Here is a 72,089-nt window from a genome sequence, read left to right on the forward strand (position 1 = left end):
GTTGGAACCCAGAGACCAACAAAGGCAGAGCACTAGATGGGAAGATGTGTGGGGAATTGGGGTCTTGTTTGGGTCTCCCTCTCTGGATGGTGGGAAATGAAGAGGTGAAAGGACAGGAGTTGTACGGAGCAGGTCCGTGAGATAGGGGCTGGTCACTGGAAGTGGGAGCAGATAAGCTCCCCTTCAGACCCTACGGAGAGGATGCCGTGTCTGTTGTGGACATGTGGAGGATGGTATATTGCGCAGTGTATCTGCGAACATTCAGAGACCGAGGGCCTGCTCATCATTAACTGCTGCTTTTTCAGTTTGCGTGTGGCCTCGTTTTGGCAGTGCATGAGGCCATGGGCAGACATGTCATTTGGGAATGATGTGTAGAATTAAAATGGTTGGTTTCTGCAATTAAAATAGTTGGTTTCTGCATTAACCTTTATTGATATGGGCAGAGTGAAGGTGCTCAATTAAGTGATCTCCCAGTCTGCACCCAGTCTCTCCGATGTAGGGGATACCATAAAGGGAGTACCGGATGCAGTGGATCTCACTCATAGATTCACAAGTGCAGTTTCCCTTCACTTGGAAGGATGGTTTGGGGCCCCAAATGGTGTTGAGGGAAGAGATGTGGGTGCAAGTGGAGCATTACCTGTAGTCACAGGAGTAGGTAGTGAGGGGGAAATAGATGGGAAGGATGAGTGGATGAGGGAGTCACAGAGGGAGCTGTCCCTGTGGAGAGGGAAAGATGTGTCCGGTGGTATTGTTAACCTGTATTAACCACAGGGTGCTGAAGTTCAGTTGCCCAGAGATTCCAGTCAACTCACAACGCTGACATTGTCCAATCTGTTGGTGCATATTTAAAACACAAAGTCTGCAGAAACTGTGATTGAGGTAAAAACCCAATGCTGGAGAAACTGAGCTGGTCAAAGCATATACTTTAGCAAAGATATATAACCAACATTTTAGGATTGAGCCTTTCAACAAGAAAACGGTGGGGGTGGTAGGGACAGGAGGAGGAGAAGCACAGTTTTACAGGCCGGATGTAATAAGTAATATTTACCGAGACATCACCACCTCAATTTCACCACTCTTCTCTCTTATTCCAATCTCACCCCCTCTGAACGCATTGCCATCTAATCTGTCAGCAATAATCCCAACCTCCTCTAACTTATCACTTCAACAGGTCCCTCCTGCAAAGCTAATATCTGATCCAATTTACTACCTTATTTTGAATATTAAGTGATATTCAGAATGAAGTAGTTCAGATGCAAAATGCCCACCAGTACAGGTCCCATCTTTCCTGGAAGAGACTCCAAAGATCCAAATATATAAAGCATTCACTCTTGCACCATCTCCTTAGTCACAAACTTTCTTGACTATCCTCAAATGCAGAACTTTATGAAAGGCCGTACTAAAGACAACATCTACTGATTTTCCTTCAGCAACTTTCATGCAAATTTCCTTGAAAAACTCTAAGATTGGGTAGACATGACCTTCCATGCATAAAGGCAGGATGATCAATCCTTGTCTATACTAGAACTTATATATCTGGTCTCTTGGAATACATTCCAGTAATTTACCCATTTACTGATGTCAGGCTCATCAGCCTATAACTTCCTAGATTATTCTTAGAGACTTTCTGGAACAACTAAACAACATTAGCTTCCCTCCAATCCTCCGTGACTTCACCCATGGCAAAGGACATTTTAAATATCTCTGTTTAGGCTCCTATATTTTCTGCATTCCATTTGTTCAAGGTCTGAGGGAATATCTGGTCAGATCTTGGGGATTTATCCATCTCTATTTGCCTCAAGACAACAAGCATCTCCTCTTTTGTAATCAGCATGATCTCACTGCTCTTTTGCTTCATTTCTATGGACTCTGCTACCATCTTAAGTAAACATAGATGCAAAATAAAAACATCCATGATCTCCCAGTTCTCTTTTTGTTCCATGCATGGATAACTACTCTAATCTTCAAGAAGATCAATTATGCCTATGCTATCCTTTTTCTCTTGATATATTTGTAGAAGCCCTTGGGATTTTGATTCACCTTGTCTGCCAAAATCACCTCTTTTAGCCCCCTTATTGCCTTTCTCAAGTGTTTTCTTACATTTCATGTACTTGTTAAGTACTTCATTCATTCCTTCCTTCCTTGCTGCCTATACCTGCTATATATCTCCTCCTTCTTCTTAACATAAGCCTCATTAGCTCTGGGAAAAAAAAAAACAAAGTTTCTGTTAATCTTACATTTAATTAATCTTACAATTGTTATGTTATTGTCCATACTTGTCATAATTCATAGCCCTTCAGTATCTTCCAGATCCCATACTGGACTGTGCTCCACAGGAAGGGTTAACCCGTGTGCTTCACATTCCCTCGTAATGAACGGGTGCCCGGTGAGTCTCTCCTCATCATTGTTTCCTTGCAGGAGATAATGGGCCCATAATGTTCTGACTTTTCCAAAATTAAAGTGAATTGTCTCACTTCTCTTGGCTTGTTTTCTTAGAGATACAGCAGGTGACAGGCCCATCCAGAAAATGATATTGCGCCAGCCAAATAGCCCCATGTGACCAATTAACCCACCAATCCCGTGCATCTTTGCAACGTGGGAGGGAAGAGGAGCACCTGGACGAAACCCACACAGGTCACAGGGAGAACATACAAGCTCTTTCCAGACACAGTGCCAGATTCAAACCTGGTCCGTGGAGCTGGAATATTGCTACACTAACCGCTACACTAATCACTGCACAAATGGTATCAAGTAGTAGAAGGAAATGCCTGGTCAAACTGTCAGCCCTGAAATTATGCAGTGATTCTGTTAGACAAATACATTTTGTATTTGACTGAAATTCCACCTTAATAGAACAACATGGAACATTCCAGCACAGTACAGGCCCTTTGGCCCACAATGTTGTGCTGAGTGATATAAACCTACACAACAAACTAAACCTTCCCCCTCTCAGACATCACCTTCTATTTTTGTTGCATCCATGTGCACATCCAAGAGTCTATTAAATGCACCCAATGTTCTAGCCTCCACCTCCACCCCTGGCGATACATTCCAGGCACCCACCACTCTCTGTGTAAAATTGTACCCCTGAGGTCTCCTCAGAACTTTCCTCCCCTCCCTTTATACAGATGCCCTCTGGAATATTATCCACAATTTGTGTTATTATCTCCATTAAGTGAACAGAGAATGGAATTGATAGAATAGGTAGCAACTTTAATTTCAATGCAGTCTCTTTAAAATAACCAGGTGACGTGCTCATTTGTGATGAGGGGAAGATGTTTCTGGATCCAGATTCTCCTCGTTCCTGCTGTGGCGATGGGTAAGTGATGGAATTGTCACTCAGCCCTTGTTCTGAAATTGGTGTTTCTTCACTTGCTTCATACTAGGCTGTGTTTCTGCTGCCAGGGCAAGTTACTGTCAGCCACTGCCTGGGTGAAAGGGTTGTGGGTTCAACTCCCACTCTGGAGTAATGTTGGCAGAGATCTGGGCCGATACTCCAGTTCTGGGCTGCGGGATCATCACACTGTTGGGAGGGCCATTGTTCTGATGAGATGGGAAACTGGTGTCTCTGACAGAGGAGAAAGACCCTCCGGAAAAAGAACAGGAGAGTTACTCTCTGCAGCCTGGGTGATCGTTATCCTTCAGCCAGCTTCACTGGAACAGATTATCTGTTGGTGTCATCTTGTTGCTGGTGGGAGTTTGCTGTGTGGACTTGATTGACATCCATGGTGCATTACAAGTGATTCCACTGAAAGTGGCTCTAAATAGTCATAAGGCTCTTCAGAACAACTCAAGCCACTTTCAGGTACATTCCCCACCAAGAATGTGTTTGCAGAAGCGAATGCAGACCTGTGGAATAGTCGTTAAGGTGGTAGCTATGAAAGCCCTGTGCTGTCCATCTGAAAGGGACAGCTGCAGGAGAGGTGGCTCGGTGCGCACTCTGGCTCCTGTCCCTTCGGGACTCCGTGGCAGGGGCAGCTGGCGCCGGACATTAGGGCAGGGGCATTGGCACGGGACTACAGGGCTGAGATGGTCTGCGCAACACGTTAGGGCTGGGACAGCCGGCATGGGACTTTAGGACAGTAACCACTCTGCTATCCATGCCTGTGTCCATCAAAGAACGATAGAAAATTTTTAAAAATATTCTGTGCCAAGTGAATTGATTCGAAATTGATTTTTGGAAGAATTTGGTATTCTGAATATGCAAATGTACTTTTGTTTATCTTTGTAAATTAAAATGGTAAAATGCTGAAGTTTGAACTTTCTATTTTATCCAGGGAATTCTATATGGTCGGTCCAGCCAAGCCCACAGTGGTCACCGCAGGTGAAGATGTTGTGTTAGAGTGCCAAATGGTACCAGGTGCATCACTGGATGCTCTGGAGGTTCGATGGTTCAGGTCGAGCACGGATTCAACTGTACATCTATACACAAACTGACATGATCAACCTGGCATGCAGGATGAGGCTTATCGTGCGAGGACGGAACTTTTCCAGGAAGAGTTTCCCCGTGGAAATGCCTACCTTTGACTGAAGAGAACAGAGGTATCAGATGCAGGCTCCATCAAATCCAGCTCGTGCCGTGAGCAGGCGGTGATGGTTTCACAGGTGAGTCCCGCATTGGCTGCTGTATGATACAGTGTTCCCAGCAGCTTTTACATTGGAAATGTTAGTCAGCAGGCCCGCAGTTATAAGGTGGAGCCACAAGGAATTCCATGGAAAATTTGATTGGCATGTTGGCCTTCAAACAGATTGGATTGCAGCGATGGTGGTGTAGGAATGGGAAAGTGTCCGGAAACCTGACCAAACATTTAAACAAAGATGTCTGCAGATGCAGGGGTCAAGTTTCAACACACAAATGTTCTAGAGAACCACAACACATCACACAGCATCCATGGAAAGCAAAAGGTGACAAATGTTTAGTTAGTCGATCCTTTATCAGGAATCATAGAAAACCAGGCAGATGCCTGAATAAAAATGTTGGGAAGGAGAGGGGAGAAGGGAGGAAGTGGCAGGGGTACTGGCTCACAGGTAAGAGGTCATAGATGGATACAGATGGGAGGCTGGAAGGGGAAAACATCCAGGGAAATGGTGGGGTTTAGCTCTCTGAATGGGGATGGGGAGATGGAGGAAAGGAGGCAGAGGGTGGGGAAAGAGAGAGACTTGAGGAGGGGTTTAATGGAAATCAGAGTCTGCTGTTAATGCCGTTTGGTTCCAGAACCTTCCACTGCAAGTCTCAGGGAGAGTCCCCTCCTTCAAGTGTTCTGCTCTTTAATGGGATGTGTTTACCAATTGAATCTTAATTCCAGCTTTTGGACTCCGGCCCTGGATTCACCTGGAAGAAATCAACAAGCAAGATCTCCGTGTGGTGTGTCAATCCGATGGATGGTTTCCCCAGCTGGGAGTACAGTGGATGGATGAAAGTGGGCAACATGTGACAGCACTCTCCAACACACGGTTCACAGAGAGCTCCAGGAAACTCATCACGGTCCACAGACACATCAACGTCACAAGTGACTCTGTGAACAAGTATTCCTGTCTCATCTGAAGTGGTTTATTAGGAATAACACGAGAGGCCCATCTCCAGATATCAGGTAGGGAATCCCAGGAATCATTCTGAGAAAGAAATGATTTTAACTAACTTACATCTCTGCTGAAGGCGTTAAATCCAGAGAGGACTCACCACTGCTGGTTTCACGCTGAGCCCTTCGTCACGGTATGAGCCAAAAGCAGGAAGGTGCCTGGATAAAAATGTGTGTGAGGAGGGGGAGGAGAGGAAGGAGGATGAGACACGGGGAGGTGCAAAGGCCAACAGGCAAGAGGTGGGCTGTGGTGGGAGGGAAAAAGAGAAAAGGGCTGAGAAGTGATTGGGGACAGGGGGCAGCTCTGTGAATGGAGGGGGAGAGAATGGGATGGGGAGCAAGAGGAAAGGAGACTGAGGGATAGGGAAAGAGAGAGACATGTGGGAGGGGTTTAACGGAAACTGGAATCGTCCCTGTTGATGCTATCTGGTTCGAAAGGGCCCGGATAGAATATTAGGTGATATATTTTGTGATTTCACATCACTGTGAAAAGATCAAAATTTTATCATTTCATAAAAATAGAAAATCTTGGAAAAACACAGCAAGGAAATGGTCTTCTCGTTCATATAGAAGTTCTCTGTTCGTTGCGGGAGAGAGAGAGAACAGAAGTGCTCCAACACCAATCCCTGTGGAACTCCAGTTGTGTGAAGTGTGGGGCCTGGAGCAAAGGGAAAATCTCTCAGTGGCACCAGGGTTTCCCTGGGATTAAACTGTCAACCAGGTCACCTGCTCAGTGGGGACATCAATGTAGTGGTGGAGAGAATATTTCCTTTTCGTCACAAACAGTGTGAGCCAAGGGCCATTAAGAGAGTGAGATCTTGGAGGAAGGAATGTAAAAGGATGTGTCCCGTGGGATAAAGTGGGTTTTTGGAGTGAGATGTGTATCATATAAGGCAGCACAATTAAGATTTTTAGCTTCTTTGTTTGTAAAAAACTAAACCATCTTGGGTGGAAATTGAATTAAATAAAATTGGAGAAACTCTATCAGTTTGTTTATAATTGGGAACCAAAACTAATACCAATGGATAAAGATGCTCCAATGTTAAAGCATTTGCTTAATATTTGGAATAAAGTTAAGTTAGAAATTGATAGAAATCTATTGTTAAAAACATTATTAATTTTGTAAAAAGATCATCTTTTTAAAATATTTGGAATAATAAAGGAATCTTAAAATTGAGCGATTGTTATGACAATTGATAGATTGAAGGCTTGATCAATTAATAATTAAAAATGATTTTCCTCGCAATATGTTATTTTGAATTAAGAGCCTATTGCAGAGAGAAATTAGGATCTGATGTGATTTTTTAAAATCTTACAAATTTCAAAAAAATTATAGTGGATGGAATGACTAAAATATTTATTTCAATAGCATATATGTTGTTACAAGAACAAACATCTAAAGTAGGTTTGTTTAATTCAAAAGAACGATTGGAACATAATTAATATGTAATATATAACAATAGATCAACAGGTTTGGAAAAATGTATGTAAACAAGTTATTTCTAACGCTATTAATGTAAGGTACAGATCACTTCATGATAATTTTTGACATCACTTGTACATTACACCTCAGAAATTGAGTAGATGGAGAGAGAATATATCAGATCAATGTTTTAGATGTGGAAAAGTTGGAACTTTTTTTCATTCTACAAGGTCTTGTTTGAAGGTTAATTCTTTTTGGGTATCTGTTAGTAAGTTTTTACAACGAACGTCTGGTGTTGCTTTTCTGTTAAATCCTGAACTATTGTTAATAAGACATTTTGAAAGTATTTTTCCAAATTTACCTTTGTCAGACTCTCAGTTGAAATTTGTTTTGAGCCTCAGTAATAGCTAGGAAATGTATGAGTGTTACATGGAAATCTGACGTCTCATTAACATTATAAAGATGGCAGACAGAGCTTCAAAGTTGGATTCCTTTAGAAAAAAATACTTATAATTTTCCATATTTTTTACAAATTTGGAGCCCATATGCTAGAATAATAAGTTTAAAATTTTTTATTTTTATTTTGAATCCTCCTGACCAGTGAAGTTTTCACTGAATGAATGATAATTTTTGGAACAATATTTTTTGGGAACCTTGACTGTCATCTGAAGCATCCAAATTAATATTTAACTATGTTATTATATATTTCATAATAGATTTTAATTAGTTATTTGGATTATATTATATTAAGGGGGGGTGGTTTCTAAGGGACTTTGGGATTAGGTTGGGGGGGTGGGTCTAGGTTTTTTGCATTCTTTTTAGTCTTTAGTTTTTAGTTTAGTGGTGTTCTTTAGTTTATTTTTCTTTCTCTTTCTATATTTTCAACATATATTTGTTAACATTATAATATTGAGATTTGCTATTACTTGTTATCATTATCAATACATATGTTGATTAAAATAAAATATTCAAAAAGGAAGAGGGGAGGGAGGCAGCAGAAATGAAATTATAAACCGCCTAGTCTGACACCAGTGGTTGGGAAGATGTTGGAGTCGACTGTTAAGGATGAGGTTATGGAGGACTTGGAGGCACATGACAAGATGGGCCGAAGCCAGAATAATTTCCTTTGTGGTAGAGTTGAGGAAAGATGGAGGCTGCAGAAGGGCTTAGACAGATTAGGGGAATGGGGAGAGTAGTGGCAAATGAGGTACAATAGAACATTACAGCACGGATCAGGCCCTTTGGCCCTTAATGATGTGCTGACTCATATTACAAAATACTAAACCCTCCCTACCCCATAACCTTTTATTTTTCTTTCATCCGTGTACCTGTTCATAAAAGTCTTTTAAATGCCCCCAAAGTTTCAGCCTCCACCATCTTCCCCGTCAAGGCATTCCAGGCACACACAAGTCTCTGTGTAAAAAACCTACCGCTGAGGACACCCCTAAACTTCCCTCCCTTAACTTTGTACAGACGTCCTCTGGTGTTTGCTATTCGTGCCCTGGGAAACAGGTGCTGCCTGACCTCCCTATCTATGCCTCTCATATTCCTGTAAACCTCTATCAAGTCTCTTCTCATCCTTCTACGCTCCAACGAGAAAAGACCCAGCTCTGTTAACCTTGCCTCATAAGACTTGTTTCCCAATCCAGTCAACATCCTGGTAAATCTCCTTTGCGCCCTCTCCAGAGTTTCCACATCCTTCCTATAATGAGGTGACCAGAACTGAATACAATACGCTAAGTGTAGGCTCACCAAAGGTTTATAGAGTTGCAACATTACATCCTTACTCCTGAATTCAATTCCCCTACTAATGAAGCCCAGTACCTCATTGGCCTTCTTAACTATCCCATCAGCATGTGTGGTGACCTTGAGGGATGCATGGATTTGAACCACTGCCCATTCAGAGCCAGCTCTTCAGCGCTTGACGTCCTGCTTTGCGGAAACTGCCAAAATGTTTGGCCTGGAAGTCAGCCTGAAGAAAACTGAGGTCCTCCATCAGCCAGCTCCCCACCATGACTACCAGCCCCCCCACATCTCCATCGGGCACACAAAACTCAAAACGGTCAACCAGTTTACCTATCTCGGCTGCACCATTTCATCAGATGCAAGGATCGACAATGAGATAGACAACAGACTCGCCAAGGCAAATAGCGCCTTTGGAAGACTACACAAAAGAGTCTGGAAAAACAACCAACTGAAAAACCTCACAAAGATAAGCGTATACAGAGCCGTTGTCATACCCACACTCCTGTTCGGCTCCGAATCATGGGTCCTCTACCGGCACCACCTACGGCTCCTAGAACGCTTCCACCAGCGTTGTCTCCGCTCCATCCTCAACATCCATTGGAGCGCTCACACCCCTAACGTCGAGGTACTCGAGATGGCAGAGGTCGACAGCATCGAGTCCACGCTGCTGAAGATCCAGCTGCGCTGGACGGGTCACGTCTCCAGAATGGAGGACCATCGCCTTCCCAAGATCGTATTATATGGCGAGCTCTCCACTGGCCACCGTGACAGAGGTGCACCAAAGAAAAGGTACAAGGACTGCCTAAAGAAATCTCTTGGTGCCTGCCACATTGACCACCGCCAGTGGGCTGATAACGCCTCAAACCGTGCATCTTGGCGCCTCACAGTTTGGCGGGCAGCAGCCTCCTTTGAAGAAGACCGCAGAGCCCACCTCACTGACAAAAGGCAAAGGAGGAAAAACCCAACACCCAACCCCAACCAACCAATTTTCCCTTGCAACCGCTGCAATCGTGTCTGCCTGTCCCGCATCGGACTGGTCAGCCACAAACGAGCCTGCAGCTGACATGGACTTTTTACCCCCTCCATAAATCTTCGTCCGCGAAGCCAAGCCAAAGAAGAAGAAGTAACCAACCATTAACCCTGTGCTTAGCCTTCTGGTTTGTCCTTCCAAAATTCATCACCTCATGCTTGCCTGGATTGAGCTCCATCTGCTACTTTTCTGTCCAACTCTGCGTCCTGTCTAAATCCTGCTGTAACCTTCTTACAATGTTGGAAAATGAATGGTCATTGCTCTTTGTGAGAAAAATAAACAGGAATATTATGTTCTATCTTACTCAAGTTTTTATATATTTTCCAAGCTGTTCCTGTTTTTGTTCCCAAAACTTTGTTTGATTCACTTGACCAATTATTTCCTCATATATTTGGAAAATAAGTGTCCTCCTCTTAGTAAAGTTTTCCTTCAAAACTTAAAAAAAAGGTGGTTTGGCATTACCTAATTTTAAATTTTACTATTGGGTGGCTAATATTAGATTTGTCACTTTTTGGATTCATTATTTTAAGGACACTTCAAATTGGATTAAATTAGAAATTAACTCGACTAAAAATATTCTCTTCTTTCGCTACTTGGAGTGCCATTACCTTTTTTCTCCTTCCAAATAAACCAATAATTTTGCAGTTAAGCATACTGTGAGTATTTAGTTTTTATTTAGAATTTTTTTTGGATATCATAGATTTCTACTTGCCCTATACTTTGTCTCCTCCTTCCGTGCAAGATTCTGCTCTTCGTGAAAGGTTGAAGTTGGGTATCCAATCTTTTCCATATTTAGCTTCATTCGAACAACTATCTCTTAAATTTAAACTTCCCAAACATCATTTCTTTAGATACCTACAAATTAAGAACTCTGTAGTGTTGAGACTTCCTCAAGACCTTGTTATAAATATGATACGGGTGATCTATAATTTCAAACTGAATCATAAAAAGCTGATATCATCTATCTATGAATTATTATTTAAATCTAGGTATAATTCCCTAGATAAGATTAAAAATTACAGGAGCAACTTTCATTTTTGGATACTACATAAGATTCTATCTTAAAATTGGTAAATTCATCTTCTTTATGTGCCCGACATTTGCTTTTACAATTTAAGGTTGTAAATAGAGCTTACTTTTCTAAAGTTCAATTGGCTAAATTTCTCTCAAACATTTCCTCGAAATGTGATGGGTGTAAGATTGAAGAAGGTCCTTTGTTACATATGTTTTGGTCTTATTCTTCTCTTCCCATTTTTTGGGAAGATAACTTTCATACCTTAACTTTAGTTCTCAAAATGAATCTGATGCCCAATCCTCTAATTGCCCTTTATCAATCAACTAAGACAACTGATTTGAATTTAACTCTATCTTAATGCCATGTCATCTCTTTTGCCTCCCTTATTACTAGATGTTCCATACTGATGAGATGAAAAGATACTGTCCCTCCTTGTACTCAATGGCTATCCGATATGATGGCAAACATTGGATAAAAAAAATCAGATGTTCATCTATTGTAATGGATGCAAATGTTCTAAGTTTATGGGGTCTTGCTATCCATTATTTTCATAATTTATAAGATCACTTGGATCTTGCTTTGTGAGTTTGTGTTTTTTTTAATGGTAGTGAAATTTTATGTACTTAACAGATAACCACAAGGGAAAGGGGTAGAATTTGTAGAATAGTGTAATATTTACATTTTAAAATCTTTTTCAATTAGCCATATGTTACAATTGTTTAAGTGTTTATTATTTTTTTCTGTTTAACAGTTATAATGGTTTATTTCCTGTATATTCTTTTTTATCTATATTTCCTTTGATTAATAGCATCTATTTATGGACTATTTCTGTAAAAATCATAAAAATATTGAAAAAGATTATATTTTAAATTTAGAAATCATTGGAAATACTCAGATTCAATGGAACCTGGGAGTCCTCGTGCAGGATCACCTGAAGGTAAATTTGCAGGTTGAGTCAGTGGTGAAGAAGGCAAATGTAATCCTGGCATTCATTTCCAGAGGAGTCGAATGTAAGAGTAGGGATGTGATGTTGAGGATTCATAAGGCCCTGGTGAGACCTCACGTAGAGTTTTGTGAGCAGTTTTGGGCTCTTCATTTAAGAAAGGATGTGCTGATGTTGGAGAGGGTTCAGAGGAGGTTCACAAGGATGATTTGGGGATTTAAAGGGTTATCATATGAGGAGCTTTCAACAGCTCTTGGCCTGTACACATTGGAATTTAGGAGAATCATGGGGGATCTCAATGAAACATTTTAAATGTCGAAAGGCATGGACAGAGTAGATGTAGAAAGATTGTTTCCCATGGTGGGAGAGTGTCGGACAAGAGGGCACAACTCCAGGATTGAAGGACGTCTGTTTAGAAGAGAGATGCAGAAGAATTTCTTCAGCCAGAGTGTGGTGAATCTGTGGAATTTGATGCCGTGGGTGGTTGTGGAGACTGGGTCATTGGGTGGACTTAAGGAAGAGGTTGAATGTTTGTTAATTAGCCAGGGAGGGCATCAAAGGTTATTGGGAGAAGGCCGGGGCTGTGGGGGAAAATGGCTCAGCTCATTATTAAATGGAGGGGCAGATTATTTCTGCTCCTGGTTGTTATATCTTCAGGTCTTATGGATGACCTGGCCCATTCTGATGCAGACTGACATCCAATGCTGAGACCACTATGGACAAGCTCCATGTCACCCAACATCAGATACCTGCAGTCAGATCACTAGGGAAAGTTCCCCTTCTCCCGGTGTGGAAGGGTTTGGGAGAGGCCCAGGAGCTCCCTTCCCACAATCGTATCCTCCCACGTCCCAAATCTTCCTCACTTCTTCTGCTACTTTGACAAGTGATGTAAAAACTCCCAGGATTAAACAAAAATAAAATGGGAAACTTCCAAGCACAAATATGCCCGTGTAAACCCTGAACCCTCTCTGTTCATTTCCCTTCCAGATGATTTCTTCAATAAAGTTGACGCCAGGCTGGTGGTTTTCTGGGTGTTGGCCGGCCTAGTGGTCACAGCTGCTGCCTTCAACGTAATGATCCACAGAAAAGAAGATAAAGTCATTAAAGGTAACGGCACAGTGCAAAGGGCAACGTTCTTGATTGGAAAGGCTTCTTGAACCAATAGTGATTCAAATAAACCCCTTGGCATGATTGGCACATTCCAGGCTGCAGGAGTATGTGTTGATGGACACACTGAGGCTTGGTCCAACCAAAGTGAGGGCACTGAGGGGAAGGACCACAGTCTGGAGTCCTCGCATTACTGGGCACTGAGGGGCTGAGACTGAGGGGAAATCCCTTAAACAACAGAGTGGGACAGTAACAAGGTGCCCCAGTGTTGGCAATGGTGGATAGTGAAGGCATCTAGAAATGTACAGTGAATGGGAATGTACGGTTATGACACTAAAGATGTGAAAAGACAGAATCCTTTTTTTGTAAAAAATTGTGAATAAAGTTTTTTTAAAAACTTTATTTAAGATTTTCAAATTACATGAAAAGCATATAGCAATCAGCTACAAACATAAACTATATAATATTTTAAGATATTTCTAAAGCCATACATTCCAAATAAGGTGACCACATTTGAACAAATAAAGAATAATTATCATGCAAATTGTAAGTTGTTTTTTCCATATAAATACAAGATCTCAATTCATAGTGCCAACGATTCATATTTACTTCTACATCATCTTCCAAGTAATCGCAATACACTTCCGTGCTACTGCTAATGCTAGTCGAACAAAAGCTATCTGAAACTTGTTCAACCCCAAACCAGTCAGTGAAACAATATAACCCAGCAAAAGAATTTCTGGATCTAATGGCAATTTAATTCTAAATAACTTTTCAAAAAATACTCTTATTATTTCCCAAAATGTTTGGACTTTATCACAAAACCAAACTACATGTAAAAATATTCCAATATGTAAACCTCATCTAAAACATAAATCTGAATTACTAAGTCCATAGTTTTTCAGTTTCTCAAGGGTAAAATGTAAAAATTTATAATTAACCAAACTATATCTTACATTAAGTAATTTAATCACTCCATCTTGGCACATATCTTCTCAGTCCTCTTGAGGTATATCATATGTTAAATCACCTTCCCATTTATTTCTAGATTTATTTAAATTTGGTTTATCCATACTATCTTGCAACAAAGCATACGTATCAGAAATAAAACCCTTTTTTAATGTATGAAAAATCAGAAACTAGAATTTTGTTAGTTCAGGTAATTTCATTTCTCTTTCATAATTAGCCTTTACCAAAGATCAAAATTAATAATCTAAAATAAAGTATTAGCTGATGTTCCAAATGTTTCTCTGTCAGTTAAAAGAAAGATTCCGTCCTTCTTCAAACCAATCCTCCATCACCTTTCTGCTTTCAGATTCCCATGCCTTTAAATACCTATTATTCATCGGAAAAAAAAAACCTTGTTTTGATCTAATGGAGCTTGAATTGTACCTATAGCAAAATTCCTTTTAGTCCAAATCCCTAAAAAATGTTTTAAAACAGGCATGTTATAACCAGAGTCCCCCTTAAATATAAACTGATGAACCTGACACTCAGAAATGTAAGCTAATTCCACTTTTGCCCAATTAGGAGGTTGCATAATATCCAACATTCTATTAATAAATTTTAATTGTGAGGTTTCATAATCATTTTGAAAATAGGGTAATTGAAGTCTTCCTAAAGCATATTTCCATGTCAATTTCTGTAATGCTACTCTCGCTAACTTCCCCTTCAATAAAAACTTCCGTATTGCCATATTGCCCTTTATCAAAAAATACTTTGGGAAGTGAACATGGAATCTATTGGAAAGGATATTGAATACATGGGAAAATATTCATTTTAATACAATTTACCCGACCTATTAATGTCAATGGAAGATCTTTCCATTTAATCAAATCCTTCTTAATCTTTCTCAATAATGGTACTTCATTTAATTTATATAATGATTGATATTTCGCATCAACCATTACTCCTAAATATTTAATTTTATTGGACCATCATGATTTTGTAATCTGTTTACACTCACTATAATCTCCATCTGAAATTGGCAATATTTCACTTTTGTCCCAATTTACTTTATACCCAGTGCATCATATTGCTCCAAACATTCTAGCAAATATTTTAAAGATTGTTCTGGGTATGTTAGATATATTAATGCATCACCAGCAAACAAATTAATCTTATATTCATCATCTGCAATTCTTATCCCTTTAATATTATCATTTGTCTAATTGCTTGAGCTAACGGTTCTATGACCAACGCAAATAAGGCTGATGACAATGGACAGCCTTGATGTGTTGATCGTATTAACTTGAATGATGAAGAAGTTTGGCCATTCATCACCACCTTAGCAACTGGATTTTTATATAATGCCTTAACCCAACCAGTAAAAAACAGCCAAAACTTAAATTTTTCTAGCACTTTAAATAAAAAATCCCACTCAACTCGATCAAATGTTTTTTCCACGTCAAGCATAACCACCATTAGTACATTTAGTTGCTGACTCAATGCATTGATCAATGTTGTCATTCTAAGAATATTATCAGAGGCCTACCTATTCTTAATTAAAACTGCCTGATCAGCATGTACTAACGTCTCTGTCCTTCTTTGCTATTATTGTAATTATTGCACTTAAACAAGATTCTGCTAATGATTGTTCTTCTGTTATTTGTTGAAGTACATCCAAAAATATAAGAGACATCATCAAAGGACACCTTATAAAACTCAACAGTAAATCCATCATCTCCTGGAGATTTCCCATTTGGCATCTTCTGAATAGCTTGTTTGATCTCAAAATCTGCAAATGGAAATTCCAACTCTTTCACATCCTCTTCTCCTAACACTGGCAGATCTAACGCAGATTTTTAAAAAAAGATTCAATAGAATCACTATCTCAAACCCGCTCAGAAGTATATAATTTCTGATAAAATGAACAAGATTGATCATTAATTTCCTGAGGTTTATAGGTAACTATTGAGTTCTTTTTCGCATTAATAGTTCTCAAAGCCTGATCTGTTTTTAATTGCCAGGCTAATACTTTATGAACTCTTTCACCTAATTCATAATAGCGCTGCTTAGATCTTTGAATTAGATGCTCATATTGGTAAGTTTGCAATGTATTGCAACGTAATTTCAACTTAGTTAATGTTGCCTTTTTAACTTCAGTACAATTTTTCGGAAACTCCTTTTCCAACTCAGTTATCTGTTTCTCCAATGTCAAACTTTCTGCCAAATACTTGTTTTTTCTTTTGCTGACTAACTAATAATTTGGTCCCATAAATATGCTTTCAAAACATCCCATAAAATGAAATTACTCAGTACTGAATTCGCACTTCTAGTCAAAAAAGAAGCAATTTGCTCCTTAACAAAACTAACAAACTCAGGTTTCTTCAATAGCATTACATTGAATCTCCAACGATAAGTTGATTGCATAACTTCAGATCCAACATATGATATAAATAACATGGAACGTTTAGACACAATCCTACTTTTATATTCAGCCCGAATAATTCAAGCTTGAAGGTGAGCAGACATCAAAAACAAATCTATTCTCGAAAATGAATCATGTCTAGATGAATAAAACAAAAAATCTTTTTCTGTTGGATTTAATCTTCTCCAAATCTTAACTAAATGCAGATCTTACATCAAAGACACCATTTGCACAGCCATCTTCGATTTCTTTATACTTTTGGGGGAGTTATCCAACAGCAGAAACACAGTTAAAATCCCCTCCAATTAAAATGTTTTCCTTAGCCTGATTTAATATCAGAAAAGCTTCAGATATAAATCGTTCATCATCTACATTAGGCGCACAGACATTCAGCAATGTCCATGATTCTGCAAAAATCTTACAATTCATTAAAATTCGACCAGATTTTTCAGAAAATGATTCCAATTCAAACGGTATTTTCTTATGATCCAAAATCGCCACTCATCACGCCTTAGAATTAAAAGAAGAAGCAATTACATGTCCTACCCAATCTCTCTTCAATTTTAAGTGTTCTTTTTCAGTTAAATGTGTTTCTTGCAAAAATGCAATATCTCCCTTCATCCTATAAGCCAACACACGTTTACGCTTAATCGGATTGTTCAATCGCTGTACATTAAAAGTCGCAAAATTCAAATTAGACATCTTATACTAAAAGATTTTCTATTATTTTCACAATTCACACATATATAGCAAAGAAAAAAACTCCCCTTGCTCAAGTAATAAAAAAACTTCTCTAAAATAAAATGCAAACAAAAATCCCGACAATATAAAAAACACACAAAAAAAATATCTTCCCCAAAACTACATCAATGTAATAATTCCCCAATTAACGTGTCTGGTTAAAAAAAACTCTAGTGGCAGATGACTTTCGAAAGTTTCAGAGTCATCCACCCCCCCCCCCCCCCAGTCAAACCTTTCAACAATTGTCCACCTCAAACATATTCCCAATGATTCCAGTCACAAAGATTGTTCCAGATCTTCAATATCAATCAGACTCCTTGACATTTCTCCCTTCTTTCCATTCCCATTCCCATTTTTCTTATCAGACATCCTCCTCTTAGGTAACAATGGTCGATCAGCTCCCTGCACATCTGGTAAAGAATTAGCAAAAATTAATGCATCATGGTCATTCTCAAAAAACTGAGATTGAAAGTTCCTGTAGAAAACTTTCAACACGGCAGGTTACCGAAAAGTAAACTTGTACCCTTTCTCCACAGCACCTCTTTTGCTGAATTAAATTCCTTACGCCTCTTAATAATCTCCTGACTCAAGTAAGCATAAAGAACTCTACTGCCTTAAACCATCATTGGAATTTGAGCCTTCTGAACAGCAACTCTTAAAATCATCTCTCTATCCTGATATCTCAGACAATGAAGTAAAACTGCTCAAGGTGGCTGACCCGGATAAAGTTTCTTCCTCAACGCTCTATGCGCTCGATCCAGTTCCAGACAATCCGGGAAAAATTCAACATCCAAAACATCTGGGATCCACTTTTAAAAAGAATTCACTGCATCTGAACCTTCAATATCTTCCGGAAGTCCTACTATTTTCACATTATTCCGTTGACCTTGATTTTCCAAAGAATCAATCTTCTTCTGCAATTCTCTCTTCTGAATCTTCCATCCTTACAAAAGTATCTTCCACTTTTTCTATTTTTTCTCTGTTCCGTTCCACTTGTCTCTACATTCAGGAAATGCCCTTTCAATTTAAAAAAAATTCTTTTACTGTATCCAACACTTTCAGATATTTATTAACATCAGCTTTAATTGACACCTCTTCACAAATACTGTTCATTTTAGCTTTCATATCCATAAATCCTTGATCCATTGGTAAAGACATCTGTGATTACATAGTGTCCATTTGATGAGCAATCCCTTCCAAAATTGTAAAAACTAGGTTGCCCCATTCCTCCTTGAGGCCTACCTTCTTAAACTGCAATCTCTGAACAAGTTCTTCCTGTCTCCATTCTGACAAGGCAGGACTTCCCTCGTCATCTTCACCCACGCTCATCATCGGTCGGGTTGCTAGGCTGCGAGTCTGGACCCCCAACAATGCAAGACCAAGTCCCCCCCCCATAGCCCAGACCCTATCCAACAAGTCGTGAACTTGCGATGCACCACGCATGCCCGGCAGCGATTGCACAGGTGCATCTTCAGACGGTCCTCTGCACATTTCAGGGCTATGGGTACAATTTCGGGGTCGCGAATTGTCATCGGAGGATGACGCTCGGCCATCTCACCCGCATGCCTGGCATCAGGGGTGCACGTATTAGAGTCTGCCGGGTGGACAGCGATACTGGTGCTAATTTGCGACCGCAAGGTAGGCGCCAGCGTCATACTAATCCAGCCAGGAGTTTGTTGTGCCTTAGGAGCTGGATCTGTCGATTCCATGATTTCAGGCCTCAATTCTTCAGCACTCTTGTACGGTTTCTTCACATAAATTATCATTTTCTTCCTTCAATCTTCAGACACCTTTAAAGACTCTTTTTAAAACTTTCCAAATGTTTTAATTCAGACATTAATTAATCCAACTGGGGAGAGGCGGAATTACACATCTTCTTCCTATGCCATCATGCCACGCTCCTGAATAAAGTTATTTTTGAAAAATAAGGGCGAGATCCCTCACTGACCTCAGTGATTGTGAATCCACTCACTGACATGTTCCTGCTTCTTGTTTTACAGAACTCCAGCTGTTTTGATCCTTGGAAGGTGAGTTACGTTGGAGACTCCCTGCCCTCATGCTTCAGTGAATGAATTGGAAATTTCCAGTTTCATTTCCCAAGACCTCTTCCATCTACATAATTGTTTCCCCACTTATACACGCATCATCGCACTTCCCTTCCTGACCCTGCTGTCTTATGTCTCCACGCTTCCCTCTCCTTGTATACTGGCCCCTCACTCACAACCCTCCCTTCTACAAAGCAACCCTTGACTTCTCCCTCCCTGAATTCTACTTTTCCACCTCTTTCCTCACATCCACAAGCATCCTACAAATTGCAAAATCCTTGTGTTGAATGAGGTTTTGCCTGATATTGGAACGTTAATTCTGAGAAACATAAATATCTCTTCTACTACTGACTTTTTATATTTGTGATTCCGGTTCAGTGAATTAAATTTCATGTATTTGTGCCTTAGAATCCCTCAGAGTAGATATGGAACATTGAAATCTCCACCACAGAACAGACCTTTCGGCCCACTGTATTGTGCTGGACAAATCACCGACTCTAACCACTATGTAGAATTTCCCTACTCCATAACCCTCCATTGTATGTATTGTATGAGCCAGCTCACCTCCTGAACCTGTGACTCCTCCCTCCTGGAAATCCCAATAAAGGCTGTTACGCCCAAACTCCTCCCTCAGTACCTGCCTTGGAACTCGGATGGCAACATGTGAGCTGCGTTGATGTCTTAAGATGTGTAAAGTCTATTAATCTCAACTCTCTGTCTAATGTGGTTGATCGATAGTGCTACCATTTAATCACCTTAATTTTGGTCCATGGACATGGCAATGTGGGCGGATAAACTTGACACAACCCTAAACGGAGGCCTCAGTCAAATGGCTGCACTGCCTCTGCTTTCGTGAGACGCAACGATGTGCAGAGAGAGGAAGGCAAATGACATTTACTCTTTGCTCAGGTCGGCCACCGCATTTTTCAGATGATAAGAGACTGCACGACTTACTCGGCCGCAATGGAGCTCCTGTGGAAACAGTACCGGAGCCCGACGAATATTCTCTACATCAGGTACTTCCTGGGCAGTTGTAGACAAGTGCCTGGTGAGTTGGTGGATGAGTACATGCGGGTCTTGTGGGAGTTGGGATGAGCCTGCGGTTGCAGAGAAGTCTCTGCTGCTGTCCACTTAGAAGAACTGATATACAATGCATGTCTGATCACATCAGACAGAGACTCTTGGAAAAGGGCGACGAAGTCAGTAAGAAGTTATTCTGGCTAAAGCTCTTGAGACAGCACAAATGAACATGGAGGTCCTCTCAAGAAATGCGTCGACCACAGAACGTGGTCCCCGGTCACCACCGCTGCCATCAAGCACCCAAAGTGCTACTTCTGCGGACACACAAAACTTTCCCTAAAGAACTGCCCAGCCCAAAACGCTACATGTCCACCTGTGGGAAGAAGTGACACTACAGGTGACCCAGACCCTTTCTAGCAGTGTTGCATGCGCAGCATGGGGGCAGCCATCTTGGAGGATGTCCCCAAATCAGGTCTACAGTAGTGACTCAGACAGCGACCAGATGTTGGCCTCGATTAGCCTGGATCAGGTCAACCTAAATCAACTGATCAGGGCCATGATGAACATCGAGGTAAATGGTTGCATTACGAACTGCCTATTTGATACAGGGAGCACGGAGAGCTTCATTTACCTGGGCATAGTGCAGCTCTACTCCAACACGGTAACCCTGGCAAAGTGTAAAGTCTCCCTTGTCTTCATTTCCACTTGGCTGAGATGTCATGGCAGCTGCACCATGACATTGACTGTGCAGGGCACGGAGTACAAGAACTTGAAGCTTGTCATGCCACAGCTCTGTGCACCAGTCATACCAGGACTGGACTTCCAGTGCCAGCTCAAGAGCGTCCAATGTAGTTTGTCGGTCCACACACACTCCTCACCACAGTCCACAACTACCAATTCTTAAACCATCCTATTTTCCCCTCTGAATACAAACTACGGTCTGTCTACCCTCTGGGTCCCACTGCCACCCCTGTTCGAGAACTTCACCTCCAACTGCGAACCTGTCGCCACCAAGAGCCTTCATCAAAGCAGAAGTCAAAAGGCTTCTGGCAGAAGGGATCATAGAACCCAGCCCTAGCATCTGGAGGGCACAGATGGTGGTCATTAATACGGAGATGAATACCCCATGGTCATCGTCTACAGATGGATGATAAACCATTTTACCCAGCTGGATCCCTACCCACACCTCCGCATTGCTGACATGGTGAACCAGATCAAGCAGTTCTGGGTCTTCTCACCCATTGACCTCAAGGCCCTACCACCAATTCCCGATCCATCCAGTGGACAGCCCGAACACTGTCTTCAAAGTGGGCTGCTGAGTCTACGACTTCCTCCAGGTCTCTTTTGGGGTCACCAATGAGAGATGAGTTGGATAGTAGATACTACAGGCTAAAGGCCACATTACTCTATTTGGACAATGTGACCATCTGCGGCCATGACCAGTAGGTTCATGGCGCTAACCTACACAAATTTCTCCAGACAGCAAAAAGCCTCAACTTAACGTGCAACCAAAAGAAATGCGCATTCAGCATCCTTGGCCATCCTTGGTTGTGTGGTGGAGAATGGCGTCATTGGGCCTGACCCTGACCACATGCGACTCCTGTTGGAACTCCCATAGCCCCTACACTCAAGTCCCAAAGATGGTGTTTGGTCTTCTTTTCATATAATGCCCAGTGGGTCCCGAATTACATGGAAAAAGCCCACCTGCTGGTAAAATCTACCTTCTTTCCCCTCTTGGCAGAATTGAAAGCAGCCTTTACATCCATCATGGGCAACATTGCCAAGGCAGTGATGCATGCTGTGGATGAATCAATCCCCCTCCAGGTGGAGAGTGATGCATCTGACTTTGCCCTGGCTACCACGCTCAAGGGCCCCGAACTCCCGCACTCAGCCATCGAAAAGGAGGACCAGGCCACAGTGGAAGCTGTACACCACTGGAGACACTACCTGGCCAGCAAATCATTCACCCTGCTGACTGACCAACGTGCAGTCACCTTTTTTTTTCAATTTTTTATTTTTCACACCATAAATCACATTAACCATGATACACACTTTTTCCTTTTCACACATATACAGTGCCATTTTCTCCCCCCCCCTCCCTCCTCCTATCCCACCCTCCCTACCTCCCCCCTCCCGTCCATTTAAGGTACAAAATCTAGGATACATTAAACCAGTCAGACAATGTTGTCATTCAATAAAAATACACCAGAAATTCCACTGAGTCCATTCTTTTCATTTCCTTTTCCTTCCGTTAACTTAGGTAGTGATTGTCCCCGGTAGGTTTTCGCTATTGTGTTTCATGTAAGGCTCCCATATTTGTTCGAATATTTCAATATTATTTCTTAAACTATATGTTATTTTTTCTAATGGAATACATTTATTCATTTCTATATACCATTGTTGTATTTTCAAATTATCTTCCAATTTCCAGGTTGACATAATACATTTTTTTGCTACGGCTTGAGCTATCTTAACAAATCTTTTTTGTGCATCCTCCAAATCAATTCCAAATTCTTTGTTTTTTATGTTACTTAGGAGGAAGATCTCTGGATTCTTTGGTATATTGTTTTCTGTTATTTTATTTAATATCTGATTTAGATCTTCCCAAAATTTTTCTACTTTCTCACATGTCCAGATTGCATGAATTGTTGTTCCCATTTCTTTTTTACATCAAAAACATCTATCAGATACTGTTGGGTCCCATTTATTTAACTTTTGAGGTGTAATGTATAGCCTGTGTATCCAGTTATATTGTATCATACGTTACCTCGTATTTATTGTATTTCTCATCGTTCCAGAGCATAACTTCTCCCATGTTTCCTTTTTTATCTTTATATTTAAATCTTGTTCCCATTTTTGTTTAGTTTTACCATTTGTTTCCTATTCTCCTTTTCTTGCAGTTTAATATACATATTTGTTATAAATCTTTTGATTATCATTGTATCTGTAATCACATATTCAAAGTTACTTCCCTCTGGCAAACTCAAACTGCTTCCTAATTTATCCTTCAAGTAGGATCTCAATTGGTAATATGCCAGTGCTGTATCTTGAGTTATATTGTATTTATCTTTCATTCGTTCAAAGGATAATAATCTATTTCCTGAAAAACAATTTTCTATTCTTTTAATCCCTTTTTTCTCCCATTCTCTAAAGGAAAGGTTATCTATTGTAAAAGGAAGTAACTTGTTTTGCGTCAATATTAGTTTTGATAATTGATAATTTGTTTTATTTCTTTCTACATGAATCTTCTTCCAAATATTGAGTAGATGATGTAATACTGGAGAACTTCTATGTTGTACCAATTTTTCATCCCATTTATATAATATGTGTTCAGGTATCTTTTCCCCTATTTTATCTAATTCTAATCTGGTCCAATCTGGCTTTTCCCTTGTTTGATAAAAATCTGATAGGTATCTTAATTGTGCGGCTCTATAATAATTTTTAAAGTTTGGCAGGTGTAAGCCTCCTTGTTTATACCATTCTGTTAATTTATCTAGTGCTATCCTCGGTTTCCCCCCTTTCCATAAAAATTTCCTTATTATTTTCTTTAACTCCTTAAAGAATTTCTCTGTCAGTTGTATTGGCAATGCCTGAAATAGGTATAATATCCTTGGAAAAATGTTCATTTTAATGCAGTTTATCCTTCCTATTAGTGTTAGTGGTAAATCTTTCCAATGCTCTAAATCGTCCTGTAATTTTTTCATTAGTGGATAATAATTGAGTTTATATAATTGGCCGAGATTTTTGTTTATTTGTACACCGAGGTATCTTATTGCCTGCATTTGCCATCTAAATGGTGATTCCTTCTTAAATTTTGAGAAATCCGCATTATTCATAGGCATTGCTTCACTTTTATTTACGTTGATCTTGTAACCCGACACTTCTCCATATTCCTTCAATTTCTTATATAATTCTTTTATTGATAGTTCTGGTTCTGTTAAGTATACTATAACATCATCCGCAAATAAACTGATTTTATATTCCTTGTCTTTTATTTTTATCCCTTTTATATTATTTTCTGTTCTTATCAATTCTGCTAGTGGTTCTATAGCTAACACAAACAATAAAGGTGATAGTGGGCATCCCTGCCGTTTTGACCTGCTTAAGTTAAATTGCTTTGATACATGTCCATTTACTGTCACTTTCGCTAATGGTCCCTTATATAATGCTTTAATCCAATTAATAAACTTCTCCGGTAAACTGAATTTTTGCAATACTTTGAACAAATAATTCCATTCTACTCTGTCAAAGGCCTTCTCTGCGTCCAAAGCAACTGCTACTGTTGGCACTTTATTCCCTTCTACTGCATGAATTAAGTTAATAAATTTACAAATATTGTCTGTTGTGCGTCTTTTTTTGATAAATCCAGTTTGGTCTAGATTTACCATTTTCGGTACATACTCTGCTAATCTGTTTGCTAATAGTTTAGCTATTATCTTATAATCTGTGTTAAGTAAAGATATTGGTCTATATGACGCTGGTGTGAGTGGATCTTTTCCTTGCTTTAGTATTACTGTAATTATTGCTGTTTTACATGAATCTGGTAAGCTTTGTGTTTTATCAATCTGGTTGATTACTTCCATGAGGGGCGGAATTAATAAGTCTTTAAATGTTTTATAGAATTCTATTGGGAATCCATCCTCTCCTGGTGTCTTATTATTTGGTAATTTTTTTATTATCTCTTGTATTTCTACTATTCCAAATGGCTCTGTTAATTTATTTTGTTCCTCTATTTGTAGTTTTGGTAGTTCAATTTTAGTTAGAAATTCATCTATTTTCCCTTCTTTCCCTTCGTTTTCAGTTTGGTATAATTGTTCATAGAATTCTCTAAAGTTTTCCTTAATTTCTTTTGGATTATATGTAATTTGTCTGTCCTTTTTCCTTGATGCCAATACCATTTTCTTAGCTTGTTCTGTCTTAAGCTGCCATGCTAGGATTTTGTGCGTTTTTCCCCTAGTTCATAATATTTCTGTTTTGTCTTCATTATGTTCTTCTCCACCTTATATGTTTGTAGTGTTTCATATTTTATTTTTTTATCCGCCAATTCTCTTCTTTTAGTTGTATCTTCCTTCATTGCTAATTATTTTTCTATATTTACTATTTCCCTTTCCAACTGCTCTGTTTCCTGATTATAGTCCTTTTTCATCTTGGTTACATAACTTATTATTTGCCCTCTAATGAATGCTTTCATTGCATCCCATAGTATAAACTTATCTTTCACTGATTTCGTATTTATTTCAAAATACATTTTAATTTGTCTTTCAATAAGTTCTCTAAAGTCCTGCCTTTTAAGTAACATGGGGTTTAATCTCCATCTATACATTCTTGGAGGGATGTCCTCTAACTTTACTGTCAATATTAAGGGTGAATGGTCCGATAGTATTCTAGCTTTATATTCTGTTTTTCTTACTCTATCTTGCATACGAGCTGATAACAAAAATAGGTCTATTCTTGAGTATGTTTTATGTCTAGCCAAGTAATATGAATATTCCTTTTCCTTTGGGTGTTGTTTCCTCCATATATCCAAAAGTTGCATTTCTTCCATCGATTTAATTATAAATTTGGTTACTTTGTTCTTTCTGTTAATTTTTTTCCCAGTTTTGTCCATATTTGAATCCAAATTCAGGTTGAAATCCCCTCCTATTAATATGTTCCCTTGCGTATCTGCTATCTTCAAAGAGGTATCTTGCATAAACTTTTGATCTTCTTCGTTAGATGAATATACATTGAGTAGATTCCAAAACTCCGAATATATCTGACATTTTATCATTACATATCTCCCTGCTGGATCTATTATTTCCTCTTCTATTTTAAATGGCACATTTTTACTAATTAATATAGCTACTCCTCTTGCTTTTGAATTAAACGATGCTGCTGTTACGTGTCCTACCCAATCTCTCTTTAATTTCTTGTGCTCCAATTCAGTTAAATGTGTTTCTTGCACAAATGCTATATCAATTTTTTCTTTTTTCAGTAAATTTAGCAGTTTCTTCCTTTTGATTTGGTTATGTATTCCATTAATATTTAAAGTCATATAGTTCAACGTAGCCATTTCATACTTTGTTTATCTTCCCTTTCCGTTTCTCCATCATCACCTTTCCTTCTTATCCATTTCTGCTTTCTTGTTTTGAACACTTTATAAGACAACATTCCTAAAACATCAAACATTTTCCTTATTCTCCTATTTAAAACTTCTTTAGCCCCAATCTCCCCTTCCCCTCCTGAGTTGTCGGACAACCACATCTCCCCTCTCCATTTGGATTTGCGAATTCACTCGCAAGCGTCAGCTGATTTTGCAGTGACCGTAACTCCTCCCCACCCAGCACCCCCCAGAAAAGATTTCACTTTTCATATGTAACAAAGGTCACTCTTTTAATTCCCTCCTTATTCCCTCTATTCCATTTCCTTCCCTTATTAATTCTTGTCTATACTCTCTATATTTTCCTCTAAATACGGATACATTCGTGTATGCACACTATACATATACACACATATACCTCTTTACCCACATACATATAAATCATGGTCATTTTTACTCTTATTACATGTCTTCATCTCTCTGCTTGTTTTGTAGTTGTTCTGCAAATTTCCTTGCTTCCTCTGGATCCGAGAATAGTTTTTTTCCATAAGATCGTTTTCGCTGTATTGAACTCCTTCCTCTTCTTCAGGAGTTCAAAACTTACGTGTCTTTTTAGTTCACAGTCTTTTGTACTCTCGTTGCACGTCTTCATCTCTCAGTCTATTTTGTAATAGTTCTGCAAATTTTCGTGCTTCCTCTGGATCCGAGAATAGTCTGTTTTGCTGTCCTGGAATAAATATTTTCAATACCGCTGGATGCTTTAGTATAAATTTATACCCTTTCTTCCATAAAATCGCCTTTGCTGTATTGAACTCCTTTCTCATCTTCAGGAGTTCAAAACTTATATCTGGATAAATGAAGATTTTTCGCCCTTTGTACTCCAGTGGCTTGTTGTCCACTCTTACTTTTTCCATTGTTTTCTCCAGTACCTTTTCTCTTGTAGTATATCTTAGGAATTTTACTAAAATAGATCTTGGCTTTTGTTGTGGTTGTGGTTTAGCGGCCAATACTCTATGTGCCCTTTCTATTTCCATTTCTTGCTGTAGTTCTGGACATCCTAGGATCCTGGGGATCCAATCTTTTATAAACTCCCTCATATTCTTGCCTTCTTCATCTTCCTTAAGGCCCACTATCTTTATGTTATTTCTTCTGTTATAATTTTCCATTATATCTATTTTCTGAGCTATCAGCTCTTGTGTCTCTTTAACTTTTTTATTAGATTCCTCTAATTTCTTTTTTAAGTCCTCTACCTCCATTTCTACTGCTGCTTCTCGTTCTTCCACCTTGTCCATTCTTTTTCCCATTTCTGATAAGGTCGTATCTATTTTATTCATTTTCTCTTCTGTATTGTTTATTCTTCTTCTTAAATCATTAAATTCTTGCGCTTGCCATTCTTTAAATGACTCCATGTATTCTTTAATAAGAGAAAGTATATCCTTTGTCTTGCCTTTCCCTTCTTCTTCTATTTCACTGTACTCTTCCTCTTCCTCTTCTTCTTCCTCTGGGTTGGCCATCTGTTGTTTCTTTGTTGTCCTTTTCTTCTCTTCTTTCTTGATTTCGTTGTCTTTTATGTTCTCCTCTTGCTGCAGGTGTTCTGCAGCTGTCATTGCCGGCTGTGGAGATCGACTCCCCAGCTGGTCACCCCTCCCATCGGTGTGTTTTTTTGCATGCACGGTTGTGCACTTTTACTCGGCTCAGCGAGCCATTTTTGTAGTCCACTTTCTACTGACCTGAGGGAGCGGGTTTCTCTCTCCACCGCGGGCCTCTTCGAACAGGTAAGGCCTTCTCCTTCTTCTTCCGTTGTCTTCTCTTCCTCTCTTCTTACCGTTGGTTTCGATTTTTCTTTTTTCATCGCCATCTTCTTTCCACCTTTATACTCACTTTACTTTAATTTTTATTTTTGTGCCTTTGTGTTTTCCTTTATTTTTCCCGACTTTTCTGGAGAGGGCTGGAGTTCACCGTCCGGCCACTACTCCATCATGTGACTCCTCCATGCAGTCACCTTTATGTACAACAACAAACAGTGGAGAAAAATTAAGATCCTGAGGTGGAGAATTGAGCTATCCACCTACAACTACGAGATCTTGAACCAGCTCGGGAAGCTCAACGAGCCTCCTGATACCCTGTTCTGGGGGACATGGGTCAACCCACATTTGGACTGCCTCCCAAGTCATCTACAACAACCTCTGCCACCCTGGGGTCACCAGGCTCTACCACTGCATTAGAGCGCCCAAACTCCCTTACTTGGTTGAGGATATCAGGGAGCTGAACCGGAGCTGCCCAGTCTGTGCCGAGTTGTCTTGGGTAAACTTGTACCTCTCACTTTGTTCATTTTAGATTGGTCACAGTGTTTGAGCTACTGAAAGAAAATTGACACACACACCAAGAGAAGTTCACTTTATACAAGTCTTTATTACTAAATCTAAAGCTGAATTCACACTACAATATGCAAGCCCTTCCCAATTATACATATCAACGCCTGGACTGGTCCCAACTGCCGAAGTGAGGCAACGACTGCACACTTGTAGTAGGTTGTCGGGGCGCCGGTAGCAGCTTCTCCACCTCCCTCGACCGGGACGTTAGCTGGACTCTTGAAGTACTTCTTCATGCTGAAAGATATTGCCACCTCTTGGAGAGTCTCAAACTTCAGCAGTGGGACCATGGCTTATATTACCCAAAAGTTGTTTACTTCAGATCTTATCTCTTTGAACGAATGATTTAATTATCTTCAAGGACTCCTGACAGTCTGCGACCAACAAAAGACAACTGCACCTCTGGGCCTCATGGTGGAAGTTGGATGATGTCTACTGATTCATATGCATCCCTGGGCCCCATGGTGGAATTTAGGTGCGTCTACTAATTCATATGCATCCTAGATTAATGTCTGGTGATTCTAAAAAACAAGCAGGTTCTCGGCCTTGCAGAAGCAAAGGCTGCAAAAGTAAGAAACACGGTTTAAATCTTCCATTACATTCCACCCCTTGGTCGCGGCCTGTCACTTACGAGACCTTACAAGCATTTGAGTACAGAAGGAGTGAAAAAGAGAAACTAAAACTGTAATAAGCACAAAAATAAGAAATATTGCGAGCAACCAACGGAGAATATTGTGGCCCAATCCCCCAAATGTACCAGTTAACCATGAAAAAGGATTCAAACTATCCTTGTGGGCCACAATCCCCAGACACTGAAGCTTACAAACAGATTTTGAAACATGCTTAACAATATCAGATATATTAGTGGATACATCGGGCTGTGTTCCCCACGGGAAACTCCCTCGGAACGTCCTCAACATTACAAATCCAATTGCTGGCATCGAAGCAGCGGTTAAGTCAGATCAGCAAGAGCACAAGATGAAGGACCTGGAACAAAGAAGCCTGACATATGTCACTCACGATGCCGTAAGCATTCAGTATTTAAACAAACTAAACCATCCTGTCCCTCAATAGCTACCCACCGAGTGTTACCCTGGGCAGGTGTCACTATTTCCCCTTTTACAGGAGGGCCACTACCTGGGTGGTGTCACCCATATCTGTTGTCCGGCATTCTCTAGCTCGGGAATGGGGGGCAATGACTGTTTTTCAACTGGAATAGGCTGTAGTTCAGAAGCGTGAAGAAGTCGGTGGAAAGGTGTACCTCCCTTCAAAGGGCGATGATTCAAATTGTCGACTGCCTGCTGCATCACATGGCACCACCCTTTCAGGGTCCCCAGTGGTGTTAACAAATGAATTTGTTCCTTCAGTAAGCCGTTCGTTCGTTCAACTAACCCGGCAGCCTGCAGGTAATAAGGAATATGGTGGACCCATAAAATACTGTTGTCAGCTGACAAATCACAGATTGCCTTCACGGAGAAGTGCGAGCCATTATCAGACTGAATTTCCTCTGGTACATCAAAACGAGAAATTAAATAGTTTAGTCCTTGGATAGTGCTAGCTTGGTCAGCCGTCTTTGTGGGAAAAGCAAAAACCAGGCCCGAAAAGGTGTCAACCGTTACTAGGACATAACGTTTACCCATACAGTCTGGCATAGGGCCTATGTAATCAATTTGCCAGACCACAGCTGAGCGAGCACCCCATCTTATTCGGTCATGCGGACCAGGAGGAACTGTGCGGGACTTCACAAGCTAGCATGCTGGGCATGTACGCACAACCATGCGGACATCGTCCTGATGGACAGGTAAGGCATGTGTATGGGCCCACATAGCTGATCCCTTCTCCCCCAAATGGCCACTGTGTTCATGTGCCCATTGTGCCAGGGGGACGGTATCGGCGCGGCTGATAGTGGCAAGTTGATCTGCTACTGCATTATGTTGTGCTATGTTCGTTGTCGCATTGGATTGGGCGCCAACGTGATATACGGTTATCTCACGATGATGGGAATCATCCCACAACAGCTGTCACAACTGTTTGCCCAATACTGGGCAGTCATGTACCAGCCAGTCATTCTTTTGCCAATCAGGCATCTATACCACTAATCCATTAGCCACAGCCCAGGAATCAGTAAACAAGCGAAAAGGGTGATCATGTGGGTCTAGTGGTAAAGTGACCACCTTCAAATCAGCATTCTGACTGGAGCCACCATCCCCCTCCTCCAATAAGTGACTTCCTGACCTGGGATGGTAAGCTACCGCCTTCCACTTCTGCTTTCCTTGCACCCACCGGCTGCTACCATCATTAAACCAGGCGTCCTCTTGTTCTGCTTCCTGTACCATCTCTTCCGTGGCCCCTTGGATCATCACATCATCAATATAATGGTGAATCGAGAGTGAAGGCGATAATGGCACCGTCTCCAAATCACGGGCAATTAGGCTGTGGCAAATAGTGGGAGATTGTACATAGTCCTGAGGGAGGTGGGTGAAGGTATACTGGCGCCCCTTCCAGGTAAAGGCAAACAGATCCTGTGAGACCTCAGCTATAAGAATACTGAAGAAGGCGTGAACGAGATCAATGACAGCATACCATGTTCCTGAGTTCCCAGTAGCAATGTTTTCAATAAGGGTGACAATGTCCAGAACTGCCGAAGCAAGTGGTGGGGCATGTTTGTTCAAGAAACAATAATCAATTGTCATTCTCCAGGAGCCGTCCGGCTTCTGGACCAGCCAACCAGGGCTATTAAAGAGCGACGTTGCGGGCCTCACTACACCTTCTTCTTGCAAAGCATCGATGGTGGCAGTAATCTCTTCCTGCCCCCCAGGGAGGCGATATTGTGGAATGCATACTGGTTTCGGTGGGGGGGGGAGGCACCATCACAGGATCCCACTTAGCCCGACCCACCACAAGTCTTTTAGTAATAGTCCGAATTCCAAATGCAAATCCCCCTGGGCTAGTATTAAGGGCCGTACCGGCCAACATATTAATACCCAGGATACACTCGTCAGTGGCAGCCACCAGGGCATGTAACCATATGGGGGAAGGGCCATCACCCACCGTGGCGCGGACTTTTATTTCCTTCGCCAGGGTGATCGCTCCTCCCATCCCCTCTATTCGAAATGTCGGTCCAGTCCAGAGGTCGGGGTTACCAGGAATCACCAAGTGCTCCGCACCGGTGTCGACCAAGGCCAAATATTGGCGGTCATTACCCCCACCCCTTTGTACTATTAACGGTATGTAGGGCTGCAGTCACCATGTATCCGCCGTGTCTCAATAGAGTAGACACGGGGGCCCTACCCACACCCTTATGCTTTAGTAGGGTTCGGGGGCTTCCAGGCCCACATGCCACTATTATCCATAAGAGCTTTTTTAACCATTTGTTGTATCTCATCACGGGTAACTGGAGCAAGAGAAGCTGGGTCGATAGGAGCAGCAGTGGGAGCAGAAGGCACAGCTGGGCCAGGAGGACTCAACAGCTGGGGAAGATGTTCCCCTGCCTTCCTCTTATAAAGGGCATAAAGGACTGCAGTAGGTTTCCCATCAATATCACTTTTAGGTACGCCTAACTTTAACAAGGTTAGAAGAAGGTCCTTCCTTGTCGGTCCGTTATTAGCAGCAGGCCCTCTCCTTTCATCCTGCTTGTCTGATTTAACCTGGGTTGTACGTGAGTGGATTTTACCTCCCAATTCTAATTATCGAAGCCCAGATAAGACATGCACCGCCTCAGACACATGGTGCCCAATTAGCGGACTAGTTACGGACAGAACCAGTCCCTGTACAGTGGGTTGGGCAGAACGAACCAATCTGGTGTGCATTCCAGCCTTGAATATCTCTTCATCAGAGCTCCCCGCATGTACCCACAGCCTCAAATGCCCTGCATACAAGGCAGAGGCCAGGGCCTGCTGACGAATTACTGCTATACCTTCCTCTGGGGTGCCCCAATTGTTCTGCAAATGTAAATCCCAATCTACTGGTGATGGGTATACTTGTAGCAGGGCATCCCCTAGAGTGGCTAGTAAGTAATCCATCTCTCTTCCCCGCAGCTCACCAGTGACCCAGATATCAGTAGTCAATGTTCCTAATCCCAACAATTCCTCAGGGGTTAAATATACATTACCCCCTCCTTGCTCTCAAACACGCAGGTGCCAGGCTGTCAGAGTTTCTCCCGCCTTTTGCCTATATCGATCTCCAATGGCAGCCAGCTCTTTTATAGAGAAAACACGCCTCATTGACTGATCTTGACCTCTGCTCCCACTTTGGCCCACAGGGTCCTTTGCCCAGTAGACAGGACGAGGCCTAGGCCATCCCACAGAAGGGGTAGGCCATAGAGAATAAGCAGGGGTTCGGGTATTTTCCCCTGGGTCCTCTTGGGAGATTGGGGTATCTACCCCTTCAAACCCTACCCTTACATCATTCCCCCCCTTCCGTCTGTCTGGGAAGTCTGCTGCCTTATGGGGCGGGTGTGAGCAACAGGTGGAGAGGGCAGTATGTTAGGCACATGCTGAGGAGTATCTGCATTATTACCATGGACATCATTCCAGATATTCCCTTCCCAATCATCAATTACATCAGGATCATCGCCATTCCTTATCATGGCACGAATACGAGGTGGATCGGGTTCTACTCCACGCCTTTCTTTATCTGCACAGAGCTGCTGCCGGAGTTTAATATTACGGCAGATTGTTTGGACATGTTTATCTTCTCATTCTTTGGCTCGGTCCTGACTGGTGCGAACAATCTTGCTCATCATGGAACAGTGTTGTCACAGGGCTTCTAGCTCCTCCTCTAATTGCTCTCTCTTGCGCTGAGATTCTACTTCTCTTTGAACTAATTCTGCTTCACGCTGAACGGAGTGGCATAAGGCTGTAGCCAGCAGCCAAAAACCATCCGTCAGCGTCCTCTTTTTATCCGGAAATTTACTTTCTCGAAGGAGAGTGGTAACCCGCTCTCCCAGAGGTGCACTTGATGGATCTAACTTCTCATCCCAACTGAGGGGTGGTCCCAACAAAGACAGGGTATTGGCCAACATGCCAAACCCATTATCTTTGGAAGTCCATCCCGGAATCAAGAACTGCTCAGGGCTCACCTCTTTCTTTTCGCAAAACATCTTGAGACCAACCCTGCTCGCTGCGCCAATTGTCTTGGGTAAACTTATACCTCTCATTTTGTTCGTTTTAGATTGGTCACAGTTTGACAGATGAGTAAAACTAATATGAAAATATGAAAGATGAAGAAAACTAGTATGGATATATGTGTAATGAATAAAGCCAATATGAATAGGATAGATAATAAATGTAGGAAGTAAAGTTAGTCTGAATAAGATAAGGGTCTTCTGGCCTTTTAGACAGAATTAGCAAGTTCTGCATATAAGAGTTAGTAAGCTCTGAGAGTCAGGAAGGTGTGAATAAGGACAATGACATGATGGGACACCGACAGGATACCCCCTGGTCCTCCAAGTTCACAGAAACAGCACGTAGGCAGACAGGATTGCCTAATGCCAAACTCATCCAGGAGGCAGAAGAATGTAAGGGGGAGGGTACTTCTATACTGAAATAAACTGTATAAAAGTTGGGTGAGCCCCAGTGTATGTGTGTATTCCAGGGTAAGGGGAAGCACCCAACTTTGCATTGTTGTATAATAAATGTTCTTTGTTCTCAATTTTTGTCTCGAGCAAATTCTGTGAAGGTACTTCTGTTTCTCACAACAGTGTTTGAGCTACCAAAAGAAAATAGACACACACAATGAGAACAGTTCAGTTTTCACAAGTCTTTATTACTCAATCTTAAGCTGAATTCACACAACAATATGCAAGCCCTCCCCAATTATACTTATCAACGCCTGGACTGGTCTCAACTGCCGAAGCAAGGCAATGACTGCACATTTGTAGTAGGTTGTTGGGGCGCCGGTAGCAGCTTCTCCACCTCCCTCGACCTGGACGTTAGCTGGACTCTTGAAGTTCTTCTTCTTGCTGAGAGATGTTGCCACCTCTTGGAGAGTCTCAAACTTCAGCAGTGGGACCATGGCTTATATTACCTCAGATCTTATCTCTTTGAACAAATGATTTAATTATCTTCAAAGTCTCCTGACAGTCTGCGACCAACAAAAGAAAACTGCATCCTGGGCCCCATGGTGTAAATTAGATTATGTCTGGTGATTCTAAAAAACAACCAGGTTCTCAGCCTTGTAGAAGCAAAGGCTGCAAAAGTAAAAAAACACAGTTTAAATCTTCCATTACAGGAATGTAAACACGAATTCAATCAACAAGACAAAACCCACCTGATTAAAACCACCCACCCTTTCAACCGTGTGAGTATGGACTTCAGGGGCCCCCTCCCTTCCACCAACAGGAACATGTAGTTCCTATATATCATCAACAAATACTCCCGTATCCCTTTTACCATCCCTTGCCCAGACATGACCACGGCCTCAGTCAAAAGGCACTGTGCAGCATATTCACTCTGTTTGGACACCCCTGCTATATCCATAGCAACCGGGCATCCTTGTTTGTGAGCGACGAGCTGCACCAGTAACTGCTGGCCAAGCACTTAGCCACGGATAAGATTACGGGTTACAACCCCCAGGGGAAGGGCCAGATAGAAAGGGGGACCCCCACTGACTGGAAGGCAACCCTCCTAGCCCTCAGGTTGAATGGCATGTCCATCTCCCAGTGGCAAGTCGCCCTCTCTGAGGCACTCCAGGCTACCAGGTATATGCAGTGTACTTCTACTAATGCATTAAACAAATATTTTGTGTCATTCTTCACGGTGGAAGACACATCCAGCATGCCCAAGTGCGGAGTTAAGGATGCGAATGTTGGGGAGGGCCTTGATAAAATAGTTGTTAAAAAGGAAGTAGTGATGGAGAAACTAATGGGACTAAAGCCAGACAAATCACCTAGTCCTGATGATATGCATCCAAGGGTTCTGAAGGAAATGGCAGAAGTTATAGATTTTTTTTTGTTTTTTTTTATTTTTTTTCACACTGTGAGAGATGAGTACAACTGATATAAAAATATGAAAATGAAGAAACTAAAATTGATACATGAGTAAATGAATGAAGCCAGTACAAACAGGATGAGACATGGATATTAGAATGCAGGAAGCAGAATCAGTCTGAGTAAGATAAGAATCTCCTTAGACAGAATCAGCAAGTTCACTGTATGAATGAGATAAGGATAGACAATAGATAATAGAATGTAGGAAGTAGAGTATGAATGAGATAAGGGTCTCCTAGCCCTAGACAGAAGTACCAAGTTCTACATATATAATTAGTAAGCCTTACACAGATTTATCAAGTTATGCATATTAAATTAAACTCTAGACAGGATTAGCGAACTCTGCATATGAAGAGACTGTAGCTCTGAGAATCGTAAAGGTGTGAATGAGGACAAGGGCAAGGTTGTGAATAAGGACAATGAGGACAATGACATGATGGGACACCGACAGGATACCCCCTGGTCCTCCAAGTGCACAGAAACAGCACGTAGGCAGGCAGGATTTCCTAATGCCAAACCTCTCCAGGAGGCAGAAGAATGTAAGGGGGGGGGGGGGGTTATTCCTATACTGAGATAAACTGTATAAAAGTTGGGTGAGCCCCAGTGTATGTGTGCATTCCCATGGTAAGGGGAAGCACCCAACTTTGCATTGTAGTTTAATAAATGTTCTTTGTTCTCAATTTTTGTCTCGAGCAAATTCTGTGAAGGTACTTCTATTTCTAACAAATGGGGACTCATCCAGGATCACACTCCCTCCACTGACAGAGTGCCCGACGACGGGGGTAGGTGCACCCCTGCTGATTCAGCTGGACTCACGGACGGAGGGTGACTGGTCAGTGGATGAAGCGAGTGATATCCGAGAAGAGGCATTGAGAACAAACAACGAGAGGACGTTGAGGAAGCATGCTAGAGATTGCTACTGGAACTCGGTAAGAGGAATTCTACTTGCCTGTTAGTATGGGAAGTGTGGGTAGCAAGGAAGAGAATCCTAGTGAAGGACGTGAGAATCAGATAACCACGTACAGCCCGTTGGGATTAATGTTATCTGATTGTGGTGCGGGAAGAACCCGTGGAAAGAACGATCTGACCATGGTCAGGCATTGTTGTGTAGAATGGGTTAAAAGCCCAATTAAAGGGAGCTCCGTATACTGGCCAAAGCTCGGATCCGAGGAAGACTGGATTTGTCAAGCATTGAACATCTGGCTCTATCAAAACCAAAGAGATAATCTTGAGAGCAGGGAATATGCAGCCTGCTGGCTCAGGGGATCGTTTGATCAACTGGTTTTGAATGAAAAAGAATGCAAGGACAAGAGAGATGAGGAACCTTTTGTCCCTGAATCACAAGGATGGGATTTGTTACATTCCCTTCCTCCACCTTATGCTCCTCCTATGCCGGCTCCTATCTTTCCTCCCCCTCCTATGCTCTACCCTTCTGCACCTTTCCCTCCTCCCCCACAGCTAGAGAAAAGAGAAGAGAGTAGGAGTGGTATGATGACCCTTCACAAAGTACTCGATTACCACCTCTATTGACAAGAGAGAGAGGCGACTTTAATTCAGAGCAGTGTGAGACCCTCCGGGAAGAAAGGGCAGAACCCTTTGATTCATTTCCCAGAGAGCAGGAACCTAGACATAATAAGCCAGAAACTAACTGGATGAGACCTTTACGGGAAGTTCCCATGGGAGGGGGTCTCGGTTTTGTAAATGTGCCCCTGACTAGTCCAGAGGTGTGTAATTTTAAGAGAGAATGCCCAATGCAAGCCAGGGAGACGCGACCTTACGCACTGATGTGTTGGAATATAGGGGTTAATTAATCATAGAAAATATGTAGAATATATGCTTATGTACTATTCAGTTTGTATACATGAATCCAGTACTATGTAACAATTTAATATTTACCTCATGGTGAAGGGAAAGAGTAATATAAGTAAGGGGCAGCCACAGTATGTAGCAAAGTTGGCTGATTACAGTAGGTTTAGAATTGCCTGCTCCCAAAATACAAAAGAGAGGATATGTATTAGGAATGTTAAGACAGAAGGAGGTGTTGATTAGCACAAACAAAAGAATCCTGACAGAGACTGTCAGAAACAAAGAGAATTGAACTAACTCAGTAAGAAGGCTAAGACAGAAGGAGGTGTTGAGTAGAACAGAAGAATACGGCCAGATGAGAACAAAGAAAGAATTAGAAATATCTGGGATATGAATTGATTTCTGATCAAAACAACAGGATATTCTGACCTTGAGGATTAAAAGAAAAATGGGAGCTCTACACCCCAGATAACTGCAGAGCAGGAAATTACTTGTGATAAATCTCATGCAAGAAATCTAGCAAAGAAAGCCAACTTTTGTTCTGTACAAGGTTGAGCTATATAAACTGTAGAGACTGGACAGTAGAGGTCAGTCTTGGGGAATAGCTCACTGTGCAGGTGATCTATGAACTAATGACTGAACCAGAGCTCTGTTAAGATTTATTCTTATGCTGTGTAATAAACTGATTCTCCTATCACTTCATTTAACAAACACGCTGGACTCAGACGCCCCATAGTAAATGGTTTAGTCTGATTGACCTCAAAGATGCTTTCTGGACCTGTCCATTAGCAACAAAGAGCAGAGACATGTTTGCCTTTGAATGGGAAAAATCCTTTTACTGGACGTAAGAATCAATACCGGTGGACTGTCCTTCCCCAGGGCTTTACAGAATCACCAAATTTATTCGGTCAGGTCTTAGAATCCTCAAGGATGTGCTGAACAATTAGATCAATTTTTGGGACCAAATACCTGGGATGAGTTAACATCTATCTTTAAAACACTCTTTACTTTGGCATGACCAGGGAATAACCCAGCTTCTACAGATCACACAAAAAGCATTTGTCCAGAGGTCTGAGGATAAGCAGAAAGGAAAGGCTAAGATTTTGATGCAGGAAGTCAAGGGAGTAGTGGAGGAACAACAAGGAAAGGGTAGGGACTGTGTGCCAGCTCCTGGACATTGGGAGAAGCGCCGGGAGTGGAAGAGTAGAGAACAGAGATAATTTCATAAATCACAACTTCTCACTTCAGTCACTGACCAATATTAATTAAAATTCATGCTGAAATGTAAATGTCTTAAATATGTAAGATAAAGAAAGGATCTGATGTGTAAAGTTGCTATACCAGCCAGTTGAAGGGGGAGTGTGCATGTCCCTTAAAGCACATTGTGGCACTTGAAATTGAGGCTTCAGGCTCCTGTCTTGCAGTTAGAGGTATGGAGCCCTATCAATAGATTTAGTACATTTCTTCTACACATTCAGCAGTCAAGGTCCGTGAGTTTAAAGATCACCCACCTCTGGAGAATAAAGATACCTCTGGGGATTCCTATGGGGATTCCTATAAGTTTAATCATTCATTTCTCTGGTGCATTTTCCTCTGGAGTGAAATTAATGCCTCAGCACAATTTCTCTGTATTGCCACTATATTTTAGTTCATGATAACTCCCCCCCCCCCCCCCCCATTCATCAGGTTTATATTTAAATCCGGTCGTGCGGAAGTTACATTGTAAATAATCACGGAGGTAAACCCTACGCGACTGGATTTAGCTTAATGGAGAAATAAACCTGCGAACTGGTCTATGGTGGTGTGTGAGTACTGCAATAGGTGGAATATGATTTAAATTGGTGGCATAGTTCAGAACAATTGGGTGCATAGGAATAATAATATCATTAATAGCTCACAGATCTTGTACCAGATGCTATTCAGTACGTCTCGGCTTCAGGACTGGAAGATTGGCATGTTACAGAGAAATTGGCATGGCACCAATATTTCTTGATTCAATAATGACTCCACAAGCTCCAGGATTCATGCAGCAGAACCTTAAGTGGAATATAATAGAAACTAGCCTGTACTTAAATGATTGTGTGTGCAATCTTCTTAAGAACATCTTTTAAATTTTTTTGGTGCCGGTTTTACAGACTGTTTTAAATAAGGCCAGCTCCTGTGAGCTGTGGCACAAGGCATTTAATGTTTAAAATTACAATAGCGATGTTAAATCATCGTCAAATTCGTTGCCGTCGGCAGTGACAAAGACATGTCTTATTCCCACTCTGCTATTTTAAAATAAATTCATTTAGAATATAGTTAATATCACTCGCCGAATCATTATGGCTAATTGTGTACTTAAGGCAGAACTAAAGGTTGAATATGTTTCAAGTTCTCTCGCAGGGGCTCTTGCGCTGCAATGTTTGTTATGTACTCACTCTAACAAATTGCAGGTTGGTTGCCCCATACAGACAAGCAGCTTCAACTGCGTTTTAATAAAGTCTAATATATTCAAAACCCATGGAAATATGGTTTGTGTTTCTTTTTACAATTATTCTAAATATAACATTTACACTAACACAAAGAAAAGTCAGATTGTTATGGTAAACGGTGTCTTGCCCCAGAACGATTTTGGAAACTATTGTAAAAAAAAACAGATAAGACATTAAATTGCAGCTATTCACTTTTAATTAGCGTTTCACCAAGTAAACAGGATCGTGAACTAATAAATCCTGGGAATACATTGGCAGTTAATTAAGACAGAAGGGTTTATTAGTTCCAAACCCACCCCTAGAATATCCTATTCATTTTCTTAAATCTGGTGATTGGGTTTATGTCAAAGCATGGCAAGATAACCAACTGAAACCTGTCTGGGATGGCCCCTATTGTGTACTTTTAATTATAGTCACTGCCGTGCGAGCGAAAGAAAAAGGCTAGAGCCACATCCAACGAATTAAACCAGCTACTGAACCACAGAATAACAACATTGATAATCTACCCTCCACCTGGCATGCAGTCCTTCATCCTTCTGATCTCAAAGTTACACTACGCCGGGATAAAAGTGCCGTAATGTTCTTTTTACCATTTATTGTATTGTTTAATTGTTGCTTCTCCATTTCTGGGACATCACTTAATTACTCACAATGTATTAAGTCCTCCTGGGATAGGGGCAGTAGAGGTGACAATTTTTTTCCTTTAGAATGTAGACAGGGCATAGATATAATGTATAGTCATAGTGGGATATGGGTTAACAAGGGATTCCAATACAGACCAGGGGAACTGAACAGCTTTAGTGGAGTAGATTTAATTTGTATTTTAGCTTACACAGGTATTAAAGACAGGAGTTTTAAAGGGCTAGCACAAAGGAGATGGTGGGACAAAGACAGGCAGAATGCTAGTCAGGATTGTACATGTGGCAGAGATAGAGTTAATACATATGCTAATTTACACAGACAGGCTTGCACTCACAAGTTCAATGTTACTCATGCTAATGTTAGCAGACAAGCTGCAACACACAGGTTAAACGATAAGAAACAACCCTCCCCAACTTGGTCTCTTCTCAAACATCCTTTGGGTCCCTCAGACATTCAGAATGATAACCACCACCTCGTTAAGGGGAGTTCCAGTTGTAAACGTGAGCTGCTACAGAACGCTAAAGCTGCTTGGCATTTAAATCGTTTAATCAGACTCCAAACAGCCTTGGACATCATCATCAAACAGAGAGCAATGGCCCTGAATTTAGGGGCTGAAGAAAAACTACAGATATGAGCCACAGTTCAACAGAACCACCTGGCTCTCGATTACTCGTTGGCTGCTGAAGGCAGCGTTTGTGAAAGATTGACTAAGGACAATGCTCACAACAGTCAGGCGGTTAAAGACATTTCTTCAAGCGTTCGAAAATCTTCCCATGCCCAGGTTCAGACGTGGCAACCTTGGTCCGGTGTGGGATGGACTAGACTTTTTATTGATAACTGGAGTCTGATACCCACAGCCCTTATAGCAGCTGGACTCGCTATTCTGACCATTATGGTGCTCCCCTGCCTAAATACTTGTGTGCAGTATTTAATTCATCGAACCCCTCGTCAGAACACTATTACCCAAAGGATGTATGTTTCCCAACTTCTATCTGATTACACTGAGACTGCAGTTCGTTTACTGAACAGCTGGGAAAAAGACCAAGTTTGCAAGTAATACATTTCAGTTGAGAGATCAGTATCACTGATCTAAAATATGAATTTGTATGAATAAGGATAGACAAGTAGAGTTAGTATGAATGAGATAAGGGTCTCCTAGCCCTAGACAGAAGTACCAAGTTCTACATATATAATTAGTAAGCCTTACACAGATTTATCAAGTTATGCATATTTAATTAGTAAACCCTAGACAGGATTAGCGAACTCTGCATATGAAGAGACTGTAGCTCTGAGAGTCAGAAAGGTGTGAATGGGGACAAGGGCAAGGTTGTGAATAAGGACAATGAGGATAATGACATGAGAAGACACTGACAGGATACCCCTTGGTCCTCCAAGTGCACAGAAACAGCACGTAGGCGGGCAGGATTTCCTAATGCCAAACCTCTCCAGGAGGCAGAAGAATGTAAGGGGGGGGGGGGTTATTCCTATACTGAGATAAACTGTATAAAAGTTGGGTGAGCCCCAGTGTATGTGTGTATTCCCATGGTAAGGGGAAGCACCCAACTTTTCATTGTTGTTTAATAAATGTTCTTTGTTCTCAATTTTTGTCTCGAGCAATTTCTGTGAAGGTACATCTATTTCTAACAACACTATAAACCATATTGACCAAGATGCATAGAGACATTTTTCTTCTTAAATATATACAGTGTCATTTTCTCCCCCTTTTTCCCCCTCCCTTCCCTCCCTCCCTCACCCCCTTTCCCATTTATTTAAAGTTCAATCTATAAGATACATTAAACCCGTTAAACAATGTTGTCACTTAATAAAAATAAACAAGAAATTTTACTGAGTCAGTTCTTTTCGTTATCTTCTCCTTCTGTCATTTTAGGTGGTGGAAGTCCATGGTAGGATTTCTCTATTGTATTTCATGTATGGCTCCCATATTTGTTCGAATATTGTGATGTTATTTCTTAAATTATATGTTATTTTTTCGAATGGAATACATTTATTCATTTCTATGTACCATTGTTGTATTCTCAAATTGTCTGGCAGAAGTTATAGTTGATGCATTGGTGGTCATATACCAAAATTCCTTGGATTCTGGGCATGTCCTGACAGACCGGAAGACAGCAAATGTCGCGCCACTTTTTAAGAAGGGATGTAGGCAGAAGACTGGAAATTATCGGCCAATTAGCTTGACGTCTGTAGTTGGAAAAATGCTTGAAGCCGTCATTAAAGATGAAATAGTGAAACTTTTGGAAAGTAAGGGTTCAATCAGGCAGACGCAGCATGGTTTTAGAAAGGGAAAATCTTGTTTGACAAACTTGTTAGGATTCTTTGAAGATATAATGGGTGCGGTGGATAGAGGGGAACAGGTTGATGTTGTATATTTGGATTTCCAGAAAGCGTTTGATAAGGTGCCGCACAAGAGACTTATCAGTAAGTTACAGCAAAGTGGAGTCCGGGGAAGTATATTGGCCTAGATTGAAAATTGGTTGTCTGACAGGAGGCAGAGAGTCGGGATAAATGGGAGATTTTCAGGTTGGCAGAGAGTGGTAAGTGGGGTGCTGCAGGGGTCGGTGTTAGGCCCACAACTGTTCATCATTTACATTGATGACTTGGAGGAGGGGACAAAATGTGGTGTAGCCAAGTTTGCGGATGACACCAAATTGAGTGGAAGAGCAAATTGTAATGAGGATGTGGAGAGTCTGTAGAGGGATGTAGTTAAGCTGGATGAGTGGGCAAAGGTCTGCCAGATGAAGTACAATGTTAGTAAGTGTGAGGTTATCCACTTTGGCAAGAAAAATAAAAGAGCTGAATATTATTTAAAGGGTGAAAAACTACAGCATGCTGTTGTGCAGAGGGACTTGGGAGTGCTTGTGCATGAATCGCAAAAAGTTAGGTTGCAGGTGCAGCAGGTTATTAAGAAGGCAAATGGAATGTTGGCCTTCATTGCTAGAGGAATTGAATTCAGGAGTAGGGAGGTAATGTTGCAACTGTATAAGGTACTGGTGAGACCACACCTGGAGTACTTAGTCCAGTTCTGGTCTCCATATTTGAGGAAGGATATACTGGCTTTGGAGACGGTCCAGAGGAGGTTTACTAGGTTGATCCCTGGGATGAAGGGGTTGACTTATGATGAAAGATTAAATCGTCTAGGATTGTATTCGCTCGAGTTCAGAAGAATGAGAGGAGATCTTATAGAAACATATAGGATTATGAAGGGTATGGATAGGATAGGTGTAGGAAGGTTTTTTGAGCTGGCCAGGGAAACTAAAATGAGAGGACACAGTCTCAAGATTTGGGGGAGTAGATTTAGGACAGAGATGAGGAAAATTAGTTTTTCCCAGAGAGTAGTGAATGTTTGGAATTCTCTAACCAGGGAAGTGGTTGAGGCTGCTTCATTAAACATATTTAAAATTCGGTTAGATAAATTTTTACATGATAGAGGAATTAGGGGATATGGGGAGAAGGCAGGTAGGTGGAGTTAGGTCATAAATTAGACCAGCCATGATCGTATTGAATAGCGGAGCAGGCTCAATGGGCCATTTTTGGCCTACTCCTGTTCTTACTTCCTATGTTCCTATGACACCACATGAAAGGCTCATCCTTCCCCAAGTTGGCATCGGGATCCACACTGCCATCCTGGCAGCCCTGGGCCCCTATGGCTCCAGAGACATATCAGATGCCACAAGATTGACCCTCTGGTTGAGAAAGTTATCTCCTTAATGCAAAACGTGGAGTACCAGGATGGACGGCAGGATACGGTTTCCATCCGAGAACTGGCACACGCCAGGGGACACCTTTGGACGCTGCCTGATCTGCTGAGTTTCTCATGCACGTTGGTGTATTGCACTCGACCCAGTGTCTGCAGGTTTTCGTATTTAACTCCAAATGGTCATTATTGTAATTCAATTTTCATTCACCCTGTCTCCAAATGATAAAAGATGTGAACTATTTCCTGTTTTATGCAGGTTACGATGAAGTGGACATTGGGTTTGGTAAGTACAGATTTTTCCAGTCGCTATATTTGATGCAGTTTCACATTTAATTTAAATTTAGTTTCAATTCAGAGATTCAGCACGGTAACAGGACCTTCCGACCCATGGCCCGCACCACCCAATAGGGCCATGTCACCAATTAACCCACCAACCCCGCACATCTTTGGAACATTGGAATAAACTGGAGCCCAAGAAGAAACCCACACAGACACAGAGAGAATGCACAACCTCCTCACAGACAGCTCGGAATTCAAACTCAGGTCACTGGGGTTGTAGAAGCCTTGTCCTAACCACGTCTCCAACTGAGCTGCCCTTCATTGGAACATACGAGGCCATCTGTCTGCATTGAGTTCATTGCTGGATTGAAGCTGGTTAGCCTTGTCATTAGCCCCACACTATTACAGTTTCAGCGACCCAGGTTCAAATCTGGCACAATTACTACAGAATTTGTACCCTCTCCCTGAGTCTGTGAGTTTCAATGTTCCCCTTTCATGTTGAAGTTTTTGGGAAAGCAGTTACCCAACTGTCCCACCGATCACCCTCTCGGTACAGAAAATGCTCCACTTGTGCCCACACTTCCTTCCTCACCACTGTTCGGTGACCCAAACTGTCCTTCCCAGTGAAGCAAAACCTCACTTGTAAATTTGTAGGGGTCATCTACCGCAACCAGTGCTCCTAACGCGGCCTCTTCTACATCAGAGAGACTGGACGTGACTGGGAGATTGCATCATTGGGCACCTTTGCTGCAAGAAACAAGGACCTCCCAGTAGCCAACCATTTTAATTCCACACCCTAATCCAACAGCAATATGTCTGTCCATGGCCTTGAGCACTGCCAAACTGAGGCCACCCGCAAATTGGAGGAACAACACCTTATCAGGCGCGTTCCATCCAGTCAGCATTTTCATTGACTTCTCCAATTTCCATTAAACTCCTCCCCAGATTTTCTCTCTTTCCCCTCCCTCTGTCTGAGTTTAGGCATGAATAAAACCACAGAGATCTTTGCTGGAACAGGGTGGGCTACAGCTTGAGTCCTGTGCACAAATCTGGTCACAGCAATACAGGAAAAATGGGACTGCACTGGAGGTGGTAAAGGAGATGGTGACAGGGGCGTTAGCGGGATAATCCTCAACATCACTCCCTCCCTCACCCTCATGCCACACCCACACTCACCCATTTCATTACCCCCACCCCCCCCATCCAGGAAGTGCTGGGGACTTGTCGGCAGATATAACGGAAATGTGCATTTCTATAGTGTCTTTTTAGGAAGCTTTCCATCCTGAACTGCACAAAAGCCCCCATCTCCTCCCCTCCCCATTCCCCATGCATTTCCCTGTTCCCCACTCACATCCCACCACCCTCACCAACCGTTTGTGGGCCCTCAAGTTTCTCTCTACTCCTCTTCCCTGTTCCTTTCCTCCTCCTCCTCCCATACTTCCCAACCTCCTCACATCCTTCCATCCCTCCTCGACCCCATCCCCATTACCAACCCTCTCCCTGACCTTGCTGTCCTGAGGCAACATTGCTCTTCTCCCTCCTCCCTCCATCCCCACGTTTTTACTCCCTCCTCCATCCCTGTCTCCCATCCCTATTCCCCCTTCCCCCTCCATCAATAGCCTCTCCCCCCTCCCCCTTCCCCCTCCCCTCCCCCTCCCCCCTCCCCCCTCCCCCTTCCCCCTCCCCCTTCCCCCTCCCCTTCCCCCTCCATCCCCGTCCCTACTTCCCCTCCATTTTGGATCCCCTCCCCGCCTCCCGTCGAGTCTCCGTCACCCTGGATGTGGACCCGCTCATCCGAGGCTCGAGGTGTCTGAGGATCGGAAGAGGGTGAGACTGACCTGGACTCGGAGGGAGGGTCTCCCTGACACCGGGAAGAGGTTCACAGACCGGGCTTGTGCACTGGGATCGGAGGGATTCACCTCGGGGAGACATTACTGGGAGGTGGAGGTGTCGGGGAATCGGGACTGGAGGCTGGGAGTCGCCGCAGAGTCTGGGGAGGAAGGGAAGGTTCCCCCTGATCCCAGAGACTGGAGTCTGGAGCATCTGGCGGGTGGGTGACGGGTTTTATGTGAACAGCTCCTGTCAGAAATAAAACTTCTCACACATGAGTCTCTTTAAAACTGATGACACGACAAGCTTTATTTACAAGTCTGCAGAGTTGGACTCAACTGGTTTCTCACCAGTTAAGCCCCGATACATACAGTGCATTGATTTTTATACCCTTATTATTTGCCCTTCCCCTTCTTATTAATACTGTTTTAATTGGTTAGTATTACAAAAGCATTTTAAGTATAACTGCATTTTTAATTATCACGTTCGTTACGTACGCTGTGAACTCTACATACACTAAATTCTGTTTCTCACCCTTCTTATCAATCCTTTGTCTCCTGCATGTCTCTCACTATGACCATGAAAAGATAGGTTTAAAAAAACATATTCAGCAGATCCTTTTGTCCTTGACTGCTAGTAAACTCTCTGTCCGTTCTGGCTTCCCTGTTTATGATTAATCATCACATTTTAACTTAAGTCTTTTTAACCTAAATTCTCTATATAACAATCCACCCCTTTCTCTCTTTAAAATGTGTTGAATATATGTATAGATATGAATGGGGATTCTAAGCTAGGGAAGAGAAACGTTTTATGATACATTAATCTCACACTGAAATAAAAGTCTTACAGGGTCTCCCATTCCTCCTGGTTGCATAGCTTGTTCGACCATGGAAATCACCAGGCTGCGTAGACAGGGAATAATACAGGGCAAAATAAGTAGGAGGAATAAAATACCTCCGATGACCCACAAGAAGGTACGCCACCAGGTTCCTCCAAACCATTTGTCCATCCAATTAAATTGTGGGAAAGGATGCCAAGTTTGAACCGGTACATGGGACAATGTACGAATATTATCAGCGATTTTACGAATGGCTTTTCCATTATCATCAATCTGTAAGCAGCAGTTAGTCAAATTAAGCTTGCCACATACACCTCCTTCCGTGGCTAGGAGATAGTCTAGGGCCAGACGGTTCTGATATATAGCAGAGCGCATTTGACCTTGCTGGGATGCAAGTAATTGCAGGGCTATAGCTGTTTGATTTGTAACAATTTCAAGGACTGCTTGTAAGCGAATTATGCGATTTAACATATATATAGGAGTACGATAACCCCAGGATCCATCTTGAGCCCATGTAGCGGGACCATAATATTGAATTATGCGTTCTGGAGGCCAATCATCTCTCCATTGTCCAAAATGTACCGTGGTAGAGCGGGGTTGACGATGTAATGTATCAAAGACCTTCACACCTAATTTATGACCGTGATCGTGGGGTAGAAGGAAAAATTCTGGGTGGATTATTCCTAGGAAACAAGTTCCACTCCACTGTGAGGGAAGACGAGTATAAGCTTTATTACCACATACCCAGAATAATCCATTTGGGGATACTCCATACCCCCTTTCCCAAACTCTTTTAAGAACGGGATTTGATTGGTATGGTCCTGTGATGGTGGAAGTGGTACAATTCCAAAACTGAATACTGCTATTAGACAGGGGTAGGCAATTAGTTTTAAAAACAGTGGATAAGAACCAAGTCTGGGGTTTAGGAAACCAAGTGAAAACACCAGGCGAAATGCGAATCCATACAGCCTTGCAGGGACTTTCTCCTACTGGGTATTTGCCGGCTCGTGAGAGACAATAAAAACCAGAGGGGACGTTAGAGAGAGACCAGGTTTCTCTTGATCTCGTTCGGTTAGTTGTCCAAATCCGGGAAATCATGGTCAATGAATTGAGGGGTTCCCCCCACCAAGGCCATTGTTCTGACATCCGTGGACCCCCGCAGACCCAACAATTGGTTACATTAAAAGTTCCTGCAATTTTAGTTGCCAGATCTACAAAAAGGTTATCTCCCACAATTGCATTACCGAAACTTACATGGTTATTTGGATGGACTCGAACTAAGTCCGGCTGTCTTAAAGGGACAGGCAATTTCGAGTGTGGAGTGTAACTTTTCATTGGAACAGTACGCTGGTGTATGCAAAACCAGAGTCCATCAGGGCATGGTGGGCTTGAGTCACCTTTCCAACCGTTAAGAGGGAAAGGAGTGGTATTAGGAATCTGTATATAATGACCCATATTATTTCCTTCTTTTTCCACACAAGGGGTATATGGATGTTGGGTGGTATTTTCTGCCCAGCATTTCTCAGGAACTGAGGTATGGGAAATGAAATTACCTTCCTTTCTTCCCCAAATGTGGTCCTGAAACAGGACCACTGTATCTCTGCATTTCTTACATTTCACACCTGATAAAGATATAGGCAAACTAAGAAAAATCAAAGAACATAACAATAACATTGTGAATTAAGTCTTTTTGCGAAATCGTAAGGTAAGAGGTTTTTCTCCAGGAACACAAGTCCAATCTGAGTTCGTATCAGGGTCCTGAGGCACCTCTACAGGTCCCTTAAATCTGGATGCGTGTGTCCACCCCTTCTCTCTTGTTCGTGCTGCAGCTTCTGTAGTTAAGAGAACTTGGTATGGACCTTCCCACTGGGGCTGGAGTTTTTCAGTCTTCCAGGTCTTGATGAGAATCCAGTCTCCTGGTTCCACTTTGTGTAAAGAAAAGTCTAGAGGCGGTGTTTGTGCCAATAGTCCTCTCTTTCGTAAATCTGCAAGAGAGCGTGACAGTGCCTGTAAATAGTTCCTAACAAATATATCCCCTTCCCCCAAGGTGGGACACCCTTCAACTGTACTCCAGAAGGGAAGCCCAAACATCATTTCATAAGGGGACAGCCCTATATCTTTTCGTGGGGCAGTACGAATTCTCAATAAGGCCAGGGGCAGACACTTTATCCAAGGCATTTTAGTTTCCACCATTAACTTTGTCAATTGCATTTTTAGTGTTCCATTCATACGTTCAACCTTCCCTGAGCTTTGTGGATGCCAAGGGGTATGTAATTTCCAAGAGACCTGTAATGCATTACAAATCAATTGCTGGATTTTTGAAGAAAAATGTGGACCCCTGTCTGAGTCTATAGAATCCATTATACCATATCTGGGGATTATCTGCTCTAGGAGGAGGCGAGCTACTGTAGAGGCTGTAGTATTAATTGTTGGGAAGGCTTCTACCCATCGGGTAAAGTGATCTATTATCACCAACAGATATTTCCATCTTTGAACTTGAGGTAACTCTGTGAAGTCGATCTGGATACGTTGAAAAGGGCATATGGCTAATGGTTGACCTCCTATGGTTCCTGTCCTCATTATCTTCTTATTAATTTTTGTGCATAGGTAACAATTTTGCACCTCCTGTTGGGCCAAGGTGTAGATTCCCTTACACACATATTCTCGAAGCACTGTGTCACATAAGGCTTGGGTGCCCTAGTGGCTCTGATGATGTAGGTGTTTTAAAATATTGCGAGTTATTTCTTTATTTAGAACCATTCTTCCATCTGGTGTTTTCCATGTTCCATCAGGTAACTGGCTTGCGCCCAGCTGATCCATGTTCTGTTCTTCCTTAGCAGTGAAAATGGGAGCTGTCTTTATGCCTTGCCTTATTGGGATTAAAGTCAGCAAACGGACTTCTTGTTGCATGGCTGCTCTTTTGGCTTCTTCATCAGCCAGTCTGTTTCCAATTGCTGTCGGGTTATCTCCCCTTTGATGGCTTGGTATGTAGACCACTGCTATTTCCTGGGGTAATGTTAAGGCTTCTAAAGTCAGAGTAATCATCTGTTCGTGTGCCAATTCCTTTCCTCTTGATGTAATTAGACCACGCTCCTTCCAGATCTTACCAAAGGTATGCACTACCCCGTATGCGTATTTGGAATCTGTGTAAATCGTTCCAATTTTCTTTGCCAGTATTTTGAGGGCTCTCTGCAAGGCATATAGTTCACAGGATTGTGCTGACCAGCTTCCGGGTAGTCTCGTGGATTCTACTACTTTCCAAGTATTTCCTTCTATTATAGCATACCCATTTCTTCTCATTCCGTCTACACATCTGGCGGAGCCGTCAATGTAGAATTCATATCCTTCTCCCAGCAGAGTATCGCAAAGGTCTTCTCGGGTCCTGGTCTGAAGGTCTGTCAACTCGACACAATTGTGCTCCACCTCTCTCTCTGTTTCACTGCCGTATAAAAACTGAGCCGGGTTGCAGCTATTAATCTTTGCAAACTGTAAATCTTCTCCAACCATTAAAATGGTTTCATACTTTAATATGCGAGAATCAGTCAGCCATCGATGGGCAGTTTGTGTTAATAAAACACTCACAGAATGGGAGGTGTACACAGTCATCTTTCCTCCAAAAGTAAGTTTACGTGCTTCCTCTACCAACAGAGCAGCAGCCGCTACTCCCTGGATACACGTCGGCCATCCGCGAGACACTGGGTCCATCATTTTGGAAAGGAAAGCCACTGGGTGTCGCTGACCGCCTTTTTCCTGTGTTAAAACTCCCACAGCTGTTCCTTGGTTATGAGTGACAAATAGCTGGAAGGGCTGTTTTAAAGAGGGCAGAGTGAGTACTGGGGCTCGTGTTAGGCGATGCTTCAAGTCCTCGAACCATCCCTCCTCCTCCTGGGTCCATTTCAATGGATAGTCATTTTCATTTGCCAGTTTATCGTACATAAACTTCACCAAAGCTGAGTAGTCCTCTATCCATAACCTACAGTAACCTAAGAGTCCCAGGAATTGTCTTATTTCCTTCTTATTACGGGGTAAAGGCATTCTAGTGATTCCCGCAATTCGTTCAGGGGTAATCCGTTTCTGTCCTTTACTTATCTGATGTCCCAGATATATCACAGTTCTCTCAACAAACTGTAACTTGTTCCTGGACACCCGTAGACCCTTTTTCCCCAGATAATTCAAGAGTCTAATGGTATCTCCCCTCATTTCTTGTTCCTTGGGTCCTGATAATAGTGAATCATCCACATACTGCATTAGTTGGGAATCATCAGATTGTGGATAGTCCATCAGGATTTGTTCTAGCATTTGTCCAAACAGGTTTGGAGATTCAGTGAACCCTTGGGGCAATACAGTCCACCGAAACTGTCTCCGTCTACCTGTCCATGGATTTTCCCATTCAAACGCAAACATATCTCTACTTTCCTCTTCTAATGGACACGTCCAGAAGGCATCCTTCAAGTCGATAACACTAAACCACTCATGGTCTGGGGGAATCCGACTCATAATAGTATAGGGATTAGGCACCACTGGGTGGCGGGTCTGAACAATAGCATTCAAACTTCTTAGATCCTGAACTAGGCGATAGGATCCATCTGACTTTTTTACTGGGAGTATAGGGGTGTTATAAGGTGACATGCATTCTTCTAATAGTCCGTCTCGTATTAAAGTCTCAATTACCGGCTGTAGCCCTTTTCTCCCTTCCAAAGAAATAGGATACTGACGTTTCCTTACCGGCTGATGACCTGGTATTAATGTAACATGTAAAGGTGGGATGTCCAGACCTCCTCGATTTCCCTCCTTATACCAGACTCTCTCGTCAATCAGCCGTTCATCCTCTTCCTTTAAAGCGCAGAGGTGGACTCGCACTTCTCCGTCCACAGGGAGAGCACCCAAACCTAGGAGAGCCTGTAAGTCCCTTCCTAGGAGGTTAAATCCAGCTGAAGGTAATAACAAGAGGTCTTGTACCCCTTCTCTTTCTTCCAGTTTCACTGTTACTTGGGGAATTATTGATACCATTCTGGGAGCCCCTTCTATCCCAGAAATTGTCAAATTACTTTTTATAGGCTCAGTTCCGATTGGCACAGTTATTACACTACTTCGTTCCGCTCCTGTGTCCACCATAAACACCACCTCTTCTCCCTTGGGACCAATTTTTAGTTTTACCAGGGGTTCCCTCTTATATTTGGTCCCTAACATTTGGAACCCCTGACACCCCTAATCTTCTTCCATAAGTTCGAGGGCACGCAATTCCCTCTTGTATCGGGGGCATTCCCTCTTAAAGTGTCCTTCCTCATTGCAGTAATAGCACTTAACGAACCTCCGGGGTCTTCCCTCTCTTGGATATCTTGGATTGTTTAGAGGAAGGTTTTGTTTTCTTTCCCCTCTGGATTCAGCATTCATCTGTCGGATAGTCTGTACCATAACCTTTGTCGCCCTCTTTTGATCTTCTTCTTCTCTCTGCACATATACTTTTTGTGCCTTTTTTAACAGTTCACTTAGGGGTTTTTCACTCCAGTCCTCCTCCTTTTCTAGTTTCTTTCTAATATCTTGCCATGATTTGGAAACAAATTCAATTCGAATAAGCTGTTCACCCATTGGTGTACTAGGGTCCACACCAGCATACTGTTGGACATTCTTTCTCACCCTCTCTAAAAAATCAGTAGGGGACTCGTCCTTCCCCTGGTGGTTCCCAAATGCCTTGGTAAAATTATGACCCTTTGGGACAGCCTCCCGTATCCCTTTGATTGTCCACTCTCTATATTGTCTCATACTTGCCAATCCCTCGGGTGTTTGTTTGTCCCACCTGGGTTAATTTAAGGGATATTTTTGTTCATGGGGTCTAGGGTCCCCAGGTTGTTCATATTCCCACATGAGGAGGGCAGCCCGTCAAATCATCTGCCTCTCCTGGGGTGAAAATAATGTTCCCATTATTGCCTGCATCTCTTCCCACGTATATGTGTTTGGTCCCAAGAATTGGTCGAGCTGTTCAGCCAGTTCTATAGGATCTTCCAATAACTTTTTCATTTCTTTCTTAAATCCCCGCACCTCTGTACTAGTTAGGGGAACATTCACATATCCCGTTCCCCCTCCTGGTCCTCCCATAGGAACTTCTCTCAGGGGATTTAGGTTTATTGAAAACTTTGATGGTCCTGGACCAGTCTGGGATCTTGTCCAGGGTCGGTTTACCGGTGGAAGTTTAGGGTCCGACTCCCTTAATTCATCCTTTTTTTCCCAGCCCCCTTCGGGGCAATCAGATTCATCACCTTTCCCCTCCGGTAATAAGCTTTCCTCGGGCGCAGTAGGCACCGGGGGAATATAAGGAGGGGGAAGGTTGTCCAGAGGTTCCCATTTCTTTTCTCCTGCTACCCTCAATTTAAAACATTCTGTTAAGGATCCTGGCCAGGTAACCCAACAAAATGCATATGCTGACTCCTCTTGATTCACCTTTGGTCTCGAATTTACATATATGTTTAATGCTTGTCTAACCCAATCCTCATCAGATCCAAATTTCAGCCACCAGACCGAGGAACCTTTAATAGGTTGTTTCGACCAAAGGAGACAATATTGGATCATCTTTTAGAGGAGGTTGGGATTATTGCTGACAGATTAGATGGCAATGCGTTCAGAGGGGGTGAGATTGGAATAAGAGAGAAGAGTGGTGAAATTGAGGTGGTGATGTCTCGGTAAATATTACTTATTACATCCGGCCTGTAAAACTGTGCTTCTCCTCCTCCTGTCCCTACCACCCCCACCGTTTTCTTGTTGAAAGGCTCAATCCTAAAATGTTGGTTATATATCTTTGCTAAAGTATATGCTTTGACCAGCTCAGTTTCTCCAGCATTGGGTTTTTACCTCAATCACAGTTTCTGCAGACTTTGTGTTTTAAATATGCACCAACAGATTGGACAATGTCAGCGTTGTGAGTTGACTGGAATCTCTGGGCAACTGAACTTCAGCACCCTGTGGTTAATACAGGTTAACAATACCACCGGACACATCTTTCCCTCTCCACAGGGACAGCTCCCTCTGTGACTCCCTCATCCACTCATCCTTCCCATCTATTTCCCCCTCACTACCTACTCCTGTGACTACAGGTAATGCTCCACTTGCACCCACATCTCTTCCCTCAACACCATTTGGGGCCCCAAACCATCCTTCCAAGTGAAGGGAAACTGCACTTGTGAATCTATGAGTGAGATCCACTGCATCCGGTACTCCCTTTATGGTATCCCCTACATCGGAGAGACTGGGTGCAGACTGGGAGATCACTTAATTGAGCACCTTCACTCTGCCCATATCAATAAAGGTTAATGCAGAAACCAACTATTTTAATTGCAGAAACCAACCATTTTAATTCTACACATCATTCCCAAATGACATGTCTGCCCATGGCCTCATGCACTGCCAAAACGAGGCCACACGCAAACTGAAAAAGCAGCAGTTAATGATGAGCAGGCCCTCGGTCTCTGAATGTTCGCAGATACACTGCGCAATATACCATCCTCCACATGTCCACAACAGACACGGCATCCTCTCCGTAGGGTCTGAAGGGGAGCTTATCTGCTCCCACTTCCAGTGACCAGCCCCTATCTCACGGACCTGCTCCGTACAACTCCTGTCCTTTCACCTCTTCATTTCCCACCATCCAGAGAGGGAGACCCAAACAAGACCCCAATTCCCCACACATCTTCCCATCTAGTGCTCTGCCTTTGTTGGTCTCTGGGTTCCAACTATAGAATATGACAACACAGAAAGAGGCCCTTCAGCCCATCAAGTCAGTGCTGAACTATTATTCTGCCACTGACTTGACCTGGACGATACCACTCCCCTCCATGTCCAAACGTTTCTTAAATGTTAAAATTGAGCCCGTATTCACCACTTCTGCTGGCAGATCGTTCCACACTCCCATTACTCTATGTGTGAAGAAATTCCCTCCAATGTTCCCCCTAAAGTTATATCCTCATTCACCCTTAACCCATGTCCTCAGGTTTGTATCTCATCTACCCTCAGTACAAAATGACTACTTGCATTTACTCTGTCTACACCACTCATAATTTTAAATACCTCTGTCAAATCTCCCCTCACTCAATTTTTTGGAATATTTTATTGATTTTCCAGTCTTGAACTCCAACAGTTCTCAACATTATCAACAGTAATGATAACATACTCAGCATTGACAACAATTTACAGGAATCCATAATATACAGTTTCCGTAGAGTTCAAGCACCTTGTATCTCCTTTCCATCCCACCCCCCATTGAACACTGAACGTATAAGCAACCACACATACACAGGACACTAAAAACAGACACAACAAAGAGAAGAAACATATGGGAGGATTTGGTGGGTTTGTCACGGCACGGTGGCCAGAGCACAGTCTGTTTCAGTTTCTTGATTTTGCCTAGTTGGGACGAGTTGGACACCCAACACCCCCTGCTCAAGTGGTGGAGAGGTAGGCAGGCGAGGCAGAACAGTGGGGCACAACGGTCATGCTCTCATGAAATTCAACTATGGCTGCCAAATTTTTTTGAAGGTGTCATATTTTTTCCTTAAATTTTAAATGATTTTTCTCCAGGGGAACACAGCTTTGCATTTCCATGTTCCAGCGCATGATGCTCAGGTGGGAGTAGGATTTCCAAGTAACTGCTGTGCATTTCCTGGTCACTGCCAATGCGATCATTACATCCGCAGTTTCTGCACCCACACTGAAGTCAATGTTAACGTCATCCGGTTTGAGAGGGCCAGACAGAATTTTAGGTGCTGCTCCTCCAAAATACAGCTGGCCTTGGTTTGGTGGAGAAACACCTCATATCCTGTCCGGGCTGAATAACCTATTTAAGCCACCTGTGTCTTAATGATTTCCTTCGAACATGTCTGTCTGTATCTGTGCTGATTCCTCTGTATTTTTTATTAACCAGGCTTTTTAATTGTATTAATTTAGTGATTCAGCACATAACAGGCCCTTCTGGCTGCATCTCCCTCAAACATTTCCTCTTTTTATGCTCTGAATAAACAAGAAACACTTTTTTGTGGGTGGTGGGGCTCTGTGAAAGGAGAGGAAAGGGGGTGGAGGAATGACGACAGAGGGATGGGGAAGAGAGGGAGAACAGGGAGTGGTTTAGCAGAATCTGGAGAAGTCGCTGTTAATGCCATCCGGCTGGAGAATGCCCAGGCTGAATATTTGGTGTTGCTGCTCCAAATTATAGGTGGCCTTGGTTTGGAGGAGTAAAGCCTAAAATTCTGTCTGGGCCCTCTCCAACCAGATGGCATTAACATCAACTTCTGAGCAGCTGCAGAAGCTATGGGTTTACTGGAGGTGAATCCGATGGATACTGACGGTGAATCCGATGGACATTGGCGGTGAATCCGATGGACACTGTGAAACCTGCTGAGTTTCTCCAGAAAGTTTGTGGATTGCACTATGTTATACAGTCAGGATGATGTGAACTATTTGGTAACCACGTAAGAATACACCCTTCTCTCTGTAGTAACTGGGGAGTATGGAGAGGAGTGAGTGAACAGTTTCCTGAGATGGTGGAAAGCATCAGTAAATAAAATCTCTTCTATTATTAGAATCTTGCATCTCTAAGTTATTTAAGAAGCCTCCCTAGTAACACAAAGACATAACACGCTGCATTCATAGCATCTGCAGACTTGGTTGTTTAACTGAAAAATACTGAACGTGCATTCACTGGATGAAAGATTTGTTTGGAGGGAGGTGAAAGACCAAATACCAGCAGTGTTTAATGATGTGGTGAAGCGAAACCAAGCAGCTCACAGTTCATGAACTGACGCCACCAAGCCACGGTCCTCCCTTCTACTTCCCTGCTTGTCCGGGTGTGGGACGCTGACAGCTCCCTGTGAAAAGTCCCTGCCACAGGCCAGTTCAGCCACAACCAACCTGTTCAGACACAAGACCCTCCCCAGCAGGTTCCCATTCCACATCCTGCACTTTTCATCGTTGCCAGAAGCAGTTCCACCCCACTCACTATGAACTTCACCCCAACTTCTCACCACATTGAGGAATATTTGGGACTCATTTGGTCACAAGGATTCCACATTTCCCGCTTCATCTCATGGCTCCATCAGAGTTGCTGCTTTCACTTTCCTTCTCCAGTCAATATCCGGGTTGAGGGCCGATCACTTAGACGGGAGGGGTTGGCTGAGCCCATCTGGGGTGACTGCAACTTGCCTGGGCCCGTTCTGGATGGGTCCCCCTCCCCCGACTCCTGGAGGGGAGCAGTTTCCATGACTCCTGCCTCCAGCGCCCAGACCCTGTCTCACGGCTCCGCTCCGTCCAACTCCTGTCCTTTCTCCACTTCAGTCCCCACCATCCAGAGACCCAAACCAGAGCACAATTCCCGAAACGCCTTCTGATCTAGTGTTCTGCCTTTGTGGATCTCGGTGTTAGAACGACAGGATCCAGCGGCCCTTCGGCCCATCGACTCCATATGAACTCTTATTCTGCCTCCTCCCACTGATCTGTCCAGGACCAAACCATTCCCTTCCCTTCGATGCTTAAATAGGCTATTCAGCCCAACGAGTCTGCCCTGCCATTCAATCATGAGCTGATCCATTTTCCAACTCAGCCCTACTGCCTGGCCTTCTCCCCATCACCTTTGGTGTCCTGGTCAATCAAGAACCTATCAATCTCTGCCTTAAATGCAGTGATTCGGCCTCCACATCTGCCTGAGGAAATAAATTCTACAGATTTACCACCCTCTGGATTAATAACCTCCTCCGCATCTCTGTTTTAAGCGAACGGCTTTCAATCCTGATGTTATGCCCCTTTGTCCTAGACTCTCCCACCAAGGGAACCAACTTTTCTACATCTACTCTGTCCACACTTTTCAACATTCAAAATGTTTCAATGAGATTCCCCCCTCATTCTCTTAAATTCCAAGTACAGGTCAAGAACTGTCAATCACTTCTCATATGATAACACTTTTATTCCTGGAATTATTCTTGTGAATCTCCTCTGAACCCTCTCCAATATCAGCACATCCTTTCTTAAATGAGTGTCCTGGGTAAACTTGTACCTCTCACTTTGTTCGTTTTAGATTGGTCACAGTGTTTGAGCTACCGAAAGAAAATAGACACACACACTGAGAGCAGTTCAGTTTATACAAGTCTTTATTACTAAATCTAAAGCTGAATTCACACTACAATATGCAAGCCCTTCCCAATTATAATTATCAACGCCTGGACTGGTCCCAACTGCCGAAGCAAGGCAACGACCGCACATTTGTAGGGGCGCCAGTAGCAGCTTCTCCACCTACCCCAATCGGGACTTTGGTTGGACTCTAGAAGTTCTTCTTCTTGCTGAGAGACATTTCCACCCCTCAGCAGTGGGACCATGGCTTATATTACCCAAAAATTGTTTACTCATAGCCCATCACCCTGAATAAATGATTAACTTATCTTCAAGATCTCCCTGACAGTCTGCGACCAACAAAAGACAACTGCATCTCTGGGCCCCATGGTGGAATTTAGATTATGTCTTCTGATTCACATGTATACATTCTTGCATAAGCTGGTCTAAATCCTCCATTACATTCCACCCCTTGCTCTCAGTCTGTCACTTACGAGACCTAACAAGCATTCGAGTATAGAAGGAGCGAAAAAGAGAAACCAAATCTACAATAATCACAAAAATAAGCAAGAATGCGACAACCAATGGAGAATATTGTGGCCCAATCCCCCAAATGTACCTGTTAACCATGAAAAAGGATTCCAACCAAGGCTCAAACTATCCTTGTGGGCCACAATACCCAGACACTGAAGCTCACGAACAGATTTGAAATGTCGTAAATTGAATGTCGGATATTGAACAATATCAGATACATTAGTGGATACATCGGGAACATATGAGCAACGTTCAGAACCGACAACGGCACACGTGTCACCCAGTTTTGCTAAAAGAAAATCCAGGGCCATACGATTCTGTAAAGCCACGTCCTGACAGCAGAGAGTTCGTGATTAAGGTCATTAAGGCCCTGACTGACAGACGAAAGTGCGAAGGATGTCTCATTGGCAATAGAGCTCATTAGATCATATAATTTGTGAATGTCTTGGGAAATGTGAATAATGCCATAACCTGGGATCAAGGCGCCAAAGAAAATCTCGGCACCTGAGAGGGGACGTCTATTGCAAAGGACAGGGGACATACGCATGAGCGAGGGATGATCCTATAAAAGGGAAATATGATGGAGGTAGGGGACGGTTTATGCCAAATAGCAGCAACCACCCCAGGTAACGGGTAGCCATGCAAAGGCACGAGACCCACAAACCCAATAGGTCCCATTGACAGGATGCTTGAAAATAAAAGGGGAATATGCCAGATAGTCACTGTATCCCAGTCGTCAGCAGGCCTGTCGGGGAACTTACAAAAGCAGACAGAGCCTTTCACATGTTGAGAAACAATAAGATAGGGGGGTGTCATATTATAAGGCGGGGTAGAAATATGCCATCTTCGAAAAATACCCAAAATCTCACGTAAACAAAAGAACTGGGCCTCCTTAGACACAGGCTTATTAACATCAATAAGAACCCCGCCTTTGGAGGGATCAAAATATTTCCAGGCACCAACCTCCTTTTGGGTGAAAGGAATGGGGATCATGGGAATGCCTGTATGGTATGCAAAGGGCCTACGGTACAAATCCAACAATCAGAAACATTCAATCAGTGAGCATACACATAGGAAACATGGAGAAAGGAATTGTCGGACAAATCTGAAGGAATGTTTGATGGTGAAGTAGGCCACCAACCCTCCACAGAATTGGAATCTTCCCACCACTTAGCAACATGAGGTGCAGAGTTATCACAAGATAAAAAGCGGGTACAAAAACGACCACCACAGAAGAAGGGATGACTTCATCAATTGATCCATCTGCAAACAAAATATTGGAACCGAGACCGGCAATAACATATTTATATAAGTTGCACTTGAGACGGGTGACCGAGGACCTCCTTGGTGTTATTCATTGGGCCTTGTCCCCCACAGGCAACTCCCTCGGAACGTCCTCGACATTACAAATCCAATTTCTGGCACCAAAGCAGCTGTTAAACCAGATAACAGGAGTGCAAGACGGAGGACCTGGAAAAAAGAAGCCTGACATATGTCACTCACGATGTAGTAAGCGTTCAGTATTTAAACAAACTAAATCATCCTGTCCCTCAATAGCTACCCACCGAGTGTTACCCTGGGCAGGTGTCACTATTTCCCCTTTTACAGGTGGGCCACTACCTATTGGTGCCACCCATACCTTTTGTCCGGCATTCTCTGGCTCGGGAATGGGGGAAAATGACTGTTTTTCCTCTGGAATAGGCTGTAGTTCAGAAGCGTGAAGAAGTCGATGGAAAGGTGTACCTCCCTTTAAAGGGCGATGATTCAAATTGTCGACTGCCTGCTGCAGCACATGGCACCACCCCTTCAGGGTCCCCAGCGGTGTTAAGAAACGAATTTGTTCCTTCAGTAAGCCAATCATTCGTTCAACTAACCCGGCAGTCTGTGGGTAATAAGGAATATGGTGGACTCACAAGATACTGTTGTCAGTTTCCCAATCACAGATTGCCTTCCCGGAGAAGTGCGAGCCATTATCAGACTGAATCTCCTCTGGTACATCATAACGAGAAATTAAATGGTTTAGTCCTTGGATAGTGCTAGCTTGGTCAGCCGTCTTGGTGGGAAAAGCAAAAACCAGGCCCGAAAAGGTGTCAACGATTACTAGGACGTAACGTTTACCCATACAATCTGGCGCGGCAACCTGTTCTCCAGCATGCCACTGAATTCCAAGGAAAATAACTGTCTGGGATGGTGGCACTTTGGTGAGGTTAATGCATCAGGGCATCTCGGACATTCTCCATACCTTCCTGTACCATCTCTTCCGTGGTCCCTTGGATCATCACATCATCAATATAATGGTGAATTGAGAGGGAAGGCAATACTAGCACCATCTCCAAATCACAGGCAATTAGGCTGTGGCAAATAGTGGGAGAGTGTACATAGCCCTGAGGGAGGAGGGTGAAGGTATACTGGCGCCCCTTCCAGTTAAAGGCGAACTGATCCTGTGAGTCCTCAGCTATAAGAATACTGAAGAAGGCGTTAGTGAGATCAATGACAGCATTCCATGTTCCTGAGTTCCCAGTAGCTATCCTTTCAATAAAGGTAACAATGTCCGGAACTGCCGAAGCCAGTGGTGGGGCATGTTTGTTCAAAAAATTATAGTCAACTGTCACTCTCCAGGAGCCATCCGGCTTCTGGACTGGCCAAACAGGGCTATTAAAGGGTGACGTTACAGCCCTCACTACCCCTTCTTCTTGCAAAGCATCGATGGTGGCAGTAATCTCTTCCTGCCCTCCAGGGAGATGATACTGTGGAATGCATACTGGTTTGGGGGGGGGGTGGGGGGAGGCACCATCACAGGATCCCACTTAGCCCAACCCACCACTAGTCTTTTTGTAATATTCCAAACGCAAATCCCCCTTGGCTAGTATTAAGGGCCATACCGGCCAACATATTGATACCCAGTGGCAGCCACCAGGGCATGTAACCATACAGGGGAAGGGCCATCACCCACCATGGCGCAGACTTTTATTTCCTTCGCCAGAGTGATCGCTCCTCCCATCCCCTCTATTTGAAATGTCAGTCCAGTCGAGAGGTCGAGGTTACCAGGAATCACCGTGCTCTGCACCGATATCGACCAAGGCCAAATATAGGCCGAGGCCATCCTGTAGAAGGGGGGTGCCATAGAGCACAAGCAGGAGTTCGGGTAACTTCCCTTGGGTCCGCTTGAGAGGCCAGGGCATCTATCCCTTCAATCTCTACCATTACATCATACCCCTTTCCATCTCCGTCTATTGGCGGTCATTACCCCCACCCCAATGCATTGTTAACGGTAAGTAGGGCCGCAGGTCCCCGTGTATCTGCCGTATCTCAGTGGAGTAAACACAGGAACCCCGCCTGCACCCTCATGCCTTAGTAGGGTTCGGGGGCTTACAGGACCACATGCTACTATTATCCATAAGAGCCTTTTCAACCAATTGTTGTATCTCATCACGGGTAACTGGAGCAAGAGAAGCTGGCTCGATAGGAGCAGCAGTGGGAGCAGAAGGCACAGTTGGGCCAGGAGGACTCAACAGCTGGGGTTGATTTCCCCTGCCTTCCTCTTATAAAGGGCATAAAGGACCGCAGTAGGTTTCCCATCAACATCACTTTTAGGTACGCCTAACCTTAACAAGGTAGGAAAAAGGTCCTTCCTTGTCGGTCCGTTATTAGCAGCAGACCCTCTCTTTTCATCCTGCTTGTCTGATTTAACCTGGGTTGTACGTGAGTGGATTTTACCTCCCAACTCTAATTCTCGAAGCCCAGATAAGGCGTGCACCGCCTCAGACACAGGGTGCCCAATTAGTGGACTAGTTACAGATAGAACCAGTCACCGTACAGTGGGTTGGGTGGAATGAACCAATTGGGTATGCATTCCGGCAGTGAACATCTCTTCATCAGGACTTCCCCTACATAACCACAGCCTCAAATGCCCTGCATACAAGGCAGAGGCCAGGGCCTGTTGATGAATTACTGCTATACCCTCCTCTGGGGTGCCCCAATTATTCTGCAATTATTCTGCCAATCTACTGGTGATGGGTATACTCATAACAGGGCATCCCCTAGAGTGGCACGTAAGTAATCCACCCCTCTCATTCTACCACATAGTTCAGCAGTGACCCCGGATATCAGTAGTCAACGTTCCTAATCCTAACAATTCCTCAGGGGTTAAATATACATTACCCCCTCCTTGCTCCCAAACACGCAGGAGCAGGCTGCCAGAGTTTCTCCTGCCTTTTGCCTATATCGATCTCCAATGGCAGCCAGCTCTTTTATAGAGAAGTCACGCATCATTGACTGCTCCTGACCCCTGTTCCCACATTGGCCCACAGGGCCCTCTACCCAGTGGACGGGAGTAGGCCGAGGCCATCCCGTAGAGGGGGGGGGCATAGAGCATAAGCAGGGTTTCGGGTACCTTCCCCTGGGTCCGCTTGGGAGGCTGGGGCATCTATCCCTTCAATCTCTACCATTACATCAAACCCCTTTCCGTCTCCGTCTGTTTGGGAAGTCCGCTGCCTTATGGGGCGGGCATGAACGGCGGGTGGAGAGGGGATAATGTCAGGTACATGCTGAGGGGTATCTGCATTATTACCATTGTCTTCATTCCAGACATTCCAGCCCCAATCATCAATTACATCAGGATTGTCGCCATTCCTTATCATGGCACGAATACGATCGAGTTCTACCCCTTGCTTTTCCTTAACTGCACAGAGCTGCTGCCGGAATTTAATATTACGGCAGATCGTTTGGACATGCTTATCTTCCCATTCTTTGGCTCGGTCCTGACTGGTGCAAACAATCTTGCTCATCATGGAACAGCATTGTTGCAGGGCTTCTATCTTCTCCTCTAGTTGCTCTCTCTTGCGCTGGGATTCTTCTTCTTGCTGAACTAATTCTGCTTCACACTGAACGGCGTGGCGTAAAGCTGTGGCCAGCAGCCAAAAATCGTCTGTTAGCGTCCCCTTTTTATCAGGAAATTTACTTTCTCAAAGGAGAGTGGCAACCCGCTCTCCCAGAGGTGCACTTGATGGATCTAACCTCTCATCCCAACTAATGGGTGGCCCCAACAAAGACAGGGATTTGGCCAACATGCCAAACCCATCGTCCTTGGAAGTCCATTCTGGAATCAAGAACTGCTCAGGGCTCACCTTTTTCTTTCGGCTAAACATCTCGAGAACAATCCTGCTCGCAGCGCCAATTGTCCTGGGAAAACTTGTACCTCTCACTTTGTTTGTTTTAGATTGGTCACAGTGCTTGAGCTACTGAAAGAAAACAGACACACACGCCGAGAGCACTTCAGTTCCTACAAATCTTTATTACTAAATCTAAAGCTGATTTCAAACTACAATATGCAAGCCCTTCCCAATTATACTTATCAACGCCTGGACTGGTCCCATCTGCCGAAGTGAGGCAATGACCACACACTTGTAATAGGTTGTCGGGGCGCCGGTAGCAGCTTCTCCACCTCCCCTGACCGGGACTTTGGTTGGACTTTAGAAGTTCTTCTTCTTGCTGAGAGAAGTTTCCACCCCTCAGAGAGTCTCAAACTTCAGCAGTGGGACCATGGCTTATATTACCCAAAAATTGCTTACTCATAGCCCATCACCCTGAATAAATGATTAACTTATCTTCAAGGTCTCCTGACAGTCTGCGACCAACAAAAGACAACGGCATCTCTCTGGGCCTTATGGTGTAAATTAGATTATGTCTTCTGATTCACATGTATACATTCTTGCATGAGCTGGTCTAAATCCTCCATTACAATGAGGAGCCCAGAAGAGCTCACAATTCTCCATGTGAGGTATCATCAGGGCCTTATAAAGCCTCAACATCACATCTCTGCTCGTATGTTCCATTCTTCTTGAAATGAATGTCAGCATTGCATTTGCCCTCTTCACCGACTCAGCCTGCAGGTTCTCCTTTAGGGTATCATGCACGATGGCTTTCAGTTTCCTTACACATCTGGGATTTGCAATTTTCTCCCTATTCAGAAAATTGTCTGCCCCCTTATTTCTTCTACTAAAGTGCGTGACTGTCCATTTTCTGACATTGCATTTTATTTGCCACTTCTCTGCACGTTCTCCTCATCTGCCTAAGTCCTTCTTCAGCCTCCCCATTCCCTCAACACTGTGAGAGATGAGTAAAACTACTATAAAAATATGAGAGATGAAGAAAGCTAGTATGGATATATGTGTAATGAATAAAGCCAGGTACGAATAGGATAAGGATAGATAATAGAATGTGGGAAGTAAAGTTAGTCTGAATAAGATAAGGGTCTTCTAGCCTTTAGACAGAATTAGCAAGTTCTGCTATAAGAGTTAGTAAGCCCTGAGGGTTGGGAAGGCGTGAATAAGGACAAAGGCAGGTTTGTGAATAAGGACAATAAGGACAATGACATGATGGGACACCGACAGGATACCCCCTGGTCCTCCAAGTTCACAGAAACAGCACGTAGGCAGGCAGGATTGCCTAATGCCAAACTCATCCAGGAGGCAGAAGAATGTAAGGGGAGGGTACTTCTATACAGAAATAAACTGTATAAAAGTTGGGTGAGCCCCAGTGTGTGTGTGTATTCCCAGGGTAAGGGGAAGCACCCAACTTTGCATTGTTGTATAATAAATGTTCTTTGTTCTCAATTTTTGTCTCGAGCAAATTCTGTGAAGGTACTTCTGTTTCTCACAAATGGGGACTCGTCCGGGATCCCACTCCCTCCACTGACAGAGTGCCCGATGACGAGGCTAGGTGCACCCCAGCTGATTCAGCTGGACTCACAGACGACGGGTGACTGGTCAGTGGATAAAGCAAGTGATATCCGAGAATAGGCATTGAGAACAAATGATGGGAGGACATTAAGGAAGCGCGCTAGAAATAGCTACTGGATCCCGGTAAGAGGAATTTTACTTACCTGTTAGTATGGGAGGTGTGAGTAGCAAGGGAAATAGTCCTAAGGAAAGACAGGACGATCAGATAACTAAGCAAAGTCCGTTAGGATTAATGCTATCTGATTGGGGTGCGGGGAGAACCCGCGGGAAAGACAAACAGACCATGGTCAGGTATTGCTGTCTGGAATGGGTTAAAAACTCGATAAGAGGGAATTCGGTATATTGGCCAAAGTTCAGATACGATGAGGACTGGATGTGTCAGGCATTGAACATTTGGCTCTATCAAAATCAAAGAGAAAATATTGAGAGCAGAGAATATGCAGGCTGCTGGCTTAGTGGATCGGTTGATCAACTGGTTTTGAATGAAAAGGAATGTAAGGACAAGAAAGATGAGGAACATTTTGTCCCTGAAACACAAGGATGGGATGTGTTACATTCCCTTCCTCCACCTTATGCTCCTCCTATGCGGGCTCCTATCTTTCCCCTCTCTCCTATGCTCTACCCTTCTTCACCTTTCCCTCCTCCCCCACAGCTAAAGAAAGGAGAAGAAAGTAGGGGTGGTATGATGACCTGTTCACAAAGTACTAGATTACCACCTCAATTGACAAGAGAGGGAGGAGACTTGGATTCAGAACAGTGTGAGACCCTCCAGGAGGGAAGGGCAGAACCCTTTGATTCATTTCCCAGAGAGCAGGAACCTAGACATTATAAAAGAGAGGATAAGCCAGAAATTAACTGGATGAGACCTTTACGGGAAGTTCCTGTGGGAGGGGTCTCGGTTTCGTAAATGTGCACCTGACTAGTACGGAGGTGCGTAACTTTAAGAGAGAAATGACCTCCCTGATAGAGGATCCTCAGGGATGTGCCAAACAATTAGATCAATTTTTGGGACCAAATATATAGACATGGGATGAGTTAACATCGATCTTTAGGGCTCTGTTCACTTTGGATCAACGTGGAATGATCGCCAGGCAGGGATTAGAGTCTGGGATAGGGAACACCAAGGGGGACCTGAGGCGATACTTGGGGAACTTAACTTCCCCCTGGCAAAACCAAATTGGGATAAGAATACTAATGATGGTCGCACATTAATGGAGGAATATAGGGTTAATCTGATAAAAGTAATCAAGGAATCTGTTCCAAAGGGACAGAATTTTAAGAAAAAAGTTGATCCATGAAAACTTAATTGTCCAATCTCGAGATGCTCTTACATTACCTGAGGAGATAGCTGTAGTTCATGTATGGGGACATCAAAGTGGTGACAGTCCTGAAGCACAGGGGAACAGACAGGCAGATGCAGCTGCCAAACAGGTTGTGTTCTTGGAGAAAATAGACATGCAGCTGTTACTGCCCATCCCATATGAGGTTCAAAAGACTCCCATCTTATCACGGGAAGAGGAGGTTTACATGGAGGACCAGGGTATGCGTCAAACTGCTGATGGGTTGTGGTGGACAGCAGAAGGATGCCAAGTGCTGAACAAAGCCTTGGCTCGGCAAATTATTGATCAGCTCCACCAGCAGACACACTGGGGAAGGATACTTTTGTACGGTATTTTCATTGCTCGGGAATATACACTGTAGCCAAGCAGAGTACTCGGGGTTGTCCAATCTGTCAGAGAGTAAATAATAAAGTTATGCGCCAGGTAATGCCTGGCGATCGCGATATAGCTGTACGCCCATTTCAACGGCTACAAATTGACTTTACGGAATTAGCTAAGATAGGGGTTTACAAATACCTCCTGGTGATGGTAGATCATTTCACACGATGGGTTGAGGCTTTCCCGACCCTAATGATCGTGCCAGCCCCATTATCAGGATACTACTGGAGTCTGTGATTCCACGATATGGTATGATTCAAACCATTGACTCAGATCGAGGTACACATTTTACCTCTCAGGTACTCCAGGGTGCGTGTAAAATACTGGGAATAGATTGGCAGCTACATATCCCATGGCACCCCCAGAGTTCAGGCTGTGAATGAATCAGAGCTTGAAAAATCAGCTCACTCGACTTCATGAGGAAACTGGTCTCTCCTGGATTAAATGCTTACCCTTAGCTTTAATTAGGACTCGCACAGCCCCTCGTAAGGATCTTGCTGTCTCAGCACATGAGATGATGTTTGGTCTTCCTTTCATGGGATTCCACATTAATATCCCTCCCCCTGAGGCTAACGACCAGTACATATCCAAATATTTAAAGGGACTTTCTGTCTCTCTATACGAATTAAAACGGAAGGGTTTATTAGCTCAAACCCCACCCCTGGAGTATCCTATTCATTTTATTAAACCTGGTGATTGGGTATATGTAAAAGCATGGCAAGATCACCAACTAAAACCTGTCTGGGATGGCCCCTATTGTGTACATTTGATTACAGACACTGCCGTGCAAATGAAAGAAAAGGGATGGAGCCACATACAACGAATTAAACGAGCTGCTGATCCACGGACTAACGACATTGATAATCTACCCTCCACTTGGCATGCAGTCCTTCATCCTTCTGATCTAAAAGTTACACTACACCGGGAAAAAGTGCTGTAATGCTGTTTTTACGATTTGTTGTTATGTTTACTTGTTAGTTCCCAATTTTTGGGAAATCACCAAATTGCTCACAATGTATTAAGTCCTCCTGGAACAGGGGCAGCAGAGGTGACAATTATTTACCTTTAGAATGTAGACAGGGTGCAGGTATAGAGTATAGTCATAGTGGGGTATGGGTTAATATAGGATCCCAACATGGACCAGGGAAACAGAACTGACCTAGGGGAGTAGATTTGATTTGTATTTCGGCCTCTACAGGTATTAAAAAGAGGAGTTTTAAAGAGATAGCACAAAGAAGATGGTGGGACAATGACAGACAGAATGTTAGTCAGGATTGTACATGTAGCAGAGATAGAGTGAATACATATGCTAATGTTCACAGACAGGCTGCAACTCACAGGTTCAGTGACAAGAAACACCCCTCCCCAACTTGGTCTCCTGTAAATCATCCTTTGGGTCACACAGACATTCGGAATGTTAAGAACCACCACTGTAAGGGGAGTTCCAGTTGTAAACGACGTAAGCTGCTCCAGAACACCACAGCTGCTTGGCATTTAAATCGTTTAATCAGACTCCAGGCAGCCTTGGAGATCATCACCGAACAGACAGCGATGGCCCTGAATTTATGGGCAGAAGAAAGACGACAGATACGAGCCACAGTTCAACAAAACCGCCTGGCTCTCGATTACTCGTTGGCTGCTGAAGGCAGCGTTTGTGAAAGACTGGTCAATGACAATGCTCACAACGGTCAGGCAGTTAAAGACACTTCTTCAGGAGTTCGAAAATTTTCCCATGCCCTGGTTCAGACTTGGCAACCTTACCCTAGGTAAGATGGACTAGACTTTTTATTGGTAACTGGAGTCTGATACCCACAGCCCTTATAGCAGCTGGACTCACTATTCTGGCCATTATGGTGCTCCCCTGCCTAAAGACTTGTGTGCAGTATTTAATTCAACAGACCCCTCATCAGATCACTATAAGCCAAATGATGTATGTTTCCCAAATTCTGTCTGATGCTGAGACTGCAGTTCGTTTACTGACTCGCTGGGAAAAAGACCAAGTTTACAAGTAGTACATTGCAGTTGAGAATTCACGAAGCGTAGTTAAAAGAAAAATGAGGATTGTGAGAGATGAGTAAAACTAATATGAAAATATAAGAGATGAAAAAAGCTAGTATGGATATGTAATGAATAAAGCCAGTATGAATAGGATAAGGATAGATAATAGAATGTAGGAAGTAAAGTTAGTCTGAATAAGATAAGGGTCTTCTAGCCTTTAGACAGAATTAGCAAGTTCTGCTATAAGAGTTAGTAAGCCCTGAGGGTTGGGAAGGCGTGAATAAGGACAAAGGCAGGTTTGTGAATAAGGACAATAAGGACAATGACATGATGGGACACCGACAGGATACCCCCTGGTCCTCCAAGTTCACAGAAACAGCATGTAGGCAGGCAGGCCTAATGCCAAACTTATCCAGGAGGCAGAAGAATGTAAGGGGGAGGGTACTTCTATACTGAAATAAACTGTATAAAAGTTGGGTGAGCCCCAGTGTATGTGTGTATTCCAGGGTAAGGGGAAGCACCCAACTTTGCATTGTTGTATAATAAATGTTCTTTATTCTCAATTTTTGTCTCGAGAAATTTCTGTGAAGGTACTTCTGTTTCTCACAACACTATCTGCTTCTCCACCAATCTTTGTAGCATCTGCAAACTTGATCACAAAGCTATTCATTCCATGATCTAAATGGGCATAGATAAGATAGACAGCCAGCCCACTTTTCCCAGCAAACACCATAGGACATCGGCATAAAATGAAGGGAGCAGAGTTTAGGGGAGACGTCAGGGGTGAGTTATTTACAGAGAGAGTTACTGGTGCTTGGAATGCCTTGCCTGGGTTATGTGGGAGGCTGAAATATTAGGGGCATTTAAGAGACTTAGACAGGCACATGTTTGAAATAAAAATAGAAGGTTACAGGGTAGGAAGAGTTTAGTATTTATAGGAATATATGGGTTGGCACAACATATGGGGCAGGGGCGGGCAACCTTCTACCATAGCTATGCCGGTTGGTATGTCAGAGGTTGAACAGTGGACCGCACTGATACTATCAGTAATTTTAAAAATAGTCATTTCAATTATTTCTTGCCTAGCATCTCTTGGGTAATGACATAACCAGGAGACGAAATCTTTAGACTCAAGGTGGCTGCACACAACCGACCCGCGGGATAAAATATGTTTATAAACTTGCTTTACCTCAACAATCAATCCCTTGTGAGGTAAGGATTAAGCCAGGGAGGCCCTTACTTGGAGCTCGGCTTTTTCCGCTTCCCATCACACTTTCTCCATCTCAAATTCCACCCACTCGTGCTGAATGGTGCAAAATCCCTGGCATGGTGTACGCGTCAGGCTTGCCGTGGTTTTCCAAGGTGTCTTTCTCCAGCGCTGTCGTAGTCGGAGTCCGTCAGCCCGTCAAGCTACCTCTGGTGGCTGCCTGGCCATCCCTTCTACTGCTCGTCCCCCTGCCAGATAGTAGGAGCCCCGCTACTTGGCTGCAGCTCATGTGCTCACTGAAACCAGCAGCACAGGGAAAAATGTTTGCATTCGGTTGTAGGCCGGATAAATTTTGATTGTAGATTGCCAAAGGGCCTGGACTATGCTAACAAATTCCGCTTTCTCCTTCTTCTCTTCTGGCGAGCGACGACGGGGCTGCGTGCAAGCCATGGGGCCTGCCATCATGACGGACATCTTGTCAGATGACCAGAAGACGATGGAACCCCACAGAAGACGAGCTAACGATGGCATCGATAACCATAGTCCAACGCCAACCGCATTAACTCTTCAGGTCCACGATGAATGTCTGGGTGAACGGCCATCCCACCTCATGCCGATTTGACGGTGTAAGCACCGAGAGCTTCATTCACCCTAACCACGGCATGGTGGTACTCCCTGGATGTGCAGCCTGTGAAATCCAGTGATTCCCTAGCCTCACAAGCCAAATCAGCAAAGGTGAGAGCTGCACAGTAAAAAGAGCATCACTATGGAGTATGACAGCCGCAAGCCTCCCCTCACAGTCTGTAACGAGCAAATGAACAGAGCACTGTCCCCTTCCCACGTAGCTAACCAACAGCCCCAGGCCACATCACCGTGTCTGACATGTGGTCTCTCCACCCTCCAGATCCCCTTGCCCCTGTTCACTAATCTCATCCCTGTCACCACTAAAAGTCGGCGATACAGCGCCAAGGACAGGGCGTTTTTAGGTCAGAGGTGAGATTCCTCCTCACTGAGGGGGTGAGAGAACAAAGTACGAGCCCCTGGAGAGCCCAAATTATAGTGGTCAAGCACAGAGAAACACTGGATGGTCATAGATTTCTCCCAGACCATCAACAGGTTCATCCATTTAGACGCCTACCCCTTACCCCGCATCGCCGACATGGTGAATCAGATCGCAAAATACAAGGTTCTTTCCACCTTCAACGTCAAGTAGGCATACCACCAGCTCCCCGTTCACCCTGAGGACCACCAGTACACTGCTTTAGAAGCAGATAGCTGGCTGTACCACTTCCTTAGAGTCCCAAATGGAGTGTCTGTCTTCCAAAGGGAGATGGACCGGATGGTGAACGAACATGGGTTGCGGGCCACTTTCCCATACCTTGACAATGTGACTATCTGTAGCCATGACCAGAAGGATCACAACAGAAATCTCTAGAAAATCCTCCACACAGCGAAGCACTTTAACCTGACATATAACACAGCGAAGTGTGTTTTCAGTATGTGGCGTCTGGCCATACTAGGCTGAGTGGTGGAGAATGGAGTCATCAGCTCCAAACCTGATTGCATGTGCCCACTGCTGGAACTCCCCCACCCACACTGCCTCAAGGCCCTGAAAAGGTGCCTGGGCTTTTTCTCTTACAATTCCCAGTGAGTCCCCAATTACATGGAGAATGCCCACCCCCTTATCAAGACCACTGTATTCCCCCTGTCGGCAGAGGCCTGCACAGAATTCGACTGAATCAATGCTGACATTGCGAAGACT

General features: G+C 43.2%; 1 long non-coding RNA gene across 1 annotated transcript; it reads left to right on the plus strand.

The window, feature by feature from the left end:
- The first annotated feature begins 12,747 nt into the window (after window positions 1-12,747).
- LOC138752545 (uncharacterized) lies at window positions 12,748-44,371 on the plus strand. Its single transcript, XR_011350730.1, has 3 exons — window positions 12,748-12,843; window positions 18,955-18,981; window positions 44,355-44,371. It is a non-coding gene; the product is annotated as an uncharacterized lncRNA (long non-coding RNA).
- The last annotated feature ends 27,718 nt before the right edge of the window (window positions 44,372-72,089 follow it).

Source organism: Narcine bancroftii, chromosome 2, assembly GCF_036971445.1.
Source record: "Narcine bancroftii isolate sNarBan1 chromosome 2, sNarBan1.hap1, whole genome shotgun sequence".
Lineage (NCBI taxonomy): Eukaryota > Metazoa > Chordata > Chondrichthyes > Torpediniformes > Narcinidae > Narcine > Narcine bancroftii.